The sequence below is a fragment of the Lagenorhynchus albirostris genome, chromosome 1, assembly GCF_949774975.1.
Source record: "Lagenorhynchus albirostris chromosome 1, mLagAlb1.1, whole genome shotgun sequence".
In the NCBI taxonomy this organism is placed as follows: domain Eukaryota; kingdom Metazoa; phylum Chordata; class Mammalia; order Artiodactyla; family Delphinidae; genus Lagenorhynchus; species Lagenorhynchus albirostris.
In genome coordinates this window covers 131,467,044-131,536,123 of record NC_083095.1, presented here as the reverse complement: position 1 = coordinate 131,536,123, position 69,080 = coordinate 131,467,044, and the positions used below count along the sequence as shown (strand labels likewise).

The 69,080-nt window shown below is 55.7% G+C and overlaps 2 protein-coding genes across 3 annotated transcripts; one reads left to right on the top strand and one right to left on the bottom strand.

Moving 5' to 3' along the window:
• The first annotated feature begins 35,840 nt into the window (after nt 1-35,840).
• STRA6 (signaling receptor and transporter of retinol STRA6) lies at nt 35,841-57,907 on the top strand. Of its 2 annotated transcripts, none has more exons than XM_060170032.1 (18): nt 35,841-35,971; nt 40,887-40,953; nt 41,257-41,342; nt 42,887-43,026; nt 43,616-43,639; nt 43,823-43,989; nt 45,346-45,468; nt 47,165-47,232; nt 47,399-47,475; nt 47,748-47,809; nt 48,751-48,913; nt 52,499-52,574; nt 53,611-53,744; nt 54,897-55,014; nt 55,104-55,205; nt 55,852-56,015; nt 56,279-56,428; nt 57,079-57,907. In XM_060170032.1, exons 1-18 carry the CDS (start codon nt 35,856-35,858, stop codon nt 57,246-57,248), a joined length of 2,007 nt encoding a protein of 668 aa, XP_060026015.1. In that variant the 5' UTR covers nt 35,841-35,855; the 3' UTR covers nt 57,249-57,907. The 2 variants fall into 2 exon arrangements, with proteins under 2 accessions (XP_060026015.1, XP_060026008.1); XM_060170025.1 differs by having other exon boundaries at nt 35,856-35,971; nt 42,914-43,026.
• A 2,403-nt stretch (nt 57,908-60,310) lies between these two features.
• Nucleotides 60,311-63,473, bottom strand: ISLR (immunoglobulin superfamily containing leucine rich repeat). Its single transcript, XM_060170020.1, has 2 exons — nt 63,189-63,473; nt 60,311-62,358 (listed from the first exon to the last, which is right to left on the bottom strand). Exon 2 carries the CDS (start codon nt 62,348-62,350, stop codon nt 61,064-61,066), a length of 1,287 nt encoding a protein of 428 aa, XP_060026003.1. The 5' UTR covers nt 62,351-62,358; nt 63,189-63,473; the 3' UTR covers nt 60,311-61,063.
• Nucleotides 63,474-69,080: the final 5,607 nt, after the last annotated feature.

Here is a 69,080-nt window from a genome sequence, read left to right as displayed (position 1 = left end):
TAGCTCCAGCCCCCTGATTGCTGTGATGAGCTCCCTAGGGCCCCAGAAGTGAGGGCCCAGCAGCATGGCAGTTGCCCAAAGGCTCTCAGTGACTCCCTGGCAGCCCCAAGTCCAGCCAGGCATTTGGCAGACCAGGCCATGAGTGGTGCCTCACCTACGTCCTCTGCATCCTCTGCACCCTCTATGTCCTCTGTGCCTCCCTCTGGGACAACTGTCCGGGAAATAAAGCTTGCAGGGGGTTTGACAAGAGCTGCTCATGCTTCACCTTTGGGCGTGAGGCCCGCTGCCGGGCTGGCGCCTCCTGGTGAGGCCTGCAGGCGTGTGTCCGCTGGGCAGGCTGGGCCCAGGGCCAGGGAGGCCTGGGGCCAAGGAGGAGGCCTCGAGGGGGGACAGTGGGACAACTCTTCTGCCTTCCCCTCTTTCCTGCCTATGTCTGGATGGGAATCTGCAGGCTTCCCTCAGACGTGTGCCAACATCAGGACTGATGTCCTCTCCACGCCCCGCCCTTCCCAGGCCCACACTGGAGACTTCAGGGAACAGAAAATGTACAGGCTGGGTTACATGTGGGGCAGTGAACTGTGGGTGATGGCGAAACTAAGTATGAGGTTCTACAAACCCATCTGTAGGGGTGACATGAGCCCGAGGAAGGGAATTCACTTCCCCCGAAGACACCTCCTGCAGGCCAGGAGCAGAGCTGGATACTTACACACCACTGGTTTACTCCCTGTTGACTCATGCAGCACTGCTAGGGTGCGGAAATCAGTGGGCAGTATTTCTAGGCAGAGGTTTAGCTGGTTTACCACCACCCAAGGCCACTCAGCCGGTACTGGCAGGGCGGGGTTATGATTCCAAAGCACAGCTCTCTCAGCTGCTCCACTGGGGCCTGGCATGTGGGAAGGCTCAGAAGTTGCTAATTCCAACGTCTTACCCTCCAGACAGCCTGCCTTGCCCTCAATAAGCCAGGATTAGCCAGCAGATGTCCTGAAGGACCTGTGACTGCCCATCACTCAGGGCATTTGGGGATATGTGTGCTGGGGGGAGGGGACAAGGTGGGAGGGAGTAGGAAGATTGCACCAGCAGTGAAGGAGTTAATAGCCTATCGGGAAGGGACTTAAATTGGTTCTCCTGAAGGGAGAGATGGAAGAAGACAGTCTCCTCCACCCTTCCCTGGCCACTCCTCTGTCCGGCAATCTGGGAGGCCATGGGAAGCAAGGAAGCCAAGTTCCACCCTCCAGGATGCCCCTGGATCTGAAAGCCATGCCACTGGAGAGGCTCTGATGGTGGCCAGAGGAGGGGGCACTGGGCTGGGAATAGTCATTTGGGCTAATTCACTCCAGGGGCCTCTGTTTCCTCAGCTCTATCACCAGGGCTTCGAGTTGAAAATGGTCCCTCATGTTCCTTCTCGTTTCAGCATCTAAACTTGCCTGGGAGCTATGACGGCCATGGTGAGGCCCTTCTATAGGTGAGGAAACAGGCTCAGGGACACAAAAGCCCTTGCACCAAAGCACACAGCTTAGCTCACAGGCACAGAGCCGGAAATAGAACCAGGGTCCATCCACCTCCACTTCCTGCTGTCTCTACTCTCCTCTCTCACCAGCCGTTCTTCGTATGTGATGTGCTTTCTCTGGGCCACGATGTATACACTCTAAAGCTCACAACCCGAGTAGCTAGTACTAGCACGTGGTACTAACAATAGGAATTGTGGTGTCTGGAGCAGTAGAGGCTTTTCAAAAGGACACAGAAGTCAAAAATCATAAAGAAAAGGATTGATATGATTACATTAAAAAATCCATACTGGGGCTTCCCTGGGGGCACAGTGGTTAAGAATCCACCTGCCAATGCAGGGGACACGGGTTCCAGCCCTGGTCCCGGAAGATCCCACATGCCGCAGAGCAACTAAGCCCGTGTGCCACAACTACTGAGCCTGCGCTCTAGAGCCCGCGAGCCACAACTACTGAGTCCACGTGCCACAACTACTGAAGCCCGCGTGCCTAGAGCCCGAGCTCCACAACAAGAGAAGCCACCGCAATGGGAAGCCCGCGCACCACAATGAAGAGTAGCCCCTGCTCGCTGCAACTAGAGAAAGCCGCGCGCAGCAACAAAGACCCAACGCAGCCAAAAAATAATAAATAAATAAATTTATTTTAAAAAAATCCATGCCAACTTCTATAATGTTTCAAAATTCACCACAACACATTAAAAAAAAAGACAAACTGGACGGAATATCTGCAGTATATATAAAAGGATGGATATCCCTAATACATACACAAAGAACTGAAACCTGTAAACATTACCATAGCAAAAAAGACATGAGTGGAGGACTCACAAAGAAATACTAATATGTGATATTAATATGTGACATGTAATTATGTACATTATGAACATCCTTATATGGGATTCTACCCAGCTATCAAAAATGTTTCCCAAAGCTATGAATCAAATAAAACAAATCTGGCTCCTTCTCAGGGCTCCCATGCACCCTCCCTGGATCCCCGAATCTGGTTGGGTGGGCAGGTGGGAATGAGCTCCGGAACCACCTGGCAGCCCAGGTCAGGCTGGCTGGGTGCCTGGTCCCACGTGTCTGACATTCCGGAAGGAGGCTTAAAGCAGGAGGGTGGAGTCAAGAGGAGGAGCCAGCTATGGGTAGAGAACACAAGGAACCAGAGACACCAAAGTCAAGGGTAATAAAGTAGAAACTGCACTGGGGTCTCGGTACCCTTAGCTGTTTGTTTTATTTGACCTAAGAGTGTAACTGCAAAGAGGGTGTTCCCTAGTTAGCAACTACCTGTGTACCTTTGGCAAGTGACACAGTGAAGGGCATGGGTTCAGCCTTGCCAGTTAGCACAAGTAAGGGTCATGCTGCTCTGTCACTGCTATTAAGCACCTATCATGTGTCAGGCGCTCTTCTGAGTACTGGGAACAGAGTAGTGATGGAAACAGAGAAAAATCCCTTCTCTCCAGACATTGGAGCATTTGTGGCCGGGGGAGAGGGCTGGGCCAGGGCCGGGAGACGGTGGAGCAGTGGGGCATGGGCACTGCCCGGGCAGCAACCTGGGCATCTCCTGGAGGATCTTGGAGGATGACGGTGAGCGATCGCAATAGGCTCTCGGAGCCTCTGTGACACACCAGCGACAAAAGGACAAAAACTCCTTTCCAGGCTGTGTATGTGTGTGTGTGTGTGGGGGGGGTGATAGACCCAGTTCAAGCTACGTTTCTCTCTGGGTCACAGGGAGATGGGCAGAAATCACGAGACTGAGTTGATGACACCTGCAGGCACACCGCATTTCAGAGCCCATGTGTTCCAGGAGTATAGGACACCCCACCGGGAAGAGCCACAGCGCCTACCTCCTTCCCCATTTCACAGCTGTGAAAACTGAGGCCCAGAGAAAGGAAGCTTCTGTCATGATTCAGGAGCAAACAAAATAAGGGACTTTGAAGGAGAGATGAGTTCATGCAGGTGCACGCCCCATGCCCCCAGGCCTCAGCTTTTTCTCTTTTCCATACCATCCTCTTGCAGGCAGGAGTGTTTGGCCTTGTTTGCCAATCTTGAGGAGCAGTACTTGGTATTGCTGGGTGATCAGTCCTGCTCAGACAGCTGGCCTGGGTACCTTGGGGTCTTTGGGGGTGGCGCACAGTATGGAGCACCAGTGTGGGCTCAGGGGTACCAGACACCGGCTCTGGGACCTGGGGAGGGGGAAGGAGGAGGGCAAGTGTCTAGCACTTTCTCAGCAGGGAGACATTCTGCGAGCGGAGGTGATGTGTGGGCTCTGGGCCATGGCCAGCTGGGCAGGGGTCAGCTGCTGGGCAATCGGCTCTTGGAACCCCCAGAAGGTAAAGATAGGGGTGGACCGCTCTCTGCCCAGACCTGGAAAAGCAGTGAGCTCTTCCACCCACTTGGGTCACCTGGGCAACACTGTGTGAGATCACAGGGCAGGGCAGAAGTCACACAGACACCTGTCAGGTGCAGTGGCGGTGGAGTCCGAAGCCCTTCCTCCTATTCCTGGGGTTGTGTCCTGCCTGCTCTCCGGCATTCAGTCCTCATCCTTCCTGCTCTGCGTACCCCAAACAGCCCATCAACCAAGATTCACCAGTGGTCCTGTGTGCCCGGTCACATGCTGACCACAGTGCCGGAAAGGAGGAGACCCAGACACTGCCTGCAAGGAAGTTGCAGCTTGGTTGGAAAAACAGCTATTTCTGTTAGTGAACCTGCCGGCATCCTGCCTCTTTGGATGCCTTTAGCCTTCTGTTTGTATAATAGTAATAAACACAAAGTTCAGGAGAATGGTTTCCTCTTGGAGGGTGTGTGGGAAGATGGGGGAGAGAACGGGAAATAAGTAGATGTGGTATTGTAACGTTGTCCCCTTAGATTGGGTGGTCAGTTAAGAGGTGTTCATTATATTATTGAAAATAAATGATAAATAACTAAAGAGGGCTATGTACGGGTCAACAATTGTTCTAGAGTATGGACCAAAGATTATGACTGATCCAATTCTGAGCTCCACAAGAAATGATTACATAAATAACGACTCTTTTTCTTTTTGAGCACTTACCACATGCCGGGCACGGTTCTGCCACCATGAGATGGCAGAATGAGGAGTGACTGGCCCTTGGCATGGGGGTGGAGTCTGCTCCATGGGGAGACGAGGTGTGAACTGGCCTCAAAGGATGATCGATACGGGGTGGGGTTGAGAGATGTCTGGAAGACCCCTGTGGCCTGCCCCATTCTTTGGCCAGCTGCTTCAGACACCATACGGAGGGTTCTTCCCATTTTCCTTGGTTTGGGGGCCAAGAGCAGGCCCACCCTGGCAGCAGAAAAGCTGAGGACTCACCTTTGATTAGAACTGAAAGGTCACCAGCCAAGGTCACCCAGATGGTTGGGGATGCACGCTGTGAGTCCCACTTCCAGGTTTCTCCCCTCCCAGGCCTGGGCTGACACTGTCACAATCGAGCATGCGTGGAGAAGGCCTCAGTGGGTGGTTCCCCAGTCTCCCTAGAGTGCCTCCCCCTTCCACTCAGTCCCAAGCGCCTGCCGCCACACCTCCTTAAATCCTGCGCCCTAACTGCCTTGCCTGCCCTGCCCTGCAGCTCCCCGCTGGCATCTGAGCTTTCTACAGCTGCAGCTCCCAGCCCGTCGGCCTTCCTGCCTGGGAAGAAGATAATGCAATTGGGCACTGGTTCCAGGCCGTCTGGCTCCAGAGCCCTAGTGAGCCCTGAGCCCTGCACACTCAGCAGCCAACGGAAAGAGGGCCTTCCCACCGCCTCACTCGCTGGCTGCCCGGCTCCCTGGACCAAGGGCCCCTGGGACACTCACTCCTGTGCTACACTAACCTTCCCTCCAGAACTGCTTACTCCTCACCAGTGAGACGGCCATCAGCCTGGGGACTGGATGTGGCTCTCCTACCTAAGAACACTACGAACCCCATCCCCCCTCCCGCGCACGCTGTTCTCCCTGCCTCATGGCTCTTTCCCAGTAAGGGGAACTCCGCCTCCCCCAGCCAAGGGAAATGAGCCTGCTCCCCAAATGTCCAGAAGACCTTCTGCTCCCCTGCCCGGGGGACCAGCCCCAAGCTCTGATGACTCAAGGAGATTCCACTGTTAGGGGAAGCAGGTAATGATTGATCTCACGGCTAATAAGTAACCCTACGCAACCCCTCCCCTCAGGAGAGAACACTTGGTGCTGCACCATTTGGTAGGGCCAGGGGTTAAACACAGCCATTAGGGAGCCCACAGTCACTGCACACTGGATCTGAGGCTGGCTCTTGGGGAAGGAGGGGTCCTGCTTCTTCCGCTGGCTTTGCACTGGGCTTGCTGGGCAGCAGGAAGAGCCTACCCCTCCACCTTCCCCATTCTTTCACCACCACTTCCCCACCCCCATCACTTTCTCTCCATTTCTTTTGGGCAGTTGAATTGGGCTTCTGGGAAAGGGAAGGGATAGATGAGGTGGAAATTTAGTGTGATTTTTGTAGCAAATAGCAGCCAATAGCTGTGTGATCTTGGTTCACATACTAACCCTCTCTGAGCTTTGGTTCCCTTCTTTATACAGTGGGGAAACCAGGCAGCTTTGAGGACTGAAAGAGACAATGCCGGTCAAGCCCTTAGTGCTGATACCCATTTAAGTTCTCCAGAAATGCTCGCTCTTTTCCCTGCTAAACAACCTTGGACTTGGCAGGTTGTCCCCAGAAGAAATGGGCCAGAAAAGTGAGAAATGTCTGCAGGGTGCAGTCTCCCCCCAGCGCCTGAGCCTTCACCCCCACCTCAGATATCCCAGCCTCCCTCTTCTCTTCCCCAGACCCACTCTGTTCCCAGCTTCCAAGACCATGCCCACAGCCACCTTTCTCCAGGCAGCCCCCTCGCCAGAAATCTCTTCTCCCCTCCTACCTAAATCCAATTTATCCTCAGGGTCCAGCTCAAGACATTTCATCCAGGAAGCCCCCTTCTCTCCTGCTCTGAACAGTCCTCTGTCCACGGTAACACCTGCCTGTGCCTGTGTTTGTGATTTCACTCCCGATAGGAAATAAACCTGAGGTCAAGTGCCTGCCCTTCCCCAAGTTATTGGCAATTGTCAGCCAAGGCAGTTCTTTTATTTTATTTTATTTTATTTTTGCAGTACGCGGGCCTCTCACTGTTGTGGCCTCTCCCGTTGCGGAGCACGGGCTCCGGACGCACAGGCTCAGCGGCCATGGCTCACGGGCCCAGCCGCTCGTGGCATGTGGAATCTTCCCAGACCGGGGCACGAACCCGTGTCCCCTGCATCGGCAGGCAGACTCTCAACCACTGCGCCACCGGGGAAGCCCAAGGTAGTTCCTTCAGAGGGCCTCTACCCTCCAAATGCCACTTCCCCTCAGCACCAGCAGTGTATACAGCAGATGCTCACTCATTGGCTGAAGGATGGCAGACTCCAGGAGGGCCCCCTCCTCAGATTACAGTGGTGAATCCACAGCCCACTAGGTCAGGGTCATCAGGGGCTGCTCTGACCTCACATCAGCTGAGGCTCAACCTGGGAGTTTCTGCAGAGAGATTTGGGGGTGAGTAGGGGAGGACTGGCTCCACCTCATGCTTCAATTTCATCTCCCACTGGGGCCCCTGGGGGCCATTTCACACCCTACCCCTTAAGGCACTGGGCAGAGTTTGAGCTTAAGTCACTGCAGCCAGAGCTCTGCTGGGGGCACCCGGAAGCCCCTCTCTCTGTGGTTCCCTCCAGCCTGTCCTACTTCCTGCCCTTAGTCCCGCCCACACCAAAGAAGCAGCCCAAGGACAGGGCCACCAGCTTCCTCTGAGAATGCTCCAACTGGGGAGCAGGTGAGTGTGGCAGGAGGGTCCTCTCCCGTCACCTATGGTGCTGGGCGGCTCCCATCTGTACCGTACATCCATTCTCCCTCTTCTCCACCCCGCGCTGTGCCCAGGAGGCTGACCCATGTGGCCACTTCAGTGGGTTCTGTTTGGGTTGGGTTTACGGGAGGGCCATCAGGGAGCTAGGAAGATCCTCCTGGCTGGTTCTCTGGGCTGGCTTGTCCCTCTCCCCAGGGCCACCCTGCCTAGCAGGCAGCACTCTCCATACAGCTGCCCCTCCAGGTCATCGTCCCCCCTCTTGCCTGTTCAGGTCTAAGAGACAGTGACGGCTCCTCTCACTTACTAGCCCCCAGGGGACTACACTGTCCCTTTTGTTTTTCCTAAACATCACTCTCAACTTTGCAAATAGCGCCTCTAATAAATTCCCCTCAAATGACAGAATTTGAACGCCTTCTTTTTCCTACAAGGCCCTCAACTGATGCACCTGCTGCGTGAACCCTTTGTGGGCCTGAGCGCTCATCTGATAAATACCCTGGTATTGCCGCCATGCATCACCTCCACATCTTCACACCCTGCTAACGATGAGTGAGCTCTTACTTTGTGCCAGGCGCTGTGCCCAGAGTTTACCTCACTGTGTCATTTCATCCTCACACTCACAGCCCCAGGAGTTATTGTTTTTACTCCATTTTAGAGAAGAGGAAACAGACGCTCTGAGAAATGAAGGGACTTGTCCAAACTTTGAAGCAACAGAGTTGGGATCCGAATGCAGATCTGCTGGCTCCAAAGCCTGTGGTCATAACCACCAAAGCATATTGCTTTTTCCTTTACTCCCAGGGCAAGGGGTCACATCTCTCCATCCTTCACTCCTAAAACTGGGACAACACGTAAAAGGTCAAGGTCAGAGATGAAAACACCCGACCTCTTGAATGGGGCCAGAGAGCTGCTCTGTGACAGTGCTGTCCACAGACACCAAGAGTCAAAGGAGAGAGAGGCGGAGCATCCTGGAGGCTCACTGGGCACGGCTGGGCCAGGCCCCTGTAAACCAGGGCAGAAGCTGGGGTGTCCAGAGGAGGCCATTGTATCCAGCACAAATGCGTGGCAGTGTTGTTCGGTGGAGTCCTGGTGCTTGAGGGCTATGCCTGGGATCAAGCTCCCAGTTCCAGCTAAGCCCCTTCAAAGCAGCCTGTCTGCTGTCTGGGTGGTGGATCCTGGAGGCACTGGGCAGCTGCCCTCTGACCTTCCTCTGGTGCCCTACTAGGCAGAGGTGACCTGGATCTGCTCAGTCATTGGCTCCTGGGCCTAATGCATGTACCTCCATCATGGCTTACTTGATAGTCCCAAACTTGTCACTGCGCCTCGTTTCTGTCCCTCAGGACTGACCAGCCTGGCCCAGCACCATCACACTGGGCAGCAAAAACCACCATCCACCGGCCTGGAATCCGCCAAGCGAGGCTTTAACTGGGGCTCCTCCAGCCCCAGCAACAAGCATTTGCACAAGTCCTTTGACCAGCTGGGGCCTCAATTCCTCACCTGCAAAGCAGCAAGGAGAATCTACCTTGCAGGGGTGCGGTGAGGATCAGGTGAGAGAATGGACGCCTGGCACATGGCAGGTGGCCCAGAAAACCGAGCTTCCCCCATGTTTACGCCAGTTTGTGCCAATCCGGAGCCCCTGCGGCCCCAGCTGTGCAACGGGAGACTTGGGGTGATTGTCACGGATACGCTATTCTCCTCGTTGGCTGACACCGCGTCCCTTAGCTCAGCGGGCATGTTTATTGATCACCACATTGAAGGAGTCCTCTCAGTATTGGTAACCAGAGCTCCTGTTTGGGGCAGCCCAGGTCCCATCATCGTGCCATGAATCACTTTGCTAAAGAAGCAACGTGGCTTTTGGGCATTCTTCTTTTGCAGAATCAATAACTCATTAACAAAGGACTGAATAAAGGGGTAAGCAGGGAAAGCCACCTGCTATTCCCTTCCATCAGGAGGGGGCGGAAGAGGGACCCTGCCAAGGTCGAGTGGCACCAAGGTCGAGGGGTCCACTCAGGGCAGAGAGGCCTGAGGGGGGTGGGCAGGAGGCTCAACCAGTTCCCTCACCCCAACTCTTCTGACCCACAAGTCTGACCCAGTTCCTCCTCTGCTTTGATAAAGACTTCAGTAGACTCCACTGCTCTCAGGAGAGATGCTGACTCTCTCAGGAGCCTCATGTTCGGCTCGCCTCAGCCCCTCGAGCCTCATTGCTGCCGATCCCTGCCTCACACCCACGCTCCAGCCACACTACACGTCTGCAGTCCCCTGAAAGGGCTCTGGTCTCTCCAGCCTCCTGACCTTCACCTAAGCTCTGCCTGGACTGTCCTCCCTCTACCAGCCTGAATAATTCATCGTGTTTCTTCAAGACACAAATGGAACAACCTCGGGCAAATCTTCCCTGAAACCTTCCCCCACTGCCTCCACTTCCACCCAGGGGCATCAGATCCATAGCCCCTGGGCCTCCCCCTGGCCTGGCTCATGACCCACTATTGACTTTTCTGGGAGAGGGTCTGTCTCCTCTGAGGGTAGAGAGTGTGCCTGGTGACGCCTTGTCCCCAAGGCCCAGGCTGTTGCCTGGTACAGAACTGGTGTCAGGTGGGTGCTCATTGAATGAGTGAGGGATGACGTTAGCATCAGATGCTTTCCTCCTCTCCGCTAGTTCCCCAGATGCCCCCACTTCAGCCTGGGACAGTGATGCCTGCTCCCCAAATAGCCCTCTCTCTTCCAGAGAACAAGCCCTCAGGGGCCTTCTTCCCCTACTCGGGCATGAATATTTGGTGTGAACCTCATAAGAAGAGCTAATGATGAACAAGCGCTTGTTATGTGCCAGGCACTATTCTATGCATTTTACATCTGTTAACTCTGTGCTCACAACTGCGTGTGAGGTAGGTACAACTGTAACCCCCTTTTACAGATGGGAAAACAGAGGCAGTACCAGGAGCTGAACAGCCAAGCTTAGACCCAGGCCATGTGGCCGTAGAACCCGCATTTGTCATCACAGCCCTCTCCCTTAATGAGGTGCTTGTGGGGAGTTTGGGGGTGGGAGGGACAGCCCAGAGCACCCCACTCCCAGGATGGGGCCTCAGGGCCCACTCTGCAGCTGGAATGAACCAGCAGGTCCGAGGAGCTCCAGTTACAAGAAGCTGCTTACTCAGGCTTTACCTGCTGGGATCCCTTGATTCCCTCTCTCTCATTCCCTCCTCAGCACCTGCCCCTCGTCCACACCGGCTGCCCACCGTCTCTACCAGAGAGCAGAGCCTCTGGCTCTAATCTCATTTGCGGCCATGAAATCGCATTTGCAGCGTATTAATGCAGCACGGAGCTGGCCCAGCCCTGCCTGTCTCCTGGAGGAGAGGAGCCTGGAAAGCAATCTTGTGGGGAGGCGCGTCCCAGAACACCCACCGACGAAAAGCAATTATGCTTTAAGAGGAAGATTAAAATAATATCCTCTGCAACAATCCCCACCCGAGGGCCTCAGCTCCACCCAGCCTCCACCACCTCCCGACTGTGATTCTAGGGAGGCTTCCTGCTCGGGGGCGGGGCGGCAGACTCAGTTCTCTCCCTCTGAGGAGGACGTGCCCCCAAGGCCTGGCCCCTCACCTGCCCCCGCATTCACCACTCTACCTCCCTGAGTTCCCCAAAGAAACTATGCCCTCTCAAGCCTCTGGGCCTTTGCCTAGGCTGTTCCCTCTGCCTGGAATGTAGCCCCCCAGCCCTTGTTTACCTGGCAGGCTGCCATTCACTCCGCATAATAATCATAGGTTAAGTTTTCGAGCACTTAGTGTGTTCTTTAAATTTACTACATGTTCAGGGGACTGTTGTCATTATTCCCACTTTATAGATGAAGAAAGAGGGCCACAGAGAAGAAGTCCCATAGCTGGAAGGAGGCAGAGCAGGAATTTAAAGGAGAACATTCACTCTTTCGCGCAGGGTAAGCCCAGCTGCTTCCCTTCCTGTACCCATGACTGCAGTGGTCTCACTGTGGTGTCTTATCTCCCTGAGGACTCTGAGAGGCCAGGCCTGGAGGAGAATCGGGATTTAACAAATAATTCTTGGGTGGAAGAATCGACACACCTCCCTGCAGGGATAGAAGGGGTGCGAATGTGTGTCCCACTCTTGCCTCCGAAGCTGTAGCCTTCCAGTGGTGCCTTCCAGTTTATCCGTATTGGAATTGGAATCTATTTGGAATCCCCTCTCCTCCAGGAAGGGCTCCTGGACTGCATGCAGTCAGGTTAGCATATCATTTAATCTTCATAATCACACTGCAAAGTAGGCATCATTATCCCCATATTACAGAGGAGAAAACAGAGGGTCAGAGAAGTGAAGTGACTTGATCAGGAGCACTAAGTATGAGGCAGAGCAGGGATCTGAATTCATGCCTGAATCCAGCTTCGGTATCGATCCACAGCATCTTCTAGGCAGTGACTCACTCTCACTCCTCAGATAGGGTGGGTAAGGGCTTAATTCTGTGCTGGGGCTATTTATGCAACACTTTTTTCTAGGTGTCATCAGCCAACTCCAGTAGGCCAGGGGGGTTGCCTGGGGACTCTGAGGCACTGACAGCCCCAACCCCATCCCCAGTCCTGCTCCCAAACCACCCGGTACAACAATGAGCACCTGCCGTTAGGGTCAGCTTAACACTGAGTAATCTGTCTGGGCTGGACTTGGTGTGAGATGGGGCCACCAGGAAGATATCTGTTTCCCCAAATGCTTGCCCATGAGCCTGTCATGTCGCCTAGAAAGCCCATTGAAGAATGAGTCTCCCTGGGAAAGAACACTACAAGTCATTCCCTCCTCTGTGCTGATTACCGTGTCAGAAAAAGCAAAATATATGGTGGGGACCTGGATTCTAGCCTGGCTTTGCTACCGAGTCAATAGGAAGCCATGAGTAAATGGTTTACTTCCCAAGGGCTCAGTTTCTTGCTCCAGAAAATGGACATTATCGAGGCTAACCTGCCCACCTCCCAAGACCCATGCAGTGCTCTAATGGGCTTTGCAGTTTCCCCCTTTGCCAGCCTGGCTCTGAGCAGCCTGGGCAAACGGTATAGCAAAGGGCTCAGAGCCTGGGAGCTGGCACCGACCCTCCATTCCCTCGGCATCCTGCAACTCCTCATCCCACAAACACGCTCTCTCCACTCCATCCTTTCTCCCTTCTTGCTGTTCCTTCACACACCTCATGCACCCACACCTTTGCTTACCCTGTTCTCTCCGCTTGAAAACGACTCTCCTCAGTCCCTACTGGAATCGCACCCATTCTTTGAGGCAGGGATCAGATGTTCCCCATTTGTGAGGTGGGTTTTAATGAACCAAGCAATCTTTCACCCTCTTCCTCACCTGAGCCTCACAACCTCCGTGTCAGTGGGTACTGCTCTGCCCACTGTACAGATGAGGAACTTGAGGCCCAGGGAAGTAAGTGATTTGTTCAAAGTCATACGGCTCTTATGCAACTGCAAAATGGAGTCCTAAATCAAGGTCTTTTGATTCCCAGTCAGAACTGGCTTTCCTACGGCAGACCGAGTCCTTGATGACCACCCAGCTCATGCCCATCGCTTCCTCCCCAAGCTCCAGCAGCCCTCACAGTGAGCTTTTTAAGTCATGGTCTTCCAACTCCTCCTATTTCCTCTCCCCACCTAGCCTGGTGGCTCCCCAAGGGCTGGGAGATCAGCTACCTTGTTTACTGCTGGGGAGTGGATGGATGAATGGTTGGATGGACAGACGATCACTGTGGGCCAAGGGAGGTTGGACCATTGGACCCAAGGGCAGGCTGTCAGATCCAGGTAGAGAAAGGATACCCCTGACTCATCCGCCATCCATCCTGCTGGCCTCAGCTGCGCCTGAGCCCAGGGACTCTGCAGAACCAGCCGGGGACCCAGGCTGGGGTGTCTCGGCTGACTCCTGACGGGCCAACCCCTCACCAGGGCCATGGCAGGCCAACTGGGCACTGTCAACTTTCTTTCCCTTCTGCCCTCCCCCATCCACTGTTTAATATTAGAGACCAGTTATTTATTTTTTTCTTAAAAAATATTTATTTATTTTTAGCTGTGTTGGGTCTTTGTTGCTGTGCATGGGCTTTCTCTAGTTGCGGTGAGTGGGGGCTACCATTCGTTGAGGTGCACGGGCTTCTCATTGCGGTGGCTTCTCTTGTTGCAGAGCATGGCCTCTAGGCACGTGGGCTTCAGTAGTTGTGGCTCGCAGGCTCTAGAGCGCAGGCTCAGTAGTTGTGGTGCATGAACTTAGTTGCTCGGCGGCATGTGGGATCTTCGCGGCCCAGGGATTGAACCCGTGTCCCCTGCATTGGCAGGCAGATTCTTAACCACTGCACCGTGAGGGAAGTCCTAGAGACCAGTTATTAAAGACTGGTTTCATATGGGGTTTTAATTTAACCTCATACATCATACATGCCATATCCCCAAAGCTTCTTTCTCCTCTGCTAGAGGCTGCACTTGGAGGGCTTGTACAGAGATAAAGCCAGGAGGGTCCCAAGGAGGTATGGGTCTGTGTGTGGGAGGGGGTGTGCTCCATGTATGTCCGTCAATGAGTTGGTATGAATCTATCATTGTGATGTGGGCAGTGGGTCTCTGCATGTCCAGGATGTGGTGGGTTTGTGTATATCCAACATGTGTGTGTCCTTGTGTGTCTGCACGTCTGTGAGAGTGGCTGTGTTCCCGAGTGTCTGTTGGGGGAACATCTACTTTCCAAGGGTGTGAGTGAGGGAGAAGAGAGAAAGATGACCCTAAAAGGCATGACAACTGGACCCTCCTGCCACTCCTCCCTCCTTTCACATGAAGGTAATTTCTGGAGATGAGAAGGCTACCATAGTACCGCCCCCCCCCCAACCCCGGAGCCCTTCAGCTGCTGGGCCTGGGCTGGCTGGGAGGACATCAGAGCCAGGTACCCCCTTCCTCTCCATTTCCCCTTCACCACACACATATCACACATTCACACACACACACACACACACATACACAGGGCCTCCAGGAGGTGTGAGTCAGCGGCAGCCCCTGGCTGGGGTGGGGGAAGGCAGTGATGGGGGAGGGGCAGCGGGGCCATCTGGTGTGCTCAGATACAACAATCTGCTAATGGAGTTTCTTCCCAGACCAGCGCTCAGGCTGATCCAGCCTTCTCAACCCTGAAAACTGGTACCCAGGTCCCAGAGACAGTGGGCTTCACAAGTTCCCAACACCCTTCCCATGGGAGGCCAGCTAGGCAAGCAGGAGCTACCCTCTTTTCTAGATGCAGAAACTGAGGCCCAGACGCATCTGATTTGCCTAGTACAGACATCCCAACTCATTACTAGAAGAGCATCTATTAAACCCTGCCTGCAGGGCATGGCTAACCATATACCAGCTCATTTAATTTTCCCAGCAACAGAGGGCATAGAAATTGCTCTCCCCCATTTTACAGATGTGAAAATGGAGGCTGAGGGAAGTTATATGACCTGCACAAGGTCACACAGCTACTAAATAAATGTTAGAGACTGACCTGAACCCAGATCCACCTGACCCCACTGTACCTGCCTCTCACTGCAAGTTGGCTGAACCCCAAACTCTCCTATAACCCACCCATCTGAGCTCTAGGCACTGACTCCAAAAGCATATATAGAGACTTGGAAATCAGGCAGGCAGGATGAAGAGACTGGCTCGGGCAAGGACATAAATATGGGACCTCCCCAACTTACATATTTTCAGGTCATATCCACTATGTCCAGGGACTTTTGAGGCCCTTCAGAGGCCCCTGTGGGCAGAAAGTCTTTCGGGGCCACCCAGGAGCAAGAAGGGACAGCAGGCAGCTTGCAGGGTCATTGTGGTACAAATAGCCAAGGGCCTTTCTCTTCCCGAGGAGGGTCTGGCCACGGCCCTCACCGCCCCTCCCCCCCAACCTGGGGCCAGCCCTGGCCAACCCCGGCTCTCATGCCAGCCTCAGCTCTCCTCGGCGACTGGTGCTGGGTCCACACCCCTCCCTGCATGGGTGACAGCGCGCTCTGGGAACGTCTTGACAGTGCCTTTGTTCCCCAGAAATAAAAGAAAATTGAGCTACAAAGGGAAACCTCAGGTAGCTTTTAACGGAGCTCAGCCGCCTGGGGCAGAGTGTGTTTAAGCTGGAGGCAGTTGTCACAGGAGCAGAAGGGGGAGCTGCCAGCAGTCCTCTCCCACCACCCTCGCCCCTTGATTGAGTTTACACGAGGAAAAGGCTCTTCCAAATAGCAGCAAAGGAGCAAAATCAATGAGAATTGATGGAGGAATGTAAAGCAGCCGTGTGTGTGTGTGTGTGTGTGTGTGTGTAAAGCAGCCGTGTGTGTGTGTGTGTGTGTGTGTGTGTGTGTGTGTGTGTGTGTGTGTGTGTGTGTGTGTGTGTGTGTGTGTGTATTAGGCACAGCAGAAGTATGCTGCCTGGACCCAGGCTGACCTGATCTGGGGCCCAGGCCAGGGGAGCAGGGGCTGGGAGTCACTCCCCAGCACGTGCCCGTGGAGGGGTGCTGGTGGCTGGGGGAGGGGCAGCAGCCGAGTCTCTCACTCGAGTTAAGAGAGAGATTAATATATTCAATCCACTCGGGGTAATTGAGGGAACAATTGGAGTGTTTTTCTAAAGCCCGTAAAACTGCCTCATTTGCAAGGAGGAGCTGACCTGCTCACATCCTCCGTATGTGATGGAGCACAGGAAGGGAGGGGGAAGGGTGACATTGGGGCCCCAATACTGAGGGACTGGAGCATTAGCTTGGGAGGGGGTTAGCAGTCCTGATCTAACCTGTTCCCACCTTTCCCACCTTGTTAGTAGCAGTCCAAGCCTCTGTTTCCCCACCTGTGAAATGGCTGTGGGCATCCCCCTCCACCATGAGACTGGATACAGGAGGGAAGCCTGACAATGACCCTGAAGGTCTGGCACTGAGGTGTAGGGGCGTGAGCAAAGAAGTACCCAGCTCCCCCGCCAGGCCAGCTCCCCACCCCCACCCCAGATGAACCGGGCAGGAATGTTAATGAAATCCAACAGTGTGTACGCCTTTCCCCACTAGAACTGTTCCCATCTCCAGGGCAACAGAAATAGTATATACAATAGTGCGCAATAAAAGGCGGAATGAATTGAAAAGCAGAGCAGGAAGGGGAAGAGAGTGAGGGCCTGGAGTGCTCTGGCCCGAAGGCAGAAAGACACCTGGGGATGGAAGTGTGCTGGTCTGGAGATCTAGCCAGAACTGGGACCCGAAAAGGATGGAGAGAATCAGAGAGGGGGGTGGGGGAGGGGAGGAAGGAAGGAACAAAGGGACACAGACGCAGAGACAGAGTTTCGGGGACCGCAGGCAGCAGGGACGCCAGGAGAGCCACTGACTGCTCGTTCCCCTCCACTCCTTTTTATGAACCCCCCCAGCTTGTTGGTGCCAAAGCCACAATCAGAAGCCACAGGATTAGAGCCAGGTGCTCAGCATTTGGTGATTGCTTTATGAGCTTTTTCTTCTCTTTTTTCCCCCTCCAGGGCAAAAAAAAATGTTTTAAATGGAAAGAATTAAAAAAAAAAAAAGACCCTTGAAAGCATCATTTAAAAGGCTCCTCGGGAACAGAATCATTTCCTTGAAACAAAAGTGCGATTGTTTGCAAGAGGTAAATGCATGGGAGGGAGCCCACCTCGCCCCCTCCTTCCCCTCCCCCCTCCTTCCCCTCCCCCCTCCTTCCCCTCCCCCCTCCTTCCCCTCCCCCCTCCTCCCCTCCCCCTCCTTCCCCTCCCCACTCCTTCCCCTCCCCCTCCTTCCCTCCCCCTCCTTCCCCTCCCCCCTCCTTCCCCTCCCCCCTCCTTCCCCTCCCCCCTCCTTCCCCTCCCCCCTCCCCTCCCGCGTGGGAGGAAGCTCCAGGGCCTAGCATGAAGGAGCCCCCAGGATGGCTCACAGAGCTACCAGCAAGGAATTTTAAAGTTCATGTTTCCCGAAATTTCTTGACTGGGAATTTCCAGTCCATAGTTTCCCTCCTAAACGGCGCTGCCCTGCAGGAGTTTGTCCTTCCGCCTTCAGGATCTCTTAGAGAGGTGAGTGAGGTACAAGGAGGGATTGCGGCCCCTGAGGGCCCTCCGGCTCCCAGCCCAAAGCAGTTGTGGCCTCCCCTGCCCCATAATTCCCCAGGAGGCCTCATATGCCCTTAAAAGAGTTGAGCGGGAGTCACCCCCAAGGGCTCAGCTGCCAGATTTGGCCTGCACCTCGTCGCTTCCTTCATCCTTGGGGACCTACCCTGCCTGGCCCTGGACAGGCCACCCTCATTCTGGTCAGATAAACTCTCTCTTGCCCTGGGGAGAAGGGGCCTTGAGGGTGCCAGGGTGGCACTGCATTGTGGTCTCAAACCCGCCAAGAGGCGCAGGAGGCATGGTCAAGGGACAGGATGAGTCTGGTGGAGCTCCGCCCAGAAAGGAAGCCCCTAGAGGACACTGCAGCTGGCAGGAAACCTGGAGCTCGTTCCCTCCCACGCCACAGTAAACTTCCCTCTCCAGCCACTGCCTGCACAGCCCAGTCCCCCAACTCGTGGGTCAGGGCCCGAGGGAGTGATCTCTACCCCGGAGTCTGTTAGTACCTGCTGGAAATACTCATGGGGCATAAGCCCACACTACCAGCAACCCCCACTCCCTCCCCGCCCCACCACCTCCCCATCTCCCCACACACATAACAGGAAACGTGAGTACTGAAGAAGGGAAGATGTTAGCTCAGGGGAATTCATTGTCCCAGCAGAGTCTCCAAGATTTCTGGAATGCTATGACCATGGCTGTGAAGCCTGTGAGCCATGGCTGAGAAGCAAAGTGATTCAAAGTCAGTCACTGAAGCTTCACACCAAGCCCTGCCTCCTGTTCCCTACTCACTCTTGATCACTGCATTAGTAATCCCCCTGCCCTCTGCCCCCGGCTCCACACTTACCCCATCTCTCAACCCATAACCATCATCAGTTCTGGCTTAAAAAACTGACACACAAGTTGGAGAGCATCTTGTCAGCTTACAATAAAGTTTGAAATTGAATAGATTCAATGGTTGAAATGCCTGACCAGACAGGACCGAGGCTAGTTTGGAAGGGACAAAATCAATGCAGGGAAGGCTTCCTGTATGAGGTGGCCTTGAGTCTATCCATTGGCATCTATAGCCTAAAATCCATCCTGGCCTTGAACTGAATATTGCTGAAGTTGAGCTACACTCAAGAACGCAGTTCCCTCCTCTCCATCTGTCCTGCTTACCGCCTTTTCCCCTCACCAGCCTCACCCGCCCCAAGATTGCTTTCTCCTCCTCTTCAGTTGAGAATCAAAGAGAGCTGGGTTAAGTCCTTCCATGCTGGGCTTCATTTTCCCTATCTGCAAGGAGGGGAGGGAGGATGGTTTTAAGGATCCCTGTGGTTCTAGGCCACATCCACTTCCCCAGGGAGCTGGCCACAGGCCCGGAGGACAGCCTGCGGCCCCACCCCGCGCTGAGACCCTGGTCATGGTGCTGTCCTACCAGCTGTGTCTTTGAGCCTCCAAAGACACCAGAAAGGTGCCCCCCTCCTTCCTCAGGCTGAACTGCTGGATGAGTTTGCCTGAGCTGAAAGAAACAGCCCCTCTATCCTCTGAAGGACCCCTCTCCGTTGTCTGTTCCCCCCTGGCTTCCTGGCCCTGTTGTCAGGGCTGTGATGGCTGACCCCACCCCCAGGAGGGAAGCGATTTTCCTCTCCCTTGAAAGCCATTTTCTTGTCTTGGTAGAAGCAGACATCTGACACTTTAAGAGGGAGAACGGCAGGGAAATGACAGCATTAAATAACAGAAATTAGAGCTGCCTCGGATGGCTCAGCCATCTCAGTCCCCCTTCCCTGCAGCAGTCCCACCCTCCCTCAGAGGCATTCAGAGCTGCGGCCTACAAAGAACTGTCCACGTGTCCCCTGGCTCAGGTGGCCAGGACATGCTGGGACATAGACAGCAGGGGACTGCTTCTCCCTGAGCTCGGAACTTCTTGCATATCTAGTCCTGTAACAAACTGTAGAACATGTCGGAACCCAGGTATCATCTATCTCACTCACAAGCTCACCGCTGTCTCCTCAGCACCCAGCACAGAGCTGGGCATACAATAGGTGGTCAAAAGTATTTGTTGATCGACTGACTAATGAATGAATAAACAGGGGCCAAAGTAGTCCATGTAACAGACTGAGACCTGGGCAAGAGAAGTCGGTGCCTGGTCCCTGGTCCAGCCTTCCAGTTCTCCTGGCACATTCTGCCAGATTACTCTGTCTAAACCACGGGTCAGATTGTCTTTCTCATGCACAAACCCCTCTGGTGGTCCCCCATTGCCTCCTGAATTGAACATCCACCTAGCTCTTTTGTCACTGTTCCTGATTCCTTCCACTTTCTCCCATCCGTCAGCCGTCTTCCAGCCCAACTCAGCCCACCACAGTGGGCTCCACTTCAGCCTAGACCAATGCGCTGTGGGGTGGAGGTGCTGCAGGAGAGCCAGGCACCTTTGGCTGTTAACTTTTGGTTTCAACCTCAGCTCATTCTGCTGCTAGCCAAACCCTTTCGTTTTCAGCCAGCTCATTCTGGTCCCTCCTCCTTGGAATGTGCTCCTCAAAGTCCAGAACTGCCATTCCTAAATCTTACCCGCCTAGCATGGGATCTGTTAGAGTCAGCACTTAACAAGTGTTTGATGGATGAATGAGGGAATGAATGAATGAAAGAGTCACCTCAAATGATATCTCTTCTGAAACACCTTTCCTAGGCTCCAGAATCAGACCCACACACTTCCTCACCAGAGCTCTCCTTCCAGCACATAACTTGTGGGACCATGTGATGCCCACAATAGGCCAGACTGTTTTCAAGCCAGGTGGCATCTTGAACCTGGGGTTTGACCTAGCTTTGGATTCCGTGCACTATTGTGCACTAAGTTCCCCAGGAAATGTTGTTGGCGTTAAATGGAATCAAGCGTCCTTGGGGATGATCCTCAGTTTCTCTACCTGTGAAATGGGCTGCTTGCTCTACTAGTGTCTATCTATACTGACTGTGAGGCCCACCAGACACACTGGTTGCGGAACACTATTGCGTTGGGGAACCTTCCTCAGCTTGGACAAGGACTAGAGCCTGTCACCTGGGCCTGAGGCTGCCAGGGTCCTGGTTCAGGGCTGAGTCCCTCCTGGCCGTGGTGAGAGCTGGATGGGCTTCAGGGTGGGCACAGAGAGACTTCTGTCTCCTGGTCACTCCAGGCCTCCCTCAAAACCTGGTGAGAACGTGCGAGAGTGAGTTTGAGGACCGAAGGGTCTCAGGGGACACTCACCCACTGGGCAGAGAAACCCCACCCAGTGATGTCCTTGATCTGTGTGGCCTTTGCTCCATTTTCTGTCTCCTCCTTCAAACTGGGACTCCCTGCTGCACCCTCAGACTGCTTGTTCTTAAGAACTGAATGAGGCAAGCTTGGCAAGTCCTGCTGCTCTGCTCAGTGAAAGATTGTGGGGACAGCCAGGCTTATCAAAGACACAGGTCTTCTAACTGGGGGAGCAGTGATGCTAGAACCTGATGGGGACCCAGGGAACACCCACCTGCAACCCGGGCAGCTGGGGCTCTGGGTGCGGTGACATTGGTTCTGGCTAGCTGGCGCTGGGGGGCCAGTTTGTGGCAGGAGGCTGAGGGGCCCGGTGCATGTGGAAGGCCACCCTGTAGGCCAGGCCCCCGCAGTGGCAGGCCGTGGGGTCTGCACTGGCCCGGAGCAGAGACAGGTTGCCGCAGTAGTGGTGCGGGTCCTCGTGCTCCCGGGCCGAGAGGTTCATTCAGGGTTTGTCCAGGCGCGGGTAGATGGGAAAAATGGCCTCGCCCACCCTCTGGACCGCCCTTCCGGAGGCCCTGCTCAGCCTTCAGGCGCAGCTGTGCGTCGTGCTGTCCATCATTCTTGCAGAAAGCTGGGTAGGGAACAGGGGTCTCAGAGGTGGTCTCTGGGGTCTCTCTCTGCCTCCCCCAGGGGATGAGGAGGACAGGCAAGGCCCTTGGGAAACCCGGGCTGCCCGGCCTTTGAGTTGAAGCCAGGCTTGGTTTCCCTGTGGATGACCCCCTCACAGGCCCCATCCATGGCCCCCTCCCTTTACTAATGTAGGGAGTGGAGGGCTCTTAGCCTGTGAGATGGTCCTGGGTCCTGCCACCCAGAGGGAGGAGTTCAACCTGACTCTGATCTCTGACCACATGAAGGCCTGGAACTTAGGTTCCCTATTCCTGCATGTGCCTCCTCCTCCAGGAAGCCCATTTGGATGTCTTCACAGTCTAGGTATGGATCTTCTGCTCTTTCCAGGTCACTTAACTATTCTCTCTTTGGAATTCCTGCCTCTCTACCTGATGGCTGGGCCCAGGTCTCCATCTCTCTGTCTACCCTGCCTACCCACAATCCAGTGGCTCTAAGGCTACTCAGTGTGATGGCCAGTGGGACTGGCCCCAAACCTGCTGTGTGCTCAGCTCTTACAAATTCACAAAGCCATTCCTCAGCTGTCCTTTCATTTCTTCCTCACCCGACCCTGGGTGACCAGCGTCAGCATCCCCGTGTCATACTGAAGGAGGCAGGGGCTCACAGAGGGTCAATTTGGCCCAAGTGACACAGGCAGAGCTTTGGGATTCAATCTGGAGCTCTGCCCCCGCCCCTCCCAGTTCCCCTGAGGCTCCCTGGAGTCCCTGACAGGGACCAGGCAGGATTTACAGGGTCCCTGTCTCTCCCCAGCCTCCACCCTTACTTCATACCTTTAAGCAAAGTAAAGACAAACTTGTTCCTGGTGAGGGTGAGGCTCCGGCCAGGGTCTTTCTGCTCAACGACATCAGTGACAGCAGAGCAGGCAGGGAGGGGGTCCCCATCATTCACCTGCAACTGCACCCCAGCCCCAGAGCCGGCCTGCTGGGGCCTCTCAGCTGACAGCCGCAGGGCGTATCTGCCCTCCTTGTTAAACCCCACGCTCAAGACCTCAAACTCCAGGTCCAAAGTCTTTTCCTCGGCCTTCAGCCTCTGGCTCAGCAGGGATGCAGGGACCCAGGGTTCAGGCCCCCTGAAGGCCATGCCCATGTCAGGGACTGAGCCCCGGGCTGAGCGCTGCCCCCTCCCAGCCTCGTCCCTGCCTGGGCCCAGTCTGAAAGCCTACTGGCTGGGCGCTCAGGACCACACCCCCACGTTTCTCTGTTTGTTTGAGGAGAACCCAGGTAACAAGCCAGGAAGCTGGGCCCGTCCCAGGGAAAAAAGGCAGCAATGGATTCCTCCCATTTAGCTTTTGTTCATTCAGCAGATATTTATTGAGCATCTACTGTGTGCCAGGCACTATTTTAGGCATCTAGAATATAGCAGTGAACCAAAGATTCCTGCCCTCCTGAAGCTTATCTTCTAGTGGGGGAGGGAGGTGGGGACAGATAAAAGTAAACACTAAATATAGAAAGTAAGTTAACTATGATGTCTGCTAGATGATGATAAGTTCTATGGAAAAATTAGAGCAGGGTCAGGGATAAGGAGTACCGGTGTGGGGAGCACACAGGTATGGGGTAATCAGGGCTTCCCATTTCCAGGAGAGCCTATCTCCACATGCCTGTTCATTCCCTAGAGTTCTTGAGTCGGGGGAGTGTCTGTTTCCTGGGAGCATACCCTTAGCACCTGCTTCTAGAACCCATTTGTTTACCTTCTGAATCAAAACGCAGAATATGGGGCACAGCTTCACTTTACAGAGAGCCCAGAGGTTGTTGCATCAAAGAATTGTCAAGCTGGAGCCCATCCTTCCTGATCCTGGGTCTTGCTGATATCCAGTGGGAGAGGGTGGATTCTGGACACTCCTCAGGAAGAACCATCTCTACCATCACCACTATACCACCGTCATTATTCTCATCATTAGCCAATATCATCAGCATCATTTGTGATACTCCTCACTGAGCAGCTGCTGGGTACCAGGCACTCTATATGGCTCTGCGAGATAGATATAATCATCCTCATCTTACAGATGAAGACTCTGAAGCTGAGAGAATCTCAGATAATGTAGCTAGTAAGAAACAGAGCTGAGATCTGAACCTAGAGATTCTAAACCTATCTACATTTTCCCCTACTAAATGTGGCCTGGGACTGGCTCAAAGATTTAAATTCAAACTATTAGGGAGTTCTGTACCTTCGTTCTGAGTCTAAAGAGTAGATTTATGGACAGCATAGATTTCATTCAAAAGAGTTCATTTGAAGTCACCTTGACTGGAAGGCATCATTTTCAAAAAGTAAGAGATAACCAGTCTAAAGATGGTCTGGCCAGCCCAGATAAGGGTCCTGATGTATGTGGCAGGCTTCCTCTGCAATGATTAAAATTCAGTTTCTTCAGGTCCCCCAAGGAGAAACTGAGGCAGAGAGAGTTTAGAAGACCAGAGTTCTAGTCACCTGACTTGCAGGTGATCTTGGGCAGATTCCTTTCCCTTTCTGGGTATCAGTGGACCCATCTGTATGATGGGTAGGAGTTGGACGGATAAGTCTTCGCAGATAAGTTCTGGCGGTTTAAAATTCTGCAAGTCATGTTGGAAAAGGCCACGGTCTGGCCATTGTGGGAAGAGGGTGGCTGGCAGAGGTTACCTGGAAACCTTTGCTTCCACAGCTGGGCCTGGCCAACCAGCCTGGGTCTGGAAGCCATGGTTTGCCTCTGCTAGGTCTAAAGTCTTGGAGACGCAGTGATTCGGTAGAGGTAGCTCTCTTCTCTTGCGTGTTTGAAGTGACCCTCAGAGATGTTACAAGACGGGAGCCAGTCTCTTCTGCCCTCGGGCAGACCTCTGTGCACTACAGCCAGACCCACGCCCCTGCAAGCAGGCCCCGTGCACCCCGCCGTCAGGGTTTAGCCTGAGCCCCTTCCTCAACGCTTCCCTCTTTCCCCCTTCCTCCCTTCTTTCCCTCCCTCCAGCTTTCTGCAGAAGATCTGAGGTGACTGTACCAGCAGCCGCAGCGTGGTTTGAGGGCCCTCTGCATCTGATGACCCGCCCTCCCACTTCTAGCCTCCCCTCCCCTACTCAGTCTCTGGGCAGAGCTCATGCTTTGGTGTGTATGTTTGGTTATTTTTTTCCTTTTAATTCTGGTAAAATATACACAAGATAAAACCGACCGTCTTAACCATTTTTAAGTGCGCAAGTTCGGTTGTGTTAAGTATATTTACATTGCAGTGCAACCAAGCTCCAGAGCTCTTTTCATCTTGTAATACTGAAACTCTACACCATTACACAACATCTCTCCATTGCCTCTGGCAGCCACCGTTCTACTTTCTGTCTCTGTGAATGAGGTTACTCTAGGCACCTCATGTAAGTGGAATCACATGGTATTTGTCCTTTGGGGACTGGCTTATTTCACTCAGCATAATGTCCTGGGGAAGGCTCACTTTTGCCCCAAGCCAGGCCCGCCGGGTCTCTCCTCCCTGCCTTTGCTGGTGCTCTTTCCTCTGCCCAAGCTGCCCAGCCCCATCTGATGTCATGCTACTCCTCCTCCAGTCTGGCTAAAAGCCTCCTCCTCTGGAATCAGGCTGGTGACTCCACCCGATTGCCACACACTGCACACACCTCAAACTTGCCCACGCTCAACTGCAGTTGCCTTCAGGAATCACGTCTGTGTGCCCAGGACAGGGCTGGGCAAGAGATAGGTGCCTGGGGGACCTTTAACACCTTCTAGAAAGAAAGGGAGGGAGGGAGGGAGGGAAGGAGGGAGGGAGGGAAGGAGGGAGGGAGGGAAGGAGGGAGGGAGGGAAGGAGGGAGGGAGGGAAGGAGGGAGAAGTGATCAACAAGCCCAACCCAGCTTTTGCTTGTGCATAAAAGAATAAGGAATACTCCTTTTGGCTAGTTCATCTCGAGTCCGTTTGTGAGAAGGGAAGACCATTTTGGGTTTTTGACTCGCACTTGGACTCAGATGCATCCTGGTGTCTCAGTGGGCAGGCTGGTGCCCAGGAGGGAGGGCAGCAGCGCCGGGGGGTAAGCCACAGGGCAGGAGGCAGTGTTCTGTTGCTCAGGCTTCTCTGGGCCTGGCCTCAGTTCCACCGAGGAAGTCTCTGGACACCTCAGTGAATTTTAGCAGGTCAGGACCGGATAGTTCCCCCATGTTATAGATGGAGAAACTGAGCCCAGGATAGTAGAGCAGGACCAGATCCCAACTCCCTTCCCAGGGTTCTCTCCACTCCCAGCTGCCTCCCTGATTCAGCCTCCTGTGGTTTTTCAAAAGGTTTAAACTCCAGGAAGAGTCCCGACTCCCACAGAAGGAGCCAAGAAGGGGCAGGGTGTGAGGTGAAGACAGGAGGCGACAGTGCTGACTTCCAGGCCGCCTTCTGCAGTCCCAGCGTGAAAGGACTTCATGGGGCCCTCAAGTCTTCTTTCTTCTCCAGAAGAATGGCCACTCAGAGGCTGCTGGCTTTGTCTGGAAGAGCCTGGGCCTGTAATTAGCCTGCCCCAGAGAGCCCCCTTCCTGCTTCCCACAATAGTTCCTTTCAGCCTCCCCTGCTGACAGCCCCCATGGCTCCTGTGGGCCCTCAGACCCTCATCCCCAAAGGCCCACCTCCAACTCCCCCCTCCCTCACCCGCCACCTCTGCTCAGAGCTGAGTCCTCATGGCAGGGACATCTGTGAGTTCACTGGATCCTCCCAAGGCCTGGGAACTGGGACTATTAACACCAGATGGGGTTACACATGGTGAAACAGGCACAGAGAGATCAGGTGGGTGAGTGAAGGGATGGACCTGGACCTCAGACTCCTGATTCCCAGGCCAGTGGGATCAAACGATCATCACTGCTCCACACTGGGATTTCAGCCCCCAGCTCCCCTCCAGTAGCCTCCCCTCCCCCACAGTGGAACTGCCCAAGGTCCACACCCCACTCCCTTCAAATCCACAGTGCCAGAGGCTCATGGGATGATAGAACAGACTCCAACTGGCCAAGTGAAACGTAGCAGCCAGTCTCTCTCCACCGCACAGATGAGAAAACTGAGGGCCAGAGCTGGAAACGGCCCAGAGCCCAGAGCTGGAAACAGCCTTGTTTGTGGTCACTCAGCTAGTAAGTGGTAAACGCAAAATTAGAAGCCTGGTTTTTTCCCTCCATTGATTGTGGTGGTTAAGACTGGGGCCTGGCTACCTTGAAACTCTCCCCTCTGAGTGGCAGCTGACCCAGCCTCCATGCCTCCGGCCCCACCCTTCCCCTCCCGGCCTTTTGCTCCAGGCTCCAGCATGGAACACTGCCAGGAGAGTCTTGGGTCACCCCTGAAGCCCTCTGGCTCTGGCCTTCAGCCTGGGCTAGGGCCATACCCATGATCCCTGGGCTCTCCCCAACAGCCCTCTCTGCCAGCCTTGGCTCAGAAAGAATGAAGTTCCTGCGGTTGCAGGAGGGCGAGGGTGCTAGCCTCTCTGGCAGCATCAACGGCACCGACCTTTGCCTTTTCTGTGCCCAGTTGCCCAGCTGCTCCACTGGCTCCAAGGACTCAAACCCCTGAGAGGGAGTCCAGCCTGCTTGGGGGCCAGAGGAGGTAAGTGGGGGAGAGAGGAGGCAGGAGCACCAAGTCAGCACACAACATGACCCAAGGAAAGGTACCGCCTAAACCTTTAGGAAGAGAGATGCACTTCACAGTCAGGCTCAGAGAGAGGGAGACAGAGAAACAATACAAGAGCAGGAGAGAGAAACAGAAAGGGAAAGACAGGAAGGGTAGAGAGAGACAGAGATTGACAGCGAAAGAAAGAGGCAGAGACAGAGAGTTAGAAAGAGATAGAAAGATAGCAGACAGGCAGACTGAGGCGGACAGAGAGACGATAATAGGGATGAAAAGAGGCGCTAATGGACAGGGAGAGACAGGCAGACAGAAGGACAGAGAGAGAAAGAAAGAAAGAAGCCAAATAGGAGATACTGACAGACCCACAGAGGTTCTGGGCAGAGGTTCTGCTGTGTTCTCATCAGAGTGCTGAGAGGTATGTCCCAGGTCTACCACTTAACCAACCCTGGGGGCCTTCACCTAGTCCTCGGACTGGGCCCCAGAGGGTGTCCCCTAGCCACAGAATGGAGCAGCATTAAAGCTCTGGGAAAGGAAGTTTTCTGGGGAAAGAACCATGAACTCTGTGTGTGCATGTAGGTGGGCTGGGGGTGGGGGATCTCGGGCAAAACTCCTAGCTCAGTCACTGTCCCTGACACATCATGTGGCCTCTCTGGTCCTCAGTTTCCTCTGGATGTGAGGGTGAGTAGGGGTAGAACAGGGGTCTCTGAGGTCTCCTCCAGCCCTAAGATCTGGTCTTAGCTCAGACTTCTCCGTCTTTGCAGCTCACTTACTGCTCTATCCTATTTAACTCATGACCTTCACCTCATAGTCCAAGATGGCTGCTTGAGAGCCAGCCATCACAAGCACATTTCAACCAATTGGAAGGAGGAAAGACTAAAGAAAACACCTCTCTTTTAAAGAACACCTCTTTGGAAGTTATGCTCAACATTTCTTTTTCCATCTTATTGGCTAATACTTCGACTCAGGGCTGCATCTAACTTCAAGGGAGGCTGTGGAATGTGCAATACTAGGTTGGAGACAATGTATTTCACACAGTTCAGTGATGCCATCACAGCTCCTCACAGCAGCTTCAACACAGCCTTACAATGTTTTCCTTTTGCTTACTAAAGATAGATAGATAATAGTTTTTACTAGTGCAAATCTCCCTTCATTTCCCCAAACTCATCCCTCCCCTGAGTGTATCACTGTGAACAGTTTTCTGTGTGTCTTCTAGATTCTTTTTTTTTTTTTTTTTGCGATACGCGGGCCTGTCACTGTTGTGGCCTCTCCCGTTGCAGGGCACAGGCTCCGGACGCGCAGGCTCAGTGGCCATGGCTCACGGGCCCAGCCGCTCCGCGGCACGTGGGATCTTCCCGGACCGGGGCACGAACCGCATCCGCTGCATCGGCAGGCGGACTCTCAACCGCTGCGCCACCAGGGAAGCCCTAGATTCATTTTTTATGTATTTACACACACACACACACGTATACCTAGTTTAAAGGAACATAGGTGTGTATTATTCTGCAACTTGCATTCCTGGTTGTTACGTGGCATTATGTCTTGGAGGTTCTGCCGTGCCATTCCACAAGGAGGTACATCATCCTTTGTGACAACTGAATAGTGCTTTACCATATAGACTTATCAAAGCGTATTGATGGATATCAGGCTTGTCAAATTTTTACATTACTAACAGCCTTTGGGTATCTTCTCTGCATATATATGCAAGTGGTACTTGAGGATAGATTCCTAAAAATGGGCCAAAGTTTAATTCGCTCCTAGTGTCGTGGGTTTAACTCTTTGAAAATCCTTCTTCTCCATGGGGAAAATTGCAGTCAGCTCAGAGGTCCCTTCCATCTTGGTTTGGACTGCGCCCTCTCCCTTCCTCCCTGCCTCCCACTAAGCGAGCACAGCCCTGGCCCCATCCTCCCTGTGCCCTCTGTTCTGGGGTCTTGACCATCACTGGAAGCCCATCTCACATCTTAATGCTGCCTGGCGGCCCCACCCTTTTGTTGACTGTACACCCTTTCTCCTTTGAGGAGGAAGAAGACACCTCCCCTGGTATCCTTCTCTTGGGAATTTAGGGCCCTTCTTCTGGTCCCCGCCTTTATCCCTTCCCTCCCTGACTACCACAGCACCATGTTTTAGCACCTTCTGAGCTCTTTTCTCCTCCTTTACCCCCCTCCAGGGCACCCCTGCTAGGAGGGGGAGGGAAGAGTGTGGTGAATCTGAGCTAACCACCTCCCCTTCCAAGTTCTGGGATGGTGATGGGGCGACTGTCCCTGCAGACCTGGGGGTTGTAGGAAGGTGCTTGGGGTGAGTAGCAGGCCCCAGAACCCCAGACTTCTTCTAGAGACAGACTGGGCTATGAGGCGTTGAAGAGAAAGCTCTCTGAGAGAGCTTTTTGGCCCTCCCCCTGGAATGGATCATACCTGAAATTTGAGCCCCGAAGCCCCATGAAAGTGTGACAACTTCCCCCCTTCCCATGGTCAGGGCCCTCAGCCCAGTTGGGCAGCAGCAGTGCGCTGATCGGGTTATTAAAAGCTTAGCTGGTGGTTCCCCTCCGGCTTGGTGCAATTCATCAGGCGATGGCTCCCCGGGAGTGATGGATGGTGACAAATGAAGGTAGGTAGGGGGTTCCTTAGCCCATCCTGGGCCACAGCTGGGGAAACTCAGCCATTAAAGCCCTGTGCAGGCTTCTCCACTAAGGTGACTCTGAGGGCCAAGGAGATCAAGTTTCGGGCAAATGGTTTGGGGGTTGGAGAGTCTCCGCCAAAGACAAGCCGCCCTGTGTGTTGTGTGGGGCCCCAGCTGGGCTGTGGCCCTGAGCTGGCGAGGTGGGGGTGGGGTGGGCTTCTCTGATGCTAGAATCACAGGCGGGAGGCCTGGGGGGCGGGAGGAGGGGCAGGGCCAGAGCTGGTGGGAAGGAGGGAGCTGCCTTTCTGGGAGGAGGAGATCAAACACCTTTTAAAGCAGGTGCTGGGGACTCTGCTCAGGGCCGAGTGCTGAGACTGCACAACCAGCCATCCCTCCGGGATCCCAGCCAGAGCTGGTGCTGGCGGCTCAACGGAGGAGGCCTCAGGGGGCGGGGAGCACCTTGCCTGCCTGGAGGCACAGGACTCCCCAGGGCGACCACTAAGGAGAAGGAGGAGATACAGAAGGGAGAGGTCAAGAGAACGCCTGGTGGAGGTGGGGCTGGAGCCAAGCCTTGCGGGCCAGGTAGGATCGGGACAGGTGAGGGAGCAAGGAAGAGGAACGTCGGGGAGGGGGTACGAGAGAGCACAAAGGTGAGGGCAGCAAGGGGGCAGGAATGGTAGGGTTGAGCAATTCTGAGGGATGAGGTTGGAGACCTCGAGATTGCTCTACTTGGGGGACCCTGGGGAGCTAGTACGAGCTCCAAAACGCAGGGAGACATCAGAAGAGTTGTGTCTGAGTAGGGTCTGCTGGTAGGCAAGAGATTGATGGAGAACCCTGTCCTGTGGTCAGCAGGGAACAAGGAGAGAGAACTCAGGGGATCTGCCCGGAAGTTGGTGTCCTCAGTGAGGAAGGAGGGCAGCACGAAGCCCACATCTCAAGACCAGACCATGGTGGCACCATCCCAGGGAGGACATGCTGGGAAGGGAGAATCCAGGCCTCTAATAGCTGGGGGCATCTTCATGGCCTTTTGGCCAGTCCTCCTCTGAAGGCATCTTGATGTTACCAGCCTATTCTTGATTGCCTCCTCTGATGGGGGGCTCACTGCTCTGTGAGACAAAGAAAGCTACCTTTGTCCTGAGCTGAAACCTGCCTCCTCTGAGTCAGTTCTAGCTGGCACTCTGGGAGGGGAAGAACACACTGCTCCCCTGGAACAGTTGGCTGCCCTCCTTCTCCCCACCAGTGTCCACACTCATACCAGAGCAGTCTGGCTTACATCCCTCATGCTATGATGATGTTATTGGTGAGGGGGGCAGGAGAATTCTAAGAAAGGCATGTCTTAGATGCTTCTGATGCTCCCACATGGCAAGGGAGGTAGGAGGTAGAGAGCCATCCACACTTCCTGTCATGAGCTTAGCAGCCAACAGCACTGCCTTCCGGCCACTGAATGGGGTCAGGCTGGGTCTGGAGCCAGGGTCAGGCGCCTGTGTGTGCCGGGGGCAGTTCGATATGTGTGTATGTGAGTGTGCTGTGTGGATGGGGGCGGACCCAGAGCTCACTGGTCCACGTGGGGTTGAACCTGCCTTGGCTGTGTATCCATGGGTTCATGGTGGGCTGGGCTGCACAGGCAGGCACGTGGGCCATCCCCCACTCCTGGACTGAGGCAACCCTTGGCCATTCTCTGCTGTGCTGCTGGGGACTGGGGTGTTGCTGAGGCTCTGGGTGTTACTGAGGTTTGGGTGCTGTAGAACTTTTGGGGGGTGCAGTTGGACTCAGAGAGCCAAAAGCTGGGATGGGAGCGTGGTGAGCAATGAGGGGTCTCTGGGCCTTTTGCAACTGCGTATCATGGTTTTGACCATCTTGCCCCTACCAGTGCTTGATTTGCCGGAGTTTGAGGGTCCTTGGAATGTGGGCCGAGGTTCTGAGGTGTTTTAGAGGTTCTGGTGTGTTACTGACGTTCTGGGGGCTCGTGGCGGGTGATTCTGAAGTTCTGGGAGTTCTTGTGGTGTTACTAAGATTCTGGGGATATTGCTGAGATCCTGGAGGTGCTCCGGAGGATTTGGGAGTCCTTGGGGGTGTCTCTGAGGTTCTTCCTCACGCCTTCAGGCCCACTGTCAGCTCCTTTTAAGCTGAGCACTTTACCCTTTGAGGATTTTGATAACCACAGGCTGCTGGAGGCACACACGTGGGCCTCTGCTCCTGGACGCCAAAATTCCTCAGATCTAATCAACTTGAACAAAAACATGGGGAGGAAGGAAGCCCTGTCCCGAGGGCTTCGTGGTCCAGCTCCAGCCCAAGGGGAGCTCCGTGCCAGGCCCAGACGGCAGATGGCCTTCGTCTGCTCAGAGCCCAGAGGCTTTTTGCGACCCCCCAATCTGCTCAGCTAGGAGCACTGCTGGCGTGGGCTGCTCCCTGGGTGCTGGCGTCAGCCTCATCTGAATGTGCCCGTGTGGGCTCACGAGGGCACAGCCAGGCAGCCCTGAGCCCTGCCCTGCTCTCTCCTTGCCTCTCAGACTCCCCTTCTCAACTCTCCTATGACACTTACACCTCATTCTTGCTGCCATTGCTGACTCTGTCTGACCTCAGGGCCCTGCTCCAGGCCCCCTCCTCCAGGAAGCCTTCAAGACTGCTCAGTCCATCTCCTTATTCTTTCTCCTCTCTTCTCCCTTCTCCGAGTTTTTACTGTCTGTCTTCCAAGTAACTCCACCGGCCAGCTCCTCCTCTCCTGCAGGTCTCTGACTTTTTTGGATACAAGTCCCCCTATAAAGGGTAGGCCCAACTCCAGAGGGTAGGCCCTGGACTCTGCCGCCAGGCCTTTGGAGAAATTCTTCAGGAGCACATCATTACCATCTTTCTCCTCTCGATACTTTTCCTTGCCAGCTTGCAGTCTGGCCAGGTGGCATCCTTCCTAACACCTCAGAGGTAACCTTCCATTTCACAGATGTGAGCTCTCCTAGTTTCAAGCTGAGGAGGTACTTTGGGCTCAAGGAGTGGGGTCCCCTTCCCAGCCTGAGCTATGCAGCCACCTAGTAGCCATGGATCTTTGACCCAGCCTGCCTCCCTGCCCCCATCAGAGTGTATAGGGGAGCTGGGGGCCAGGAGGGTGGGTGGAAGACAATGGGGGACTCCTGGGCAGTCACAGCTGCTCTCTGTAGCTTTGAACTTCTTACTACAACCAGTGCCTGGCGTGCTGGCTCCACATTCCTGGGCCGTGAAGTCATTGAGGGCAGGGAGTGGGGGCCTGGGGGAGAGGAGAGCCCACAGTCAAAGAATCTCCTGGCTGGATAACCTATTCCTCCTGGGAGAGAGGCAGGGCTGAGACTCAGAGAAGCCAAGGGAATCACTCAAGGTCACACAGCCAGTCCCAGGGCTCAAACCCAGGTAGGCTGCCTCCCCAACCAGGGCATTTCTCCCTGCCATATAGAAACCCAGCTCTAGAGGTACTGAACAAAAGACTGCCCTCTGTGCTTGTACCTGGGGAGAGAGACAAGCTCACACTTTCTCACCTCTGCTTAGGGCCTCCCTGAAGGTGGCCTCTGCATCTCCCCAGTAAGGAGGGAGGTGGCACCATGGGCACTGGGCTGGCCCAGGGTGGGGGATGGGGGGAGGCGCTGTCTCCACTTGAGATCTCTTTGGGGGCAGAGCAGGGTTTGGGTCGGGGAAGAGTGCAGTGGGGAAAGGACTGTGCCTGGACTTAGCTTGGGCCCCTCCCTGCCGGCCTCGCTGTAGCCCCTGAGGCTGATGGAGTCTCCTCCAGGCGCCCATTTGGGTACCGCCCCCCTTCGTTCAGGGGTCTGCTCAAATATCACCTTCTCGACTGTGCCTGTCCTCACCATCCTGCCTAAAATAGCCAACTCCCGTCTGTCTGTCTCTCCTCTCGTATCCCACTGTATTTTCCCTCTCAGCACTCATGACACATGTTTTGTCCCCCCCCACCCCCCACTACACATGAGGTTCCCTGGGGCACAGGACTTTATCTATCTTGCTCGCTGCTATATTCTCAGCGTGGAGAACCTTGCCTGGCACGTAATCGGCATGCCGTCAACAACTGTGGAATAAATGAGGGAATGAACAAACCAGACTGAGGAGGCAGACTCGCTCCCTGCAGGGTAGAAAGCAGTTTCGGACAGGGATTTATCCAGCTACGAACTTCTCCACCTTGTAGAGGGAGTGAGCTCCCCGGCACAGACTGGACTCCAACTGTTGGAGGAATCATGAGGGGGATTTAAAATCAGATAGTGAGTTGCTCCCTAAGCTATGGGTCTAGGACTCCTGAGCAGTGAAGGGAATGCAGGGCTCTGGAAACCTGGCTGGAGAAACAGCAGGCTGCACGGGACAGGCCCATGGAGGAGCGATGGTCGCCAGAACAAGCAATGGCTTTGCCAAACCCAGTTTAGAAAGTCCCTGTGGCCCCGTGCTGGGTACTGTGCATCAGGGGAAGGAGGCATGAGGAGGAGAAGAGGTAGAACTCTGCCCTCAGGAGATCCCAGCCAGGTCTGATCCCTGGGATCAGATGGGCAGTGTGGGCTCCTGCGTCGCATCAAACAAAGTTCAGGTTCAGCTCTGAGTCAGCAGATGCTGACATCTCTGTGGCGTGGCAGAGGGGAGGCCAGAGCCCTCTTCCTGGAAGAGGGGTCATTTGGGAAGGAGGGGGAGGAACCAAAGCCCACAGAGCCCTCAGACCCTGATTCTGGAAGGCCTTGTGAGCCTGGCTACAGAATTTGTATGGGGAGCTTTTAGGATTTCAAGCTCTGTCCCTCTGAGCATTCCTCATGCTGTTCCCTCTATCAGGAACACGCTTCCCTCCACTACCCACCCCACCCACCAACTCCACCCTCTGCGCAGCTGACTTTTCCCTGCCCTCGGATCTCCACTGAAAGGTTTCTTTCTTCAAGACACACGCCGCACCACCCCTGCCCCCCATTCTTTCAGACCAAATTCCATTTCCTGTGGTGTACATCAGGGCACTCTGTGCTTTCCCTTTGTAACCCTCAGATCCGAGGTCATTTACCTACTTGGCTGTGTCCCCCTGAACTGTAGACTCTCCTGTCCCAGGACCCCAAACAGTGCTGGCACTAAGTAGGTGTTCAATGAATTTATGTTAAAATAATAAATGGATGAACGTCCTTTTGAAAAGCTTGTTGAATGAATGCCTTAGCTGGGTAGGGCCATGGCCCAGGCGCCCTGTGGGGTATTGGAAGGACAGGGACCCTCGAAGTTTCAGGGGGTCTGACTCCCACCCAGGGATAGGGGGCCTGAGAACTGCTCTCTGCCTTGTCTGCTTCTTGCCATACCTCCACCCCCAGTTGGGGGCCAGGAGGGGGAGAGGAACCTCCATCTCCTGCCCTCACTCTCACCCCACACTCCGGGAGGAACAGGAGGCAGGCAGGGTTCTTGCCTCCCCGTGGGTCTGGTTCGTGTTTAAAGGACTAATTTCTGCCTTGTGGGGGTGAGTTATCTCCTTGTGAAATCAAGTTGGAGAAACAAAAAGATTTTACCAGTGAGACACATGTTCCTCCAGGAGAAGGAACGGACGGGCTCCCTCCCCTCCTTCTGGCCCTGGCCCAGTCTCCCTGGGTTGCTGGAATGCCTGACTTGTCTGTAAGGCCCTGCAGATGTGTGGGCGATTTGGGGCAGGCGCCGAAGGCAGGTATGTGCGTGCAGTCAGGTGCCGGCACTCCTGGCCGCACTCCTCCCAGGTTCAGGCCGCCAATGGAGCCGGGCCTCCACCTCCGGAAGGGGGTCTTGTGAGGACCACGGTGTGTTCCCATCACTGAGGCCCAAGGGGGCCAGCGAGGGGCAGGCTGAGGCTGGGGGATGGTCTCGAGGGAGCCTGAACAAAGAGGGGGGATTGGGCTGGACCCCTGAGAGCGGAAGGGGCTGGGAGTCCAGCTGGGAGGGGCCGGCAGACCGTGCTGAGCCCGCCCGCTGCCCGCTGCCCGCCCACCCTTTCATCTCCGCAGCTCCTTCCTCCCTGGTCCTTCCTTGGGTGTGTGTCTGTGGGTCCATCTGGGTGGGCTTGAGGAGGGGGAAGGAAGGGGGTGCTCTCTGTGGGCAGCTTGGATTGGACAAAACTTCTTTGAAAATGGTGCTTTGAGTCAAAACTTACCGGTGGCCAGTCATAGAGAGACAGACGGGTGCCCCAGCAAAAGCCCGAGGACCCTGAGGGGGCACCATCCCCAAGGGATAACTACCTCCTGCAGGACCTCGCGAGACTGGGCGGGAAGGGACAGGAGGGGACAGGAGAAGCCCTTCCCCTTCTCCTGTGCCAGCCGGCCCAGGCCCTCACTCCCAGGAGGGCTTTTCCCAGAGAGCTAAAAGCAAGAAAGTAACCTTTAGGATTAAAGAGAAACGTTTCTTTGTTTGAGTTTTCTTTCTCCCCCCACCCCACCCCGCCCCAAGCCTCTTTTCACATCTGTAGTGGCTTTTTCCCTCTGGTTTGGGGGTCAGAGGAAAAGCACCAGAGAATGTCGACCCAGGTAGCAGGGAACCAGACCTCGTCCGGGGCCACAGACGACGATGACTCCTACGGCAGCTGGTACATCGACGAGCCCCAGGGTGGCCAGGAGCTTGAGCCGGAAGGGTGAGTCGGAACCCCTGGCCCTGTCGGCCAGCGCATGGGGTGTGGCAGAGGTTACTGATGGGGGGGTGTGGGGAAGACCCTGAGCGAGGGCTGCTAAGAGGGGCTCTGCCGCTCATTTGCTGTGTGAACCCTTGGCAAGTCACAGCCTCTCTGGGCTTCAGTCTCCTCGCCTGTTAGGTGAGAACAGCTTTTGTGCTGGTGTTAAGAAACTTGAGGTGGAGGACCTGGGCCAGGCTAGTCACCTAAAAAGCACCTGTGCGCTGTGTTTGTTTTTTTGACTTTATTTTATTTTTTGGGGCTGTGCCACGCGGCTTGTGGGATCTTAGTTCCCTGACCAGGGACTGAACCCCGGCCCTGGCAGGGAGAGCACTGAGTCCTAACCACTGGACCGCCAGGGAATTCCCTGTGGTGTGTTTAAAAAACAGATTCCTGGGCCCCATCCTTGCAAACTCAGATCCAGCTGGGCTGTGGTGGCTCCCTGGGTGACTCTGGCCTGTAACCAGGGTGGAGAGTCCTGGGTGAGTGGTTGAGGGAGTCGGGCCTGCCTTCAAGGTGTTACTGGCCCCTGTGGTGACCATCTGGGGTGTGCTGTTAGTAAGCGTCAGGTTCTTTGGGCAGGCCTGGGGCAGGGGGAGGCCTGAGGAAACATGCCGCCCTGGTTGGCTTTGGCTGGTCTGAGGCTCCGTGAAGCTGAGGAGGCCCTGTTCTCTTCAGCAGGAGTGCTCGGGCAGCCCAGGGGAGGGAGGCGGCTCAGCCCAGCCCAGTGTGGCCTGAGGACTCGGCCCACAGCCGCCTCTGCCCAGATCCCTTCTATCTTTGTTTAGTCTGGGTACCCTGGTGGAGGAGCTGGGCCTCCTTGTGCCCCCATGCTGCCAAGGACGCCTTGCCTGCGTGGGCCCCAGAGCCCAGTTCTCCCCTTGTTGTCCCTGGCCCTGGCCCCATCCCCTACCTCCCTTCTCTGTCTGAAGGTTTGCGGAACTAGAAAGGTGAGGCTGGGGGTTGCCGAGCCAGATGTGTGCACATCTGTTCTCCATCAACAACCAAAACCGGAGAAGGGAAAAATGCTCGCGTGCCTCCCCAGAGGCCAGGGCTGTGGCCTGGCCAGGCTGGGGTCACCCGGCAGGGATGGAGACCCCACCCAGGCCTGGGGGAAGGAGATGTTGTTTGGAGGACTCTGGGTTCTGACCACCTGGAAAGCAGCCCTGCTGTCAGCAAAAGGGTGCCCTCTTCCCCTTCCCTGGCTGACCTCGAAAGCCCAGGGCTCCCCAGGTTCCTGCTGTGTATGTGTGAGGTGGGAGAAGCAGCAGAATGGAGAGGGGCCTGGGAGCCCCAAGAGGAAACAGAATCTGACCTGAGTTAAGGCCCTGATTTGAAGCTGTGTCCTTAGCCACTTCAGGGCCCAGGCATTGGCTGGGGCCAGGTGCCTGCAGCCAGCTCTGTGGCTCAGGTATTTAGATATGGCCTTAGAATAAAGCTGGGTGCATGGCAGGGACTAGGTGATGAGCAGTACCACTCCTAAGGTGGGTGTCATCTAGAATTTGTAGCTCTCTTCTCCCACTGCAGGTAAGAATGAAGAGCTTTGTTTGAATCTACTTACTTGGCCAAACCAAGTCGAACTTCCTGCCAAAGGTGGGAGTGGGAAGCTGGGATCCCAGGGGAATCCCAAGGAGGCAAGCTTGGACTCACTTCTCCCTGTGTGAGTCAGACACCCCGGCGAGGTGGTGCACCAAAGCGTTGAGGAACTCTGCACAGTGGTCCCCCTTGTGCCTCAGCGTGCCCCAGCAGGCTGGAGTCGAGGTTGTGGGCACTGGTGACAGTGTCTGGGATGGACTCAATCTCCTGGTCACATTTATCCAAGTGCCCCCTTGGCGCCAGGACCTGGTTGGAGAGGTTGGGGGTGGGGGTGAGTCTGATGGCGATGGGATGCACACTGTCTGGGGTCTTCTGTGGACATAGGATTGATGCGTATAAGCCGAGCTGGCTCTTTTCTACCCCCAGAGGCTCCTCTGGTCAGGTTATGGGCCCTACTTGCCATGTGCTCGTGTGTCATCCACTCTTATCATCAATACCGAGCTTCCCAGCCAGAGCCTGGGGATACAAATACATCTGTGGCAGCTATCCAGGATGTCAGTCACCTCCCCACCCTTCAAAGGGCTGCCTGGAAGGCGGAATTGGGAGGCTTCCTTCATGGCCTGCCCTCCCACCAAGAGAGGTCAACGCCAGGGTGATCTGCAGGTTCTTCTGCTGTGGGAGCAGGGAGAGGGTCAGGCAGCAGGGCTCCAGGTCCCCCGGGGACCACAGGCCCACAGACCCCCGCCCCAGACAGTCAGCCTTTCCCTCTCACCCACACAGATGTGTCCTGCCCTCCCCTCTGGATGGGGCCCTTTGCAACCTCTACCTCAGAGCCAAACTTCTAGAAACAGTTGCCTTGCTTCTTCTCCGTCTCAGTGTCCTCACCATCCTGCAGTCCGGCCTCCGTCCCTGAGTGCCCATCACCGCCTCTGAATTGCCCAAGACCAAGCCTCAGCTTCCTTGGGTTCCATTGGACTCTGTCCTCACTCTCCGTCTTGGAATAAGGCCCAGAACCCTACAGTCATCCCAGAAACTCCCCTTCTCTCTGCTCCGCTACATTAAGGCATGTAAAGTCTTCCACCTAAATACCCCTGAGATACTGCCTGACATTCCCGCTCCCCCGTGACTGTTTATGCTGAGCCATTTGAAAATGCCGATACTCAACTGTTTTTGATGGAAAGAAATGGCAGTTTCGTGTGGTTCAACTTAATATCTTCCTCCACGTACTCCTTGCCTCTCACATCCTGGTCACACACGGCTGCTGAAGTCAGACTACCTCAGTTCGAATTCTGGCTCTGGTGCTTTACTAGCTGTGTGATTTGGGCAATATACCTAGCCTCTCTGAGCCTTGTTCTCCTTATCTAGGCAAGGGGGATACTGATAGCACCCACCTCTTAGGTAATTAACTGAGTTAATACATAGGAAGTGCCTGGCACTCACTCGATGCTTAGTCAATACTAGTTACTGTTGTTGTTGTTATGCAAATCTAGCCGCAGAAATCTCCTAAAATCTAGAACGCTGTCCCCTCAGTGGCTCCCTAGTGCCTCCCATGCCTGCTATTACCGGCTCTCAGCCTGCCCTCTGCGCTGTAATCAAGCTGAAAACCTTGCCTGGCCCCAGCCTCACTGTCTACTGCCTGTCACTCCACTTTCTCATGCTCTTTCCTCTACATGGAGCTCCCTTGCCCCTTCTTTGCCTAAAGAGATGCCACCATCTTTCAAACTCAAATCCCACCCGCTCTGAGGCCTTGCCCCAGATTTCTCTCCCTTTTCTGCATCCTTTAGCATCTGCTTGTGTCCCCTCAAAGATCGAGCGCCCGCCCTCCCTGACGTAGCATTCTCTGTGTCTGCGCCATGCGGCCTGTCCCACAGCACGAAACATGGGTCCACGAGCTGTGAGCCAGACATTTGCTCAGCTAAATTTCTGTCGCTCAGACCTCGAACATTTGAGAGTCCATGAGCCTCAGGCAAACTGAGCTAAGTAAAGGGTAGATGGGGGGCCCCGGGTGGCACAGGAAGGGCCAGAGCTGCCCCCAGACAGGGCCCTGGAGGGGGTCCGTGGAGGTGAGGGTGGCTCCTGGTCTGGGGTGAGTGGGAAACGGTCAGGCTGCTCCAGGGACAGTTTACGGAGCCCCTGCCCTGGCTGGGCCTGGTGGGGGGCGCAGGATTGAGTAGGACTTTGTCAGGTGGTGAGATGCAGGCTGAGAGGGCCTGGAGTGGTGGTTCTGAACTCTTGGGGCTGGTGAGGGGCCCTGCCTCACCCAAACCCCACCCCACATACTCGAGTAAAATGCCTCAGAGTTGCAAGCGCGGAGCGTGAGGCCTGGGCTCAGACAGCAGGAACCTGATCCCCTGCATGGCACAAACTCTACTGCTCTGGGAAGAGGCTGGCTCTGCCCTGGCCAAGAAATCGCACAAAACAGACTCCTTCTGTCCCTCCACCCCAAGGACAAGCCCGCGTGACCGGGTTCTCTCCTGCTTCTCACTCTCTGGGATTCCCAAGCTCGGGGTGTTCCAGCACAGAGTACTCAGGCTCACCCTTGGGATCCCTCTTTTCCACACAGCAGGAAGGAGCCCAGCTGGGTGGGTGAGCCCCGCCTGCGGCAGGGAGGGCGCAGCTGCAGGGCTTCCTCTGATGCCTCACCCACCAGAACTTGGTGGCCTTGCCCACACTGGTTACCTCCTTCTGGCGCTCCCAGGCTCCATCTGGGCAAACCCAGAGGTCTACCTCTCCCCCAGGAACCCAGTCCTATCAGCTCTCCTAGGTTCACGTCCAGCCCTGAGCTCGGGGCTCCTACCTGATACCTTTCTCTGCCACGTGACTCAGCCCTTAATAAAACAGGTAAAGAAGATACATAAATCCTGGAAGACCAAGGTAGATCGTTCCAGTCAGAGACACAGACCAAACTTGGATTCCAGTGAGTGAAAGACGAATCATAGGACCCATTGCTGATTGCCGGACCCAGGCGGTACACTCAGCCACAGTTCTGAGGAGAGATCTGAGGCCTGGAGCAGTCAGGGAGGCTTCCTGGAGGAGGGAGGAATGAAGTGGGCCTTGATGGATAGAAAGGCCAAGCTGGCCCATTCTGTTTCTCCCATGTCTTCCCCTGGGAGCCCCCTGTCTCCTTCAGCCCTGTAACCTCAGAGCTGGGCATGGGACCGGCACACTTCAGGGTCATCAGAGGCCCAGAATGGCCCTGAGAAGGTGAACTGTCTAGGAGAGATCAGAGGGTCAAGGGAGGTGGTGGGTGGAGCCCCAGTATAGACAGCCTGGAACCCCAGACTGGGCTGCACACCTGGGGTTTCCCTACCTCGGCCTGACCCAGCCTTCACTCACTCTGCAGGCTGGTGCCCTCCTGCCACCCCAGCGTGCCACCCGGCCTCTACCACGCCTGCCTGGTCGTGCTGTCGGTGAGTCCCAACTGGCTTGCCGCCTACTGCCAGCCTGAACAGGGGGATATGTGTTCTTTGCTGGCGCTGGTGAAGGGAGACTCGGGGAGCCCACATATGGGAGTGGGTACCGGGAGTTCTCGCAGGGTGGGGACCCAAACCAGGATGCAGACCAACCTTTCAAACTTCTGTCACCTCCTAGCCAGTCCCCAGTTGCTGCAGGAGTGTGCACTGCGGGGTAGGGGGTCCTGGGATTGAGTGCCCTGACTCAGCCCCTCGGGGAAGGCCTGGGCACCCGAGCCCTCCTCTGTGCTCTCCTTTCAGATCCTCGTGTTGCTGCTGCTGGCCATGCTGGTGAAGCGCCGCCAGCTCTGGCCCCACTGTGGGCACGGCAGGCCTGGGCTCCCCAGGTTGGTGCCTTGGCCTGGGCACCCCCGCTCAGGGGGCCCAGCTGGGAGGGTGGTGGCTTGTTAGGTACCTAGGAGCCAGCTCTGGCCTCTGGGACACCCCAAACTCTCTCAGTCTAGGGGGTCTCCCCATCCCCACCCAGATCTCCAGGCTTAGTTGGGACCCCCTGAGGGAAGGGGAGGGACCCACTCAGATGCACCCACTCCTGTTCCAGACCCCAGGGAGACCGAGCCCAAGAGGGCCCAGCTCTAGGACACACCCCCTCAGGCAGTCCATAGTCTCGACAGGCCGTGGTCACTCCACACTGTCTTTCTTTTTTTTTAATATTTTTGGCTGCGTTGGGTCTTCGTTGCTGTGCGCGGGCTTTCTCTAGTTGCGGCCAGCGGGGCCTACTCTTCATTGCGGAGCCCGGGCTTCTCGTTGCGGTGGCGTCTCTTGCTGCGGAGCACGGGCTCTAGGCACATGGGCTTCAGTAGTTGTGGCTCGCGGGCTCTAGGGCACAGGCTCAGTAGTTGTGGCGCACGGGCTTAGTTGCTCGGCGGCATGTGGGATCTTCCTGGACCAGGGATCGAACCTGTGTCCCCTGCATTGGCAGGCGGATTCTTAACCACTGCGCCACCAGGGAAGCCCCTCTCCATGCCATCTTGCCCCTCATTTCCCTGAGGGTGTTACCTGGACCCTGATGCTTCAAGGCAGGTTTATGAGGGATTGCCCTCCAGTCCCTCTGGCTGAAATTTTCTCCCCGTCTCCTTCAGCCCAGCAACCCCAGAGTCTGGGATGGGGATGACCCTGAGGAGACAGGACCAGGCAGCCTTGTGTGGGAGAGACCAAAGGCCTGGGGCGAGGTGGTAGGTGGAGCCCCAGTGTAGACAACCTTGCACCCCAGGCCTGGGCTGCACACTGAGGTGGGGCCTGCCATGTTGGTTTTGTGAGGCACTAGCCTGGGGTTTCTGCCACACTGGCTGGCCCAGGAGAGCGCATGCCCCGCCTGGGGGAGGGCCTGGGGGAGACCGAAGCAGGATGGAGCCCTCAGGGCATGAAGGCAAACTGGAGCACAGAAGCAGAGCGTCTGAGTGGCTTGCCCTGAGCCCAGAGGGGTGATGCCTGGGACAGCCATGCCCGCTGTCTGCCCTCTGCCCCAGGGCAACTCCCAGGCCAGGGTGGCGGCTGTTGCATAAGGATGTTGTGACTCTCCAGCTCTCTGAAGGTCAGCCAGCCCAGACAGACCAATTAGCGTGGAGGCGGCTGTTTCCTGAAGCTTCCAGAGTGGGCGGAGGGAGCAGTGCTCAGGCTTCTTCCTTCTGTGTCTGCCTGTTGCAGGGGGTGGGGCAGGGGATGTTCCTGAGTCACTTTGCCACAGGGCCCAGATCTGTTACATAGGAGGCACTACACGGACATCTGTGGAATGAATGCACGAAGGGACCTCAGTTTCCCCCTCTGGAAAGTGGAACTGACTCACCTCCCCGGTTTATGGAACTCGGTGTGTGGTAATGGGCGTGCAGGGCCTGAGCAACTCCCCCCTGTCCTGCCCCCGCCTCTGCACCAGCCCTGTGGACTTCTTGGCTGGGGACAGGCCCCGGACCGTGCCTGCCACCGTCTTCACGGTCCTCTTCAGCTCCCTGTGCTTGCTGCTCCCCACTGAGGACCCACTGCCTTTCCTGACTCTCGCCTTACCACCCGGCCAAGGTACCCAGCACAGCTGAGGCCCTGGGCTGGATTGATGGGAGGGGGCAGGTGGGAATCCAGAGTACTGGGGCTCCCCATTCCAGTCATGAGCCATAGACCAGAAGACGCTGTCCCATTGCCCTCCCCAGTTGTCCCACCACAGTGCCTGAAACCTCTATTGCTCTGTCCTGAGTCAATACTGCCCTCTCTGCTCTTGTGCAAATCCCACCCTCGGGAGGGAGGGAGCACAGGCTGAGTCCCCCAGACAGCCCAGTCCCGTGTGAGCATGAAGAAGGGTGGGGAGGGGTGCGGGGAGGGGTCCTGGAGGCTTGAGCTGGGCTCAAGGAGGTGATGGTAAAAGGACAGCTGCCACCCAGAGGAGCCACTGCCCTGCAACATGACCTCCTTAGATGATCCGATCCTCACCGCAACTCCACAAGATGCAGATATTCACCCCATTTTACAGCGTGCTGAGGGTCAGAGAAGGGAAGAGTAATAAAATAGTAGCCTAATTTATTGAGTACTCACTCAGGCACTGGGCTAAGGCACTGTACACATACCTTCTCATTCTACCTTTGCTAATGTACTATATATTATTTCCATTTTACAGACGGGGAAGCTGAGACTCCAAGAGGTAACTTGCCCAAGATCACAGAGCTGATAATAGTCAGAGCCTGGATTTGCGTGCAGGGCTCTTGCCCACGGAATCAGCTGAGGGGCTGGGAAGACGGAAACAGGAGAGAAGCTTGGGTGGGTTGGACCCAGGCCCCACATCTGCCCCTCCATCCTGTGTCTCTCGGCCTGTCTTGCCTTCCAGGGACGTGGAAGATACTGGCTCTGCTCTATTACCCTGCCCTCTACTATCCCCTGGCTGTCTGTGCCACGGTCAGGCATAGAGCCGCACACCTGCTCGGCAGCGTGCTGTCCTGGGCTCATCTGGGGGTCCAGGTCTGGCAAAGGGCAGAGTGTCCGGTGTCACCCAAGGTAACAGCTGACTTACGACGGCCTGGGGCGGCGGGGCATGGAGAAGCTGCTTAAACCAGTGTGGCTCCTTTCCTCTCTGTCCTGCTTCCCTGTTGCACAGGATTCCACGCCTATACACACATGCTCATTCCAAGCTCTGCCCCTCTGTGGGAGAGGCTGGGGACCAAGCAGCCGGGCCGGCCCTCAGGAGCTTACAGTCTGGGAGGGGGAAGGAGGGGGGGAAGGGGCAGAGAAGGAGGGAGAGGAAGCCTGAAATCCCCCCGTTATTGATCTCCCAGACTTCCCTTGGCCAGACTGGAGTGGGAGTGAAGAGAGCTGGAGGACGCAAGTGCTGAGCTGGGGGATGGTCTCAGAGGGCTAAAAAGAGAATTCCAGAACCTCAGAACCTGGTTCACTGGAGCTGGCTGGGGTGTGAAGCTTGACCAGTCCAGAGCCCAAAGGGTGGGGGTGTGGCCTACAGAGTCAGACAACCCAGGTTTGAATCCAACTTTATCCCTTCCTTCCTTTGGTCATTCCACAAACATATCTGAGCATATACTCTGCACCAGGGACATTTCCAGACACTGGAATATAGCTGTGAACAAGACAGATGATGTCCCTGACATCCCAAGAGCTGCCATTCCAGAAGGGGACACACAGTCAAACAAACAAATATACGAAATGATGCCAGGTGGTGCTAGGTGTTTTGAGGACACCTTACCACATTTCTGAGACTCAGGTTCCCCCCCACCCTGCCCTGCCCCCATAAATGAAGTTGTAACACGAATCCCTCAGGGTAGAGTTGAAGATTAGGTGGTTTCCGTGAGAGCAGGGACTTCGCTGGTCTTTTTCACCAGCCAGGACCTGGCACATACTAAGCTCTCAATAAAAACATATTGAATTAACAAATAGATGAATACATGTTCAACCCTAGGAGGGCCTCAACCCCGGGAGGCAGAGCATGTACTTCCCAGATGCCCAGGTTGCAAACTGTAATAGAAAAAATCAGGCCTGTGTCAAAGCACCAGGAACGTAGGGACATAGAAAGTGGATGTCCCCCGTTTCAGGCCCCATCCCAGCCCCCTGGGGTAGGTAGGAGAGGATTACAGAACATACTCCCTTTGGCTCCTGTAAGGGACCTGGGAGTCCAGGGGCCTGGGAGAGGGGCAAGCACCTCTGCAGGGCCTGAGAAGGGGAAGTAGAAGTTGGGGCCAAGTGGCCCTGGCTGGGGGGTAGTGAAAGAACCAGAAGCCTTCCCATGCACCCTAGACCACCCTCAGGGACCCCTGTGAGCTGGGAAGGGAAATGAACCCTGGTCTTCGGTTGGGGGAAGGAGGCAGAAGGTAGGTGTGTCTAGGCGTTGTTCTGTCCATCCAGATCTACAGGTACTACTCTCTGTTGGCCTCTCTGCCTCTCCTTCTGGGCCTCGGATTCCTGAGCCTTTGGTACCCAGTGCAGCTGGTGAAAAGCTTCAGTCATGGGGCAGCAGCGGGTTCCCAGGTAAAGGGGCAGGGCTGGGGTGGGCTCGTACTCAGCACACAAGACACCCTGGACTTGCCCGTATCTATTGTTCCCCTACATGTGGTCATGCCCGGTGTGGAGCCTAGAACATAACACATGCTCAGAAAATGTTTGCTGAGTCGCAGAGGGACTGGTGGGTCCTCCCTCCCCAGGCAAAGGCCAGGCCAGGCCCTTGGCTGGCACCCATGGCAAGAGAGAATTCTTACAAGATATGGCAATCTTATCTGAGATTAGGTAGACCTTCTAAGCACCTGCCCTGTGCCAGGCCCTAGGCTGGGTTTATGAACTTAGCCGAGTGACTTGTGTCGGACCTCCAGGACTCCCAGTGTGCAACATATATTTACAGTGCGCTGTGAGAAGTGCAACCAGGGCCCATCCAGCTGACCTGGGAGCATGGGTGGAGGCGGGGCCCAGTGCTCTTCCTGGCGAGAGAGGAGGAAGAGGGAGACTGCTCCGCAGAGGCCCTTGAGAAAGGTTAAAGACACAGGTGCAAAAGGCTGATTGCTCTGCGGATGTGGAGGGTGAAGGAAAGGCTTGAAGGGTGGCATCTAGGACAGACAGCAGGTGGGTGGTGGCGCTAGTTGCTGACATACACAACGCTGGATGAGAGCAGGTGTGCGGGGGACGATGTGTAGCTGTAGGTGTGTGGCGCTGAGGGGTCTGGCGGGCAGCTGGACTGTGGGCCTGGAGCTCAGGAGAGGGGCTAGGACTGAAGCCAGAGAAGGAGTGAGGTCCCCATGGAGGGATGAAGAGTGAGGGGAGAAGAGGTGGGTGGGCTCAGCATCTCTGGGGCGACCCTGGGTCCCCCACAGGCCCATCTGACTCCGGGTTTCGCTCTCACAGGGTAGCAGTAGGGTCCTCAGTACTTGTCACTACTGCCCTCCAGATGCTCAGAAGAGGGGAGCAGCTCCCCAGGACACACAGCACCTCGTCCAGGCCCTTCCCTTCCCTTCCAGGGATCTTCTCGGCCTCTCTCTCCATTGCATGCCTTTCCTCTTGGGGAGTCTGAGGAGAACTAGAATCCTCTTTGGCCCTTGGTCAAAGAGTTTTAAGCCTCAAAGGACACAGTCAAGCTTTGAGCTGACCCACACCTGCCCTGGATCCCAGGGTTGCCATGGCAACAGGTGACCATGGCCTATATTTTCCTAATCGTCAGGGGCCAGGGGCTCACTGCATCTTACTGTGGGCCTCTGCCACTTGGCAGGGAGTTTAAGGCCTGGAATGTGGCTTAGACAAATCAGGTCACCCTTGTGATCTCCCTGGAGTAGGAGAGGGCTGGGGGGATCTGACCTGAAATGGCCCTATCCTGTGTCCTGGTCAGGGATGTGCTCATGGGACATAAGTTCCCTTTTTGCTTCAGTCTTAGCTACTAGAGGCCAGAGGGCCAGGAGGAAGCAGTGATGTGATGTGACTGAGTAAAGCTGGAGAGAGTTGGAGATAGACCTTAGGAAGAACTTCCCTGCATTGAGAGTTCTTAGATAGGAGACTGATTAGTCTTTTATTTACGGAGGAGGGAAAGGCAGCTTTGGGGGGCATGGACCTCGTCCCCACGGGATGGCCCTTCCCTGTACTCCACCACTGCCAAGAGGTTTGTACGCGCACCTACCCTGAGCCAGGGTCCCAGGGATGGCTCGAGACAGGTCCCATCTGCTTGTCCATTTGTGTGTCGCCACAGGGGCTGCAGAACAGCTACTCTGAAGAATATCTGAGGACCCTCCTTTGCCAGAAGAAGCTGAAAAGCAGGTGAGGTCCTAGGGCCAGGGGACAGGTCTGGGCAGGCAGGCTTGTTTGGGAGGCTGGCACTGGGCAGCATGGTGGGGCAGAGATGAGGAATGAAGCAAACCCTGGGGCCCAGGCTCAGGGCAGGGGCTTCTCCTGAGAGCTCCCTCCTGCCTGGGTCTTTCTGCAGCTCCCACACGTCCAAGCAGGGCTTCCTGTCCCGGGCCTGGATCTACTTCAGACACTACGTCTACACTCCACAGCGAGGTATGGCGTGGGGAGCTGAGGTTAAGAGTGACAGGCGACCTCACCCCTCTTTTGCATAGAACAGCTGCAGTAGAAGGTCCGCTCCTTTCCCCGAAACTCTTGTCATCAGGAAGAACAACCCCAGCTTGGGACAAGGGGAAGCCCCTGGCCTGGCCTTGGTGGTCCAGGGTCCTGTGAGCCCTGGCCCTTGTCCCAGGCCTCTTGGGAGGGATGGGGGTCCCAGGGCTGGATGGCGCTGGGGTTCACCACACCCCTCCTTTTGGGGACTGCAGGATTCCGACTCCCCCTGAAGCTGGTGCTTTCAGTCACCCTGACAGGGACGGCCATCTACCAGGTATGTGCTGCCTCTGTAGTGCCACTTGCCTCTGGACCCCTGCTCCCAACCCCCAAGGCTGAGATGGCTCAGGCCCTCAGCTCAGCTCTCCAAAAACCCCGACCCAAATCCTGTCCAGCTGCTTCTGGCCATCTTGGGAATGCTGGCCTACCCAGAGGAGAGGGGATGGTAACTCTTGTTGGGCTCACACAGGGTCAGAGCACGAGTTTTGGAGTCACATAAATGTGGATTTAAATCCTAGCTCCTTTATTTACCTCCTGAGTGACCTTGGGCAAGTTACTCAACATCCCTGAAACAATTAGCTTAGCTGTGAAATGGAGGAAATAGATTAATTCCTTTTAGTTAGGAAGATTTAGTGAGATAATATATGTTTGATAAATCCCCACCACCACTATGCCCCCTTCAGAAAAAAAAAAAAAACAAACAAAAACCCTGGAAGGTAGGTATGATTTTTCTCCATTTTACAGATGGAGGAAATTGAGGCTGAGAGATGAACTTGACTTGGCCAAGTTCCTACAGTTAATATCTCAGGGTAGCCAAAATTTGAATCCAGGTCTGTCCAGCTTCAGTGCCTGTGCTCATTTTTAGGACACTTTGCTTTGTCCAACATGGAAAAATTGGAAATTTTATATTCTGAAGTTTTAGATAGATAGACGATTGATAGGCGGTCGGAGATACACACGTATACTTGTGCTGCTTGAAAGCATATCTGAGGCCTATGGGGCTAAAGTCGTATCTGTTTGTAATGTGCTGATTGGAGGCACGAGGATGCTGCTCTAAAGGACAGATAAGAACACTGTGAAGGGTGATGGGCACGTGGAGGCAGCCCGTGTGCTGCCAGAGTTTCTTCCCTGAAGTCTCAGAGCACACTATTCCTGGGATGGGAGTGTCTGGTGTGAGCACAGCCAGGCCCTGCCGCCCTGATTTGGGGGTTCTTCCAGGTGGCCCTGCTGCTACTGGTGGGCGTGGTACCCACCATCCAGAAGGTGAGGGCAGGGATCACCACGGACATCTCCTACCTGCTGGCTGGCTTTGGGATCGTGCTCTCAGAGGACAAGCAGGAGGTGGTGGAGCTGGTGAAGCACTACCTGTGGGCTCTGGAAGGTGAGGCCTCTCGGGAGCCCCTGAGGGCCGGCAGTGGGGACCTCAGCTGGGATACCTGAGCTCTGTCCCAGGTGCTGCAGACATGCGGGGTGTCCTTGGGCACGTCCCTTCCCCTTTCTGCATCTTGGCTGCTTCATCTCCAAATTGGGGTGGTTGGAGCTTCCAGTTCCAAGTCTCTGAGACCTGAAGGTCACCTCAGCAGGCCGCTGTTAGCTTGTGTGGTGTCTCCCACCCCCACCCCTAGTGACTTTGCCCAGTTCTGCAGGCGTGGAGATGGGGGAGGGTGTGGTATGTGTGAGCTGAGGGGACAGCCCGGGGCCTTTGCTGCGGGTGGGGAAAGGGAAAAGGAGGCAGTGAAGTGGGACAGTGCGCCAGGATTCTGAGCTAATCCTCATGGCAGGTGGGTGGGGTCAGGCAGGGCGGACGCTTTCTCTTCCCCAATCCCTGTCCTCCAGGCACTTGCTTTCTCCTTCCTTCCCTTGACAATGAGCTCCTGGGCCCGGGAACTGTACTAGTCTCCCCTTCTGTGGTCTGATGCCTCCTTATCCCTTAGCCCTGTTTCCCACCTACGCCACCTCCACAGCCCTGTGGACGAGACTGAGAAGTATCCTCACTTGACACACGGGGAGGGAATCACCTGAGGTCGTACAGCCAGGCAGACGGGAGCCAAGAGGAGAACACAATCTCCTGATGCCCAGGCTGGGGCCCTCCATCACCTTGAGACAAAGCCTGGTGGTCAGGTGTCATGGGGCCTGCACCCTCTGCTGGCCTGGGAGTCCCTGGCAAAGGCACAGGCAAAGGCATCCTGGCTCTGGAGGAGTAACATGCGATGGTCAGAGTCTAGGCTGCCAGTATGGCAGGTGGAGGTGTGATTGCTCTGCAGCTCTTTCTTACCATTACCATCAGGGAGGGAGTAGGAGTGGGCAGGGGTGTGTGCAGTGACTGCTTCCTTCCCCGACCACCACTCCCACCACTTTCCTGAGTGCGTCTGCTCCCTGGAACTGTGGCCAAAGCCCACAAGATAGACAGGTGACAAGTTCTGGATGGGCTGAAAATGACATCTCCAGGGAGATTTTCCGAGTTGGCTGCAATCTGGGCCACAGGCAGGAGCAGACATGGCCCACATCAGTCCACATCCAAGCTCACACCTTGCTCACTGTAGCCCTGTTAGGTCAGCATCATTGATCTCATCTCACAGAGCAGGAAATCAAAAGGCAGAGGGAGGAAGTGACATGTCCAGGACAATGGATTTGGTTTCTACTCAACATACCTGACACTTCTAATCACATGTTGCAGTTTCCAAGCCCAAATGCTCCCACTTTGGATCTCCTTGGATGCAGGGGTCAAACAGATCAGTGTTTAACAAGGAAAACTGAGGCCCGAGAGGATTAGAGATATGCCCCAAGCACTCAGCAAGCCAGGGATGGAACTGAGATAGGTCTTGGTCTGTTCTTAGCCTAAGAAGCAAACGTCTTCTGAGCTCCGAGAGCCTGTTTTAGGGCTGCCCACCTAGCACCTGGACTATAAGGCTGGCATCATTCACAGAAATCTCACACTCTTGAGTCAGGCAGACCAGATTAGAATTCCTGCTCCATCACTTAGCAGCTGTGTGACCCCGGCAAGCCACTTTACTCCTTTGGACCTCCATCTTCCTACCTGCAAAATGGGTGCTGAAGCTCTAAGGGCAACCTGGTCCTAGAGGCGCTTGACTGAGTAGGGGAGACAGACTGATCCACGGAATCAGTGCCCAGGAGGGGGCAGGTGCAGAGTCCCAGAGGATGCAAAGTGCAGGAAGATTTTATGGGTACCAGGATTAGGAGGGAGCAAGTTGGACACATTTGAGGTAGAGAGGAACAAGAGGTAGACAAGTGGAGACCAGAGGCCAGGCTGGGGCCGAGGGGGCTGGCTAACCCTTCACCCCAATTAACCTATTCACTCACCTGGGCAGCCTCAGCAGGCAGGCTCCTCACCTCCTGGCAGAAACAGTCCGGAATGTACCTTCGCTGGTACCGTGTTGGCTCTAGGAGGGCAGAGCTGCGCGTGTCCAGGGCTTTCTCCTAGCCTTGCCTTTCAGAGAAGTGCCCCCTTCTGCCCCGAGAGGAGTGAGCCAGGGACAGGCAGATCGGCCCCGGGTTTCTGTAGCGGTCATCCTCAATACTGGCTGTGCCTGAGAATCACCTGGTAACTTGTAAGAAATTCCAAGGCTCAAGCCAGACTTCAGAAACCTTGAGGGTGGGGCCCAGCCTCTGTGATGGGACAAGCCCTCCCCACGGTTCTGATGCCAGCCTGAGTTTGAGAACCACTGTAGCAGGAGCTCTACACATGTCAGTTGGCTGATTGATTTCAATCAGTTGCTATTTGAAATAGATCATTAGGACTCTGTCTTTGAAAAAAAAAAACAACCCAGTTCAGTGGTTCTTAACCCTGACCGCACATCGGAATTACTGGGGTTGCTTTCCCAAAAGTTATGGCCTGGGTCCTATGCCCAGAAATTCTGATTTAATTGGTCTGGGGTACAGCCTGGGCCATGGGAATTTGAACAACTCCAGGAGATCCTAATATGCTGTCAGTGCTGAGACCCACATCTCCAGAACCTGTGGCTACAAGGACCTAGTGCTTGCCTTTCCCGTGTGTGTTTGCTCCCCTCCTGAGTCTCTGATGGGAGCCAGGAACACTTCCCTTGGCTGACCAATGAGATCAGAGTGCAGACACCCTGGGCTCATTCTGGGTCTGCTTGGAAATGATTGCACCCCTTGCTCTGTCACTTCCTAGCAGTGTGGCTGGCGGGTCAGGCCCTCTCTCTGAGTCTCAGCTTCTTTGTTGGTCCCATATCTCCCTGTGCCTCTCCTGTGGGGTTACTGTGAGGGTGTTGAGTAAGACTAGATGTGGATATAGGCTGGAAGGGTTGTAGCCCTGCATCCCTGCTATGCTAAATGCCAGGCTTGTTCACAACACCATGCATTCTCCCCCAGCTGCTGGTGATACAGGGAACTCATGATCTGTGCAAATGGACAGGGTGGGTGGCGACCCGGGGAGGAGATGGGTAGCAGTGGTCACTTCCCTCATTCTGATGGACTCAGGCCACACTGACGGGCACTCACATCTTAACAAAGGCCACTGGCGCAGGCCCTGATGGGGTTTTATGGCTCACAGCATGCTGGGAGACGGGCAGCCCAGCAGTGTGCCCAGCATGGGCAAGCTGAGGCTGGGAGATGAAATGACCCCCTGGAGCCCACACAGCCAGGAAGCCATGGAGCTGAAGGCAGATGCCACATGGGATGGAGTCTCTCACTGGGGGTCACACAGCAATGGAAGCAGCAAGACCGGGGTGAGGGCCAGGTCTGCAGCCTCAGAGCCGGCCTCTGTCTGTCTTGGCCACCAGATGTCACCTGGCAGTATTGGTCAACCAAGGTCATCGACTTATACTGGATCTGAGAACAGGGGATGTGACAAGATGTGACACCTCAGAGGGGGGTGTGGGGCAGGGATAACTCCCACCCAGGTACCATCCTGGCAGCAGTTCAGGGTCTCCCAGGAGACCCCCCAGGCCCTGACCTCCTACTTTGCTCCCTTTCCACCTTCCAGTTTGCTACATCTCGGCCTTGGTTCTGTCTTGCTTGTTCACCTTCCTCATGCTGACCCGCTCGCTGGTGACACACAGGTGAGTGACAGGCTCTGATTCCCCCCGGTGCAGACGTGGGGAAGGGGTCAGAGCCCTGTGGGCCTGCAGGACCCCTGACCCAGGAGGCCTGTGGGGAGAAGCTAGGGGCTGGAGGGAGGGAGAGTCCCTGCAGGACCAGGCTGTTACTGAGCCCAGCTGCCCAGCTGCCCTGTGGTGGGTGGAGATGGTGGGGCATCCCTGTCCGGTTGGAGAAACATCTGCGACTGATGTACAGCTGACGAAGGGCTGGCGTGGGGCCACCTGGGGAAGCTGGCATGCTACCTGGGAATGCAGATGAGGGAGGAAGGGTGCCACAGGCGGGAGGAACTGTGTGGGCAAGAACAAGTGTGAAGTGTGGGTGAGGAGTGGACTGGCTGGCGCTGGGGCACCAGAGAGATTATTGTGGGACATGGAATGCCAAGCCGCCTACCTTGCCCTTTCATGGTGAATGGTAAGGAGCGCTGAGGAAACGTGGGCAGAGAGGGAGAGAAGCTTCTAGCTGGGAGTAGAGTGGGTGGGGAGGGGAGGGCCAGGGACTTGGCAGGGAGCTGGTCCGTATGCTGTACATTTATCAGGCCTCAGGGTTCCTGCCCCAGGACCTTTTCTCACAGGGTTGGCTCTACTTAGGCTGGCATATCAAGGCCCTCAAGCTTCTGCCTGCCTGGAACCTTGCCTCCTGCCCTGACGGCCGAGCTGCCAATCACTTTCCATCCCTACTGTTGTGTCCCACGTTCCTGACTTGGCTCGGTTGAGCCTTCTGCCTTAATTTGTTTCCCTTGATCCCTGCCCCGCCCCCCACCAGCTTAGTCTGATTCATCCTTTAAGACGCAACTCAGACATCACCTCCTCTGGGAAGCCCTCCCTGATCTCCCAGGCTGGGTTAGTAGCTCCTCTGGGCTCCCACAGCTCTGGGCTTCCCTGCCCATGGCCGTGGGTTGTACTTAGACTGGGAGTTCAGCCAGAGGCTGGCCCAGAGCAGGAAATTAGGGAGCGTGTGTGCTCCCTGAGATCGCTGGCTTCCTCACTCCCACCCCAGGGCCAACCTGCGAGCTCTGCACCGAGGGGGCGCCCTGGACCTGGGCCCCCGGCCCCCGAGCCCTCGCCCCTCCCGCCAGGCCATATTTTGTTGGATGAGCTTCACCGCCTACCAGACTGCGTTTACCTGCCTTGGTGAGCGCCCCCTTGCCCACTCCACCTGACCCCGGCAGGCCCCACTGGCCAGGCCCCACTGGCCCTAGTGGGGGAGGGGAGGGTTCCCAGCAGGTCTTGGCTGCCTCTTGGGGTCTGCCTGTGCTGGAGCTGGCTCTGGGGCTAAAAGCAAGAGGAGGGACCCACCTTGCCTTCCCTGCCCTCAGCGAGTCCACACAGGTGGGGTGGGGGGGGCAGGTGCAGGGGCCCTTGGTAAAAGGATACCCGTCACATGAGGATGGCTCCTGGGTGCCACCAGGGGTTTACACAGAAGGTGACCCAGGGCTGGAAAGTTCGAGGAGGCATGTTCCTGCTTTTGTAAGGGAGGGCAATATCATGATGGGCTGTCTCAGGAGGTCATCCCTGTCACTGGGAGTATTCAAGCATGGTTATGCGGCCATGGTTGGGGGCCGCAAGGAGGGCCCTGCTCTGAGAGAACTGGACTAGATTAACTTCAAGGACCCCTCCAAGCTCCGAGTTTCTGATTCTCCCCTTGGGCACTGCGGTGAATAAAGTCCTTGCAGATGTGAGGGGGCTGGGGCCATTGTTGCCGAAGCAAGGGCCTGATTTCTCCCTCTGCTGCTGGTTCCTTCAGTTCTCACCTTGCTGGCGGAGGTGGAAAAAGATGATAAAGGGGTGGACGAATCCCTAGCACTAAAAGTCATAATTCCTCATATAGGTAAACTTTATGCCTCTGAAACCCTTTTGTACATATCCCGTGTAAACAATTAGCCAACTGTTTCAACAGGCAACTTTCAGGTACCTACCATGAGCCAGGCTTTGGCCAGTAGGAATGCAAACATTAATTTCAAATACTGTCTTGTCCTCAAGGACTCAGGAGCAACTGGGGGAAAATGACATTTGCAAAGCACTCTGTGGTTTTCAAAGAGCCGCCACAGATACTGTCTCATTGGATCCTCACAACAGCCCTCCTGGGTAGGGGCTGCTTATCCCCTTTTTACAGAGGAAGAAACCAAGGCTCAGAGAGGTAAAATAACTTGCTCAAGGTGGCACAGCTAAGCAGCAGCAGAGCAGGTATCTGAAACCAGGTCTGCCCAGTTCCAAAGCCTGGGGCTCCTGGGAGTGGCAAGGGTGGGCTGATGCCTTTCCCTGTTCTCCTCCCCATGCTGGCAGGGCTCCTGGTGCAGCAGATCCTCTTCTTCCTGGGGACCTTGGCCCTTACCTTCCTGGTGTTCATGCCCGTGCTCCACGGCAGGAACCTTCTGCTCCTCCGATCCCTGAAATCCTCATGGTGAGTGAAGCAAGGGAACGAGGGCTCTGGGACCGCTTCCCCGAGGACCACTAATAGTGACACCCGCCCCATCCCCTCACCCCCCACAGGCCCTTCTGGCTGACCTTGGCCCTGGCTGTGACCCTGCAGAACATGGCAGCCCACTGGATCTTCCTAGACACTCACCATGGACGCCCAGAGCTGACCAACCGGTGAGGTTGCTCCTGGGCTTGCGCCTCCCTTAGGCCCTCAGCTGCTTCTTCGGTGTCTTTGTCCTTGTGCCCTTCTCCCTCGTCTGCCATCTTTCCCCTTTCTCTAATAGGGAGCCCAGTGAGCAGTAAAAAGAGCTTGCCTTAAAAGGGGTCAGTGACCCAGCTTAGTCCAAAATACCTCTCTGTTTACCTGTCACACGGCCAGAAATACCCCCATGAGCCTTTCCTGTTTTGGGGATCAATACTGCTCTCCCCTTTGCAGGAAGGAGGTTAACAGAAATATTATTTCCGTGCTAGGCTGTGGGAGGACCTTGGCCCCAGGAGAGACTTAGAGTCAGTGGACAAGGGACCCAGAAGAGGGAGGTGGGGGCATCAGGGTCATAGAAAAATCCAGGTGGACCTGGACTTAAACCCCACTGACTAGCCAGACAGCCTTAGCAAAGTCTCGCAGACTCTCTGGGCCTCTGTCTCCCAGATGGGTGGGATGAGTGAGCTGGGTTGAGAGAGCAGACCCAGCCCAGAAGATGGGTACACAGAGGTGTAACCAACCAATACACGGCAGTTGTGGTCATCTAGGTCTGCCACTGACCCTGAGGAAGGGACTCTGTGTGAGGACCTGCCTCAGCTCTCTTCTCCCTGACCCCAGGCGAGCACTCTATGCAACCACCTTCCTTCTCTTCCCCATCAATGTGCTGGTGGGTACCATGATGGCCACCTGGCGAGTGCTGCTGTCTGCCCTCTACAATGCTGTCCACCTTGGCCAGATGGACCTCAGCCTGCTGCCACCGAGAGCCGCCACTTTCGACCCCGGTAAGGTTACTGGGCAGGAGCTGGGGGCAGGGGATGCTCAGGCTGCCCAAGCAGTGCAGGAGGGTCTGCCCTGACCTGGTCTCTACAGAGGATGTCTGTAACCCCAGGCTGTGGGTATGTGTAGGGGGCCATGGGCAGTGCACGTGCGACACGCTCAGGTGCCCACGAGCTCGCGTGCAGGGTGTGCAGGGCACTCCCTGTGTCTGTGTTAGGTGCCGGCTGGGGCCCCCCCGCACTAGCACGGCCATTCCCCACCCACCCAGGCTACCACACATACTGCAACTTCTTGAAGATGGAGGCCAGCCAGTCACATCCAGCCGCGACCGCCTTCTGCGTCCTGCTCCTGCGAACTCGGAGGCCCCAGCCCCTCACGGCCCCCCGGGATGGCCTCAGACTCGGGGAGGAAGAGGAAGGTGAGCCTTTCCAGTGGGAATGGGGGGAATTGAGCCCACCCGGCTTCTCCCAGGAAGGAGGCACGCCCCCTCTCCCGCAACGCAAGGGAGACAGGGCTAGGAAAATGCCCACATCCTCTCTGGGCTGCCTGTGGGAGAGAAGAAGTGAGAATTCTCCTGGTCCGTCTCAGGGTAATTTTTCCCATAATACTAACATACACACACTTTCTGTCACGTGTGTGCACACACGCTCACTCCTCACGTGGAGAATGAGACAGCTGTCTCAGAGCTAAGGGGCTCCATCACCCCTACCACCCCAGGCCACCCCCTGCCTCTCCTAAGCAGTACGTCCTCCCCCCCCTGCTGCCTGGGAAGCGTGTAGTATGGAGGGGGACCCTTGTCCCAGCCCTGCCTCCAGTCCCCTCCACAGAGCTCATCCTTTCCCTCTTCTGCTGGCCACCCAGAGGATGACACCCTGAGCCTTAACAAACACGCTTCTGCACCGCACACTCTCCTGGCTTCCCACCCTGTGAACGGGCACCTGGAGCCCCAGTCTCGGCCTCCCTCACCCTACATACACAAGGGGTTTTCAGCCTCTGCTCAGGTCTTGGTGCTGGGGGTGGGGCTTGGCTGGGTGTGTGTTGAGTGACTCACGGAAGGTCTCTTTTCAGGGATGCAGCTGCTGCAGACCAAGGACCGGGTGGCCAAGGGAGCGGGGCCCCGGGTAGGCCGAGGCAGGGCCCGCTGGGGTCTGGCATACACGCTGCTGCACAACCCAGCCCTGCAGGCCTTCCGGAAGACAGCCCTATCGGATGCCCGGGCCAACGGTGCCCAGCCCTGAAGGTGGGGAAGGCCACCCGCCGTGTCCTTGCCTGTGCTGGAGCACTTCCCATCCTCCCAGCCCACTCCCTCCCCAGCTCTCCCAGCATCTGTCACTCCAGCCATGGCAGCCTCTCTGCTTGGCACCAGCTCTGTCAGCAGGTCCCGGGGGTTCAGGGCCAGCCGGGGGTTGCTTTGCTTGGGTGGAAGTCTGTCAGCACTGTGAACCGCAAGCCTTGGGAAGGCTCTGGTCTGCCCCTTTGACCCTGGGAAGCCAGCTAGGGCTCTGGAGAGAGCAATCGGTGGTTTAGGCCCTCGGTCCAGGAGCCTCCCGACGCTGGCTCTGCCGCCAGCCTTCAGGCTTCACGGAGGCCTTCTCCCGATCGGCGCTGTTGATGCAGGCCGGGACAACCTAGGATTCCAGCTGGGCCCACTCAGCCTTGGAACACACCACTGTGACCAGACACAGCGCTTCCTCTCTCCTGCAGCTTTCTCCGCTCCTCCTGGGGGTCCCTGTGGCCTGCAAGGCAGCCCAGGAGGAAGCCATGGGCTCCTACCTGGCAGCAGTCACGGCTCAAACCAGGCCCCACACTGAGCTGGCCACACTTGAGAGCCTGATATTTTTGTAGCTGGTATGCCTTTAGATATTATGAAAGAGGTTAGTGTGTTCCCTGTAATAAACTTGTCCCTAAGAAACAGTCTTCCTGAAGGGGAGGGGTACGTGGGGAAAACCACCCGGCATCTCAGTCAATCAACACTGTGTTTATGGGGCTTGGGTGGGGTTGGGGTACTCTGGTCAATGCTGGGCTGGGCACTGGATGGGGGGCAGAATGGGAACCGTGGCCACATCCCTTGGGGTGGTGGAGAGACTGGGGGCCTATGGTGCCACCCCTGAGCCGTGTGAGCATTGGCTTTGGAAGTAAGGCTGATTCTGGGTCTTCGAGAATGAGCAGGATTTGGGGAGGAGGAGAGATTTCAAGAGATGGGGAGACAATATGAATAAAGGTATGGAGGTAGGAGGAGACTAGTATGCAGAAGGGAGGGCAACTGAGGGGGTCCCTCCCCCTGCTGGGGACTGAGGTGCGGGCATGTATGAGTGAGGGTTTGGGGGCCACTGTGGGGCTGGGGCTACCGAGGGTGGGGCAGATGTGGCCACCCCACACACCTGGATCAGTGGGGCCTCCAGAAATAATCTGCACAATTACATCACATTCCTGCACCCAAAGGACAGCCTCAAACTTGCAGGAAGCCAGGCAGGGCCAGGGAGCGTCAACCCACCTTCGAGGATGCCCAGGAAGAGGGCAAAGGGGGCAGGGACTGATCCCACTGCAGCCCACTGAAAAATGTCTTCCTAGCCCCGTGTTAGTGATTGACGGGGTCTCAGGAATGAGAAGGCAGACTGGGTCTCTGCCCTTAATATGGAAACAGAGTCATAATAAAGTGTAATCAGGCTGGGACACTGGACACTCAGGACTGTGTGAGCCAGAGGAGGGGGCCTAGTCCAATTGGGGGGGGTGGTGTGGGAAAAGCATCCAGGAAGGCTTTCTGGAGGAGGTGGTACCTCAGCCGACTCTCAAAAGCTGACTTAGCCAAGTGAGGAACAGGAGAAGGGTGTCCAGACTGATGGAAAAGTATAAGTAAACGTACAGAGGATGACACATCGCAGACTCTTAAAGGAACAATTAATTAGCCATTCCAAGAGAGGTGGGGAGGGGTGACTTTGGAGAGCCAGTCAGAGGGGCCACGAACATCTGGCTGGGGAACTTGGGCTTCACCATGAGGGCATGGGGGGCCATGGATGACTTTAAAACAAGCGAGTAGCTAGTTCATTCAGAGCACAAATGTTCCCCAGCTGCCCCCGACTCAGGTCTTAGGCCCACATCCTACTCCAAGAAGCCAAGCCTGCTCAACTGTGAATGGAGCCAGAGATGTCAAGGGGTCCAAGCTGGGTTAGGATTATCAAGCCTTAGATAATCAGAGTCAGTGGGTCAGAGTCAATGAGTTACCATATCCTAGCCCATCCTTTGTTTTCTGAGGAAACTGAAGTCCAGAGATGGGCAGTGACTTACCCAAAGTGGCACAGCACAGGGGACTCGGCACCATCCTGCTGCTTTCCGTAGGAGGTGCAGTCATCCTTGACATGTGCTCTGGTGACAGCAGCTCAGCAGGAGCTGCAAGCTGACTGGGGGGATGGGGAGGTGCTCTATGTAGAAGGAGGAGGAAGCGGGGCTGGCCAGCCTCCAAGGCTCACAACTGCTACCCCACGTTCCTTGGCCTCCCTGCCTCCACTTTGCTGGGCTCAGCAGTTCTGGGGGCTCTAGTCAGAGGCTTCAGAGCCTCTCTCATGGGGTCTTGTCCCTATGCATAGCACCATTTGATCAGGAAAGGGGCAGGGATAAAGGCAGTAGGGAGACGTGTCTCTGACCCAGCACAGGTTCTACGGTCTCCAGGTTCTGACCCCATCCTAAGAGACCCACAGTTTGCTGCCAGGCCCTCCACCCCTCAAGTCAGTTCCTGATCCCCCTGCTCTGTGAGGAAAAGACTTTCCTCCAGGAATACTATTTCCTCTTTCTGGAAATGTGGGAGGAAGTACCATTCATTTCCTCTGGCTTCTCCTTCAAATATGTTCTCTTGTCCTCAGTCTCTCTGGGTCTTTCTTTTTCCTTCTCACCCCATCCTACATCCCCTCTCTCCTCCCTTCTCTCTCCCCTCCATCTTGCCTTGCCCATCCCCGCTTTCCTCACTGTTCCCTAACATCTCTTCCCGGAGCAGGAATGGGAAGAGAGGCCACAACCCAGGCACTTGATTTCCCCCATGCCCCCTCCAAAACACCTCCTTCAGGCCACTGCTCAGGGACCCCAGGGAAGTCTTTGCAGTGGTTGTCAGGCTCATGCCCCCATTTGTGCCATGGGCTAGGTGGGGGGTGGAGGAGAGCATCTGCAGCTCAACCCAGCCCTGAACCCACCACCGGGCCACCCCTCCCTGCCTCGCAGGCCCCAGAACATGTGGACAGGCAGGCTGGCTGTCCTTCCAGTCCTATCCTCCACCAGGGGCCCCCTAGATCCAGACAAAACACCAGGCAGATGCAGGGGAGCACCAGAAATGCTGTTTATTTCTCTGCCGCCCCCAGGCTGCCTGGTCTCTCTGGAGGGGCAGGCTACAGATGCATACCTGGAGAGGAAGACAGGGCAGGTGTCCAGGGTGGAGGGGCACACTGAAGGAGGAAGGGTGAGGAGATGAAGGACATTCTGGACACTCCAGTCCTGTCTGAGATGAGGGCAGAGCCTCCCAAGCCCCCAGGTCGTCAGAGAACGCCAAAGGTCAGCAGGAGCTCAAGCAGGTCAGAGAACCTCAAAGCCACGCCAGCCACTTCCGCTACATCCTAGTCTCCTGTGTCCTGTCTGCTTCAGCCTACCTCCCTGCCAAGCCCCAAGCCCCAAGCCCCGCCCATAGCCTCCGGCAGCTTGTCAGTCCCAGTGCCCAGAATTCCATCGGTGAGTCCCCCCCACCCAGCTTGGTTAGGGCGCCGCCCTGTCAGCACGCTGCCCCGAGAAGGGAGCATGGCATTGTTGTTAGCAGCAATTAGCACCGTAGACGGTGAGTTACAGGGTCAAATTCTGTCCTAGTCACTAGCTTTGAGCAAGTCTAGAAGTTGGGGCAGTGAGTGTTCCAGAAGAGATGAGAAAGGGAGGTAGGAAGATGGGATGTCCCCGATGCAGGCTTCGAGAGTTGCCGAGCCCAGACCCCTGCAGCACTTGTAAGGGACGGCTGCAGAGTCAGGGGCAGGAGTCAGCGAGGCCTTGGGCCTCCTCCAGCTCAGCCTGGGTGGGGGTGGGGCTAGAAGGCAGTGAGGAAGAGGAGGAGGAGGCTCTGGGCCAGCAGGAGCAGCCCTGAGGGCTGCTTCCCAGAGACCCCTCCTCCTGCTGCTGCAGCCTCGGGGCCCCCAGTACGGCTGAGGTAGATGATGACGACGTTGTCCTCAGGACCCGACGGCTGCACCTCATTGTCAACCGTGTAGCAGCCCTTACCCTCGGCCGCTTTGCCGTGGAACCTGCGCCCCAGTGCATCCTCGCCACCCTCGCCTGGTGTGGCCAGTGCCACGTTCACCGAGCTCTCCGCACTGCCCAGCTCGTTGGTGGCCAGGCAGCTATAGGTGCCCTCCTCCAGCTTGCCGAAGTCGGGGATGAGCAGGCTGCCATTGGCAAAGGCCTGAAAGCGCGGCCGGCTGCTGGCTGCCAGGACACCGGGCAGGGCGCGCCCATCGGCACCCACGTTGGGGCTGGCAATCTCCACGGTGCCGCCGGGCGTCTGGATGTGCCAGTGAACCTGGGGGGCTGGCTGCCCGTCCACGTCACAGTGGAGCGCCAGCACGAAGCCGGGACGCAGCTCGGCGCCGTCCTGGCTGGGCTGGTAAGTGAGCTGCACCGAGGGTGCCGAGCAAGGCAGCGGCAGCAGGCGGTTCAGCCGTGTGCCCTTGAGCACGTGGGGTGAAGTGCAGGTGATGTTATCCTGCTCTGGGATGGACACGGCAGTGGTCAGGGCCCACGTCTTGAACCACACGATGCCACAGGTACAGTCGAAGGGGTTATCGTTGATCTGCAGGTGGGACAGCGCGGTGAGCGGCGTGAAGGTGCCCTCTGCCAGCGTGTGCAAGCGGTTGTGATTGAGCTGCAGTGAGCGCAGGGCGCGAAGGCTGCGGAAGGCGTCGCGGGGGATGAAGGTCAGCTCGTTGCTATCCATCTTGAGCAGCTGGAGGGCGCTGAGGTTGTTCAGATCGCTCCAGGCAAAGTCAGAGATGAGGTTGTGGCTGAGGTCCAGGCTCTTGAGTTGGCCCAGAGGGGCCAGGGCACCAGCGGCCACCCTGCGGATCTCATTGTGCGCCAGCCACAGCGACTGCAGCAGGGGCACCTCCCTGAAGGCGCCCTCTGGTAAGCTCGGCAGCCGGTTGGCCGACAGGCTTAACGTGGTCACGTTGGCTGGGAAGCCGGGTGGCACGGCCTCCAGGTCACGGTAGGCACAGTCGGCGATCTGGAAGCCGTACTTTTCCCCACAGTCGCAGGGCTCGGGACAGGCCTGCACCAGGCCCACAAGGACCACCCAGCACAGCAGACGCAGCTCCTGCATCCTACCTCCTGCAGAGAAGGACATGCCACCAGGGTGACCCCGAGGACACGCAGAAGGCACTCGTCCCTCTCAGCACCCTGACCCAGAGCTCTTCCCCATCAGAAGGACCTGCCAGCATCATCCAGCTAAGACCCAATACCACCTAGCCCACCACCCCCATTCTATAGGAGGGGAAACTGAGGCCCAAAGAAGGTCCAGGACTTGCCCGAGGTCATGCAGTCAGGAGCAGGTGAAGACCGGACGGAAGAGGACCCCAGCTCCTTCTCTGAGCAGAGAGCTCTCCCTGCATCGGCCAGCTCCGAGCTGACTTTATGGCTTGAGATCTGTTTTCCAGCCACCTCCTCCCCCCAGCACTCGGCAGAACCTCCCTCCTGCCCTCCCACATCCTGGCCGCAGTCCCTCCCACTAGAGCCCCCCATAGGTATGCTTTGCCCCGGGCCTAGACAAGGCCCCTTGTGCAGTGCACACCACCCCCATCCGCCCCACCCACCGCTCTCCCGTTCCTACTGGCCCGTGACCACAGCAGACACCAGACCCTTTCTACAGAATCACACCCTTGGCCTATTCGGTTCAAACTACGCCAGGCAGCTGCCTAAATAAACCCCTGCCAGGACCTGTCAGCTGGCTTGGGTGAGGCCAGTGGCTCAACCCAAATACTGCTGAGATTTCCAGGGCTGCGGTTGTTAGAGGGACTGAGGCCCCCTGGACAGATCCAAGCAAGGGATTGTCCCAAGCACCCCAAACCAACAGGAAAGTGCCCAGGGGAGCCCAGGCCCTGTGCCCGGCAGGCTGCCCTCTCCTCCCACTGGCCCTTGGAGCCCTCTTCCAGCTGGCTTACCTTCAAACTACTCTTTCTTAGTCAAGCAGAGCCTCTTCTAAGATGGGACCAAAAAAGCAACAAAGGAAGAGTTAGCCCTGGACGGTCTGCAGGGCCAAGGGAAGATGAAGATGCTGGAGGAAGGGGCAGCCTGGTCCCTGCCCCACCTTCAGTCTGCACACCTGGGCCTGCCCTTTCCTTATCCGAACAGGGTGCCTGAGACCGTCTGCTGAGAGGAGGCTGCAGGAAGGAAGCCCAGGCAGCCTGTATACTTCCTCCTTCCAGCAAAACAACTGCTTCTCTGCAGCAACAAGGACCCGTGTTTCATAAGTGACACCAGAAACTTGAGGGGGAAAAGATGCCAAATTTTTGGATTTTTTTTCCTCTCTCGCTCACTTTTAGCAGCTTCAACTTCCTTAAAGACACAGCACTAGCGGGACAAGACCCAAGAAAAGATGTGGCCAGAAGGATTTTTATGGGGCGAAGGGTGAGAAACTGAATCCCGTGGAAGGTGGGAGACGTCTAACCTCACTTTGAACAAAAAAAAAATGCGCGGGGGTGGGGGGCATTCTCCAGGCTGAGACGGTGTGAGGGATTGTGTGTACACTTGTGTGCGCATGTCTGAGTGTGGGTGTGACATCTCTACGTGCAGATGAGCTTGTATGTGTGTTTGTGTGGATGTGGGTGTGAGACCATGTATGGGTGAATTTGTGTGTTTGGAAATGTTTGGGTGTGTGTATTTGTGTAGTGTGAGGCTGAGTCTTTGTGTGTCTCTGTGTTTGTGTGGGTGTATGTGAGTCTGTCTGTATATTTGGGTGTGTGTGTGTGTGTGTGTGTGTGTGCATGTTTATGTGTAGAAGTGAGTGTGCATATCTGTGACTGTGTGTCTGTGTGGGTGGTGGGTGTGTTCCAGTGAAAAGCTGAGGCCAAAGTGTATAAAACACCCACGATGCTCCGAAGCCTCAGTAAGAAGCCAAAACGTTAGAGATGTTTTTGTAAGAAAACACATCCTCCTGGCCCGCCTGTGTCAGGCCTGCCTGCTGGCTCTGAGGCTGGGCTGCCCTAAACACATGTAATCCCGGAGGTCCCCAGGCTCCAGGGCTCCAGCCCTGGCTCCCCACTGGGCTGGAAGTGGTGGGCGGGTGGGAGGCAGGGGTGTGACTGAGCTCCAAGCGGGTAAAAGAAAGCTCCGGACAGGAACCAGCTGGGCTTCAGTTTCCAGACCGGGATTCTGAGACACTCAGGCTCACAGAGATGGTTCCATCACCCAGGACTACCCACCTGGCAGCCAGGTGAGGTTGAAGGACATCGCTCCATTTGGAATAGTCTCTTTGTGGCCTCCCAGGTGCCTGAAACCCCACCTTAGGTGCCGCCTGTCTGGGGACGCAGCGTCGCTCCCTGGGCTCTGCTGTCCCAACACTAGCATCCTCCAGGGAGAGGATACTTGTGTCCAGTTCTTTGTTTTTTTAAATTTTATATTTTATACAGCAGGTTCTTATTAGTTACCCATTTTACACATATTAGTCTATATATGTCAATCCCAATCTCCCAATTCGTCACACCACCACCACCACCCCGCTTTCCCCCCTTGGTGTCCATACGTTTGCTCTCTACAACCGTACCTCTATTTCTGCCCTGCAAACCGGTTCATCTGTACCATTTTTCTAGATTCCACATATATGCATTAATGTACGATATTTATTTTTCTCTTTTTGACTTATTTCACTCTGTATGACGGTCTCTAACTCCATCCACGTCTCTACAAATGACCCAATTTCGTTCCTTTTTATTCCATTGTATATATGTACCACATCTTCTTTATCCATTCCTCTGTCAATGGGCATTTAGGTTGCTTCCATGACCTGACTATTGTAAATAGTGTTGCAATGAACACTGGGGTGCATGTGTCTTTTTGAATTATGGTTTTCTCTGGGTATATGCCTAGTAGTGGGATTGCTGGGTCATATGGTAGTTCTATTTGTAGTTTTTTAAGGAACCTCCATACTGTTCTCCATAGTGGCTGTATCAATTTACATTCCCACCAGCAGTGCGAGAGGGTTCCCTCTTCTCTACACCCTCTCTAGCATTTATTGTTTGTAGATTTTCTGATGTGCATCCAGTTCTTGTTTCATGTGTATATATTGTATTTCTCTGACGTTAATAATAGCTTTTTTTTGAAAGCTTCATTCTATCTGCATTGCTGGTTTCTTCAAGTTGCATTTTTTTTCCTGTTAGCTTACTTATTTGGAACTGTCTTTCCTATTAGAGATTTTCTCAGTTAATTCACTTGACATAACTTTATTCTCATGTGTTTAATGGGAGACACCTCTGCTAGAGAGGAAGCCTCCTCAAGGCAGACATCTTGTCTTCCCTGTTGCTGTTAACCCCTGGCACAGAGAGGATGCTCAGTAAATACCCCTTGACTCAATGAATGGGTGAGTTGCGTGGCCATCAGCTCCCAGAAATGAAAGCACTTTGGAGGTCACCTTCTCCACCCCCTCATTTTACAGATAAGGACCCTGGGCCCAGACTGGCTTCCTCAGAACAGGACATTTTAAGAATATTTCATACAATGTGGGAGACCCACCCTCTGTCGGGTGAGTGAGCACGTTACCAGACTTCCTGGGGGTCCTTTCACCCCCATTCCCCATCATCAAAGACCTTGATGGCAGCCCAGCACTAGGCTGCCCTTGGAATCCCATGCAGAACAGCCAAGGGTGGAGGCAGGGGGGAATGGGGTGGCGCTATGGCTGGAGAAGCAAGAGGGACCTGCCCACCCAGGCAGAACTGAGTCTGCGCACATTGGTCACTGACAGCTCTTCCCCATCTGCCCAGATCCCATCACCTCCTGAGGGTGCAGTGTGCCCCACCTCTACCAAGAAGGACAATGGGACAAGGGCCGTCAGGGTCCAGTGCGCCTCTACCGAGAAGCATGGTGTCCTCCAAGGCGCTTCACAGTGGGCCACGCAGGGCCACTCCCTGCTGAGCCTGAGAAGTGGTGGTACAACTCCAAGGACTGGGCTTATCAACTCCTAGGCAGCCACCCCCCACCCCCACCCCTCGCTCTCCCTGCACCATCAACCCCTCATCGACTGAAAGTTCTTCCTGAAAAGCCCATCCCACAGGAGATAATGCGAGCAGGCAAGGACACAAACTGGAGGTCGGCTCCCCTTCCTCTTCCCAGCTGGGAGCTCCCTGTGGACCTGGAGATGGGGGTCCTCGGTGAGTATGTGGATACCTTGACGGTCCCCAGATCACAGATGGAGGCCCAAAGGCCTAGGGCTAGAGAGCTTCTCTCAGACCCTAAAACCCCTCCACCATCCCTGGATCCTCAGCAGCCCTGCAGCGGTGGAAGGGAGAATTAGGAGGTGGAGGAAAGGAGTCAGGTCTGGGAGCCCATCCTGCCAGCCCCATCGTGGCTCCTGTGGGCCTCAGGGTAGAGTGACCAACAGTGAAAGGATGTGGGGCTTTCAGTGTTAAAATCCAGACAGTCCCAGGCCAACTGGGACAGTTGATCACCGTAGCAGGGGAGGTGGTGCTCACTTCTTCCCACAGAGTTTTTCTTTCTGCTCCCCCTTCCCCAGCCCTCCGCAGGAGCCCAGCCCTTTCTCTTCCCATTCCTCCTGCCTTCCCCTCCCACCAGGGCGGCCAATCCCTTTCCTGCTGCAGAGGCTCAGCCAGCCTGACTCCACCACCCCAAAGAGGCCTCACTCCAGCTGACCAGGGGGCCACGTCAGCTTTTCCTGGAAGGCAAAAAAAGATCCTGGAGAGAGAGAGAAAATAGAGTGAGAGGGACAGAGCCCAGCACAGAGGGAACTGGAGAGAAACCGAGAGACTGCGAAAAGGGAGACAGAGATGGGGGAAGAGAGAAAGAAAGCAATCACCGACAGCCAGGGTTAGACCTGAAGGTAGAGAAAGGACGACACAGAAAAGGAGATGGAGAAAGAGGGTCTGCTGGGCCCTGAAATTGGCTCTGAGAAGGAGACCGTTGGTGCTCAGATGTGTGGCCAGCCGTGGTTAGGGGCTGTTGCCATCATGCGGAGAGGGCAGGTTGGTCTTGATTCCAACCCCACTTTCCCTCCACACAGCTTGCTGGAATAATTGGGAGGAAGCTCAGTGGCTCCTGGCGGGACTTGGTGAAGCCTGTGGGTCTCCCAGGAGGAAGAGTCTTGCCTGTGCCATTGAGAATACAGTTTCTCTGTCCTATGTGGGAGTCAGATGAGATGGTCTGATGTCCTTCAGCCCTGATGTTCTAGAATTTCTAATGCCTGCCTTCACATGAGGAGTCTGCGTGCACTCGTGCGTTCACGCACAATCATTTCTGTTTGCACGCACGTGAGCCTGTGCTGATTTTCCATATGTGCTTGTGGGTGCACGCACACTGCGGGTATGTGGGGATGGCTCGAGCGTCAGCGCGTTGTGTGGGCTCCTGAGGCTGTGGGTAGGCCCAGCAGGCCAGGCCCCATCTCCTCCCCTGCATCAGCCTCAGCGCAGAGGCCCCAGCCCAGGCAGAGCCGGCCTGGCCCCTGGCTGACCCTACCGCGATGCCCTCACTCCCGTTTCCTTTCCCACCCTCCACCTTCCTCTCCACACACCCCTTCCCTTCGCTCAGGTGTGAGGGCCTCTCGGCTCTTCTCCAGTCTCAGTTCTTCAGAGCTTGGAAACCAGGAGGTGCCTCTCTGATGTGCCCCTGGCTACTTGTCTGGCCCCATCTCCACCCCGCTAACTGTGTCCAGCCTCACGCATCACCTGCTCCCACGTTGGGGGCACTGCTCTCGTTCTTTTCTCAAACTGGACTCTGTAGGGCTCACTGCCTCTAGTCTATGGAGATTTTCAAATGCCAGCTCCCCAGAGAGGCCTTCCCCAACCACCTTACATAATCAGCCTTTGTCACTCCGTCCCCTCACCCTGCTTTATTTGTCCCTCTTCCTTTTTACACTTTTTTTGCCATGCCGCTCGGCTGGCAGGATCTTAGCTCCCCGACCAGAGATTGAACCCGGGCCATGGCAGTGAAATCGCCAAGTCCTAACCACTGGACCAGCGGGGAATTCCCGGTCCCTCTTCCTAACACTTACCTCTGACATATCTGTGAGTGTAATTCTTGTCCATCTCCCCAGTCTGAATATGAGCTCCACGTGGGTGGGCACTTTTCTGTTCACTGCGATACCCCCAGTGCCTGCCAGAGGGTCAGCCACTTAGCAGGTGCTCGGTAAATAGTGTTGAATGAATGAAGGAAGGAAAAGACCTCCAGTCTCCTAGCAGGAAGCCTCTGCCCCCTGGCCCTCCTCCACCTGCCCAGGGCCTCCCCAGCCCCTCCCTTCTGTGTGGCACTGCCCTCTCTGTCACTGGACACTCTCTAGCTGGCATTTCTGGTCCCTGCCTCCTAGTACCATCCTCACTGCCCTCTCCTGACCTTTCCCTTAGTTCGCAGGGGCCATTTTCAGCAGCGGCACTAACTGCAGCATATTTCATTGCAATTATTTTTGTTCTTCTGCCCGCCAATCCCACAATTCCAGAAATTCAGACCTCGGCCACACACCCAGGGCACATAGCAGATTTCTAGTTTTCAGCCCCACGCCTTCTCAAAGGCTAGGGGTGGGACTGGGGAGTGCTGTGAATGAGTGAGTCTTTGAATTAAGGTTCTAGACTGGGACCAGAGATATAAGGTCAGGATCCCAGTCCCTAGGTAGCTATGGTGCACTGGAACAGGCCAAGGCCACTTGTTAGGGGTCAGCTTGAAAGGCCAGGATTAAATGCAGGTGTAGATTTAGAGGGTGGGGCGGAGGTAGGTTAACACCATGTACGAAGCAGGGTTTGGGGTCTGAAATAGTAGCAATGGTCCCCATGCCTTGTTGGAAAGTGCAGTAGAGGCAGTTGGCAGAGGACTACAGAGTAATGCAAAGAGACAAAAGG

Excerpts from the sequence above, each read along its gene's own strand:
- STRA6 (XM_060170032.1), top strand. The coding sequence starts at position 35,856 with ATGTCGACCCAGGTAGCAGGGAACCAGACCTCGTCCGGGGCCACAGAC. Across the intron at positions 40,954-41,256 it reads CCTGCCTGGTCGTGCTGTCG|ATCCTCGTGTTGCTGCTGCT; the intron begins GTGAGTCCCAAC and ends CTCTCCTTTCAG. Across the intron at positions 56,016-56,278 it reads AGCCGCCACTTTCGACCCCG|GCTACCACACATACTGCAAC; the intron begins GTAAGGTTACTG and ends CCACCCACCCAG.
- ISLR (XM_060170020.1), bottom strand. The coding sequence starts at position 62,350 with ATGCAGGAGCTGCGTCTGCTGTGCTGGGTGGTCCTTGTGGGCCTGGTG.